Consider the following 72,089-nt stretch of genomic DNA (forward strand, 5'->3'; position numbering starts at 1 on the left):
TTAAAACAGTTGAGCTTTACCGTTTTCCAATCCATTCAGCCGATCTCTGTGTCTGGCGGTAGCACTTTTAGCATAGCTTAGCATAGATCATTGAATCTGATTAGACCGTTAGCATCTCTCTCAAAAAATGACCAAAGATTTTCGATATTTTTCCTATTTAAAACTTAACTCTTCTGTAGTTACATCGTGTACTAAGACCGACAGAAAATTAAAAGTTGCAATTTTCTAGGCCAATATGACTAGGAACTATACTCTCATTCCTGCGTAATAATCAAGGAACTGCTGCCGTACCAGCAGCGCAATGATATTACGAACTTAGTGCCGGTCACGTTGGAAGTTACCGAGCTGGGGACTATTTTCAGGTGCTGCGTAATATCATTGCGTTGCTGGTACGGCAGCAGTTCCTTGATTATTACGCAGGAATGAGAATATAGTTCCTAGTCAAATTGGCCTAGAAAATCGCAACTTTTAATTTTCTGTCAATCTTAGTACACGATGTAACTAAGTTTTAAATAGGAAAAATATCGAAACTCTTTGGTCATTTTTTTTAAGGAGATGTTAACGGTCTAATCAGATTCAATGATCTATGCTAAGCTATGCTAAAAGTGCTACCGCCAGATCCGGAGATCGGCTGAATGGATTAGAAAACGGTAAAACTCAACCGCTTAACTCTAGGGGAGTTGGAAAATGAGCCTATTTCCAAAAAAAGTGGTGTTCCTTTAACATGCGGTGACAATGGCGGATGCACAAAGATCAATATTACGCTTTTTCAAGAAATCACAGAAAGATGAGCGAGAAGAAGAAAAGGAGTCTACTTCACCTTTCCTCGAGGAGACGGCGAGTGAAGCGACACCTGAGTCCTGTTTCCAGGACACTCATATTTCAACACTTCCACGACACACATCGGCACAATGCCAAATGATTTTATCTCAATATAACAGCGGAAGCAACTTAAAATACTCATTTTACATCATACAGATAAGAGTAAGACATCGTTCAAAACTGTAAAGGGTTTTTGTTTACACTCACAATAAAAACGAAACATTGTGCTTTTGTAAAGTAAAGAAACCAAACAGGATACGCTTTCTAACATCCCGCTTTCCTTTCCGTGAAGTTTGTAGAGCGCGTCACAAAAATTAACCGAAACTCAACAACTTGTCACACAGTTTTTTCTTTCGCTTTGTTAGTCTGTGTTTAAGTGAAATATATTTCACATTTATTTATTCCTATAATAGGCCTATATATTTTTTATTCTGCTTTCCTCCATTGACAGAAGCGCTGCAGGTGCGTGATGTGACGATGTATCAATCCTCATGTTCTGTTGTTTATGCTGCTATTTGCACATGTCAAACTGAACAAAACACTTCTCCATTCTAATTTAATATCATTTTATCAGTTAATGAGCGTCGGTTGTCATTAAAAAAACAAAAACAAAACAAAACTACTTACCATCCCTTATATATCCAGTACTGTACAAAAGTCTTAGGCACATTAGTATTTTTATTTTTCATATACAAATAAATGGTTTAAGCTAGTTATTTACATCTTTTCTTTAGTGTGTCAATAGGAAATATCAGTTTATATTTCTTTTGCCATTAATTGTAATAATCCAGTGAGATTTTTCTCACAGTCTGAAGAGAGCCGATATTAGCTGACCTCACCATCATCAAGTCGATTTATGATTACAAGAAAGAAACAGAAAAAAAATGAGACGGACTAAATCCAGAACAACTACAGCAACGTCTCCAATAAGCTTGAAGCGGCATTATTTATTTATTTATGTAATTATTATTTTTAATTATTTATTCTGGTGGTAAATTGTTAGGAAAAGAAAGTCAAATCGTGAAAGAAAGAATAAATCAACTGAAATCCTTCCTGTGACGGAGAAAACAGAAGCCTACACTAACACACACACACACACACACACACACACACTATCACAGAAGCAGCACTTCAGACGCTGATTGATTATGTTGACTGTGATTGAATGTGTGTGTGAGAGCGTTTAAAAGCGTGTGTTGTGGAAGAGATAAACAAAGGGAAGATAATGAGTATTTTTCCTTCATGAAGTGAGAATATTGAAAGGGTTGTACACAACCTCGTGAATTATTCATAAGTCATAAAGACCCAAGCAGAAACCCCGCCCTCAAGCGGAAGTCAAACTCCAGAGTCAAATCATCGTGATTGGAGAGTAAATCAACTAGTCAATAGTGTGGCACTCATTACCATAGTTTATACTAAAACAAAACCAGTTACATTAATAATATTACAATAAAACAACAAACAAATAAAGATTTTCAGCAGGGTCGTGATAAAGGAGATAAAAAAAAAAAAAATCACACAGATTTACATCAACCAGTAAAAAACCAAAAAAGAACACCCTAGCAACCAACAACATCACCCTGGCAACCACAATCAACATGAAGCACCATGGCAGCAACTTCTGCAGTCAAAAAAACTCAGAATTTCTTCATAAAACGTAAAAATCTAGTTTCATATAATATCCTCCGCACAGATGGCCCAGTGAAATACAACATTCACGGTGTGCGAAACCATTTTAAATCAAACGCAATTGAATTCCAGCCGGTCTGTATGGCTATACGTCCCATAAAAGGACAGTCGAGCGAGGCTTTTATGCTCCTAATTAAAGGTCTGTAACAGTTTTACATTCAACACAATGGCTGGACAGGCTACCGGACCGGACCGCTGCTCATTTACCGCAAAAATTAATTACCTTTCCGTGTGAAAGAAAAAGAGGAAGCGGGGCGACATGCTCACCGAAGCATGGATTATCTATCCGATGTTCATCCTCCAACAATCACTTTACTGAGGAGGAGCCACTGATTGAAAAGAAAAGGCCAGCCGATCATTAAAGAACACATGACGGTCAATACCACTTATTCAGAGTAGAATGGAAATCAACGGTAAATGTGGCACAGTTTCACGCTAATCTCGCTACAAGTGCAGGGCTTGAGGAGGAGGCTTCTTTATGAACATGTCAGAAGCAGACGGGAGGAAAACAATGCAGCCTTCAAGAAGGAAATCCGTGAGACGTAATGAGCATTGAAGGCTGTTGTCTGTGCGACGCTCTTCTACACGGCTGTTTATTAAGATGTGACTCACACACACGCCGCGTCTCTGAATGGGTCCGGGAGTATTTGTCTGCCGCGTGAATAGCAGCGGGTCACCGTGAACGTGCGTGACATGTCAGGGCTTTCATTTGGGAAAATCTGAATGGAAAACGGAGGACGAGAGAAATGTAATACAGGTTTCTCGAGGTCACGGAGGACCTGCAAACATCAGGGAAAGGTGTAATGTTAAAAAGCCATGGACTTTTCTAACGCAAATGTATATTTATCTGGTTATGTGACGGTTCAGGAAGACAAATCTTGCGTTGAGACGCATTCAAAATCGAAGGATTTCTCGTTCACATCTAATTGCGCTTGAATGGTCGAATACACGCATGTAAACACAGCCGGTTATGTGTCAAGTGAAAGTAAGCGTTAGGTGTAAACCGGATGTGTATCAGTATAACGGATCAGTTTGGTCTTAAAGTGACAGCAGCCGAATAAACCTGCCGCTCTGTGTCATTAATGTGAATCAAACAAAAGAGAAAATAACTTGAATAACTTTTTTAAGCTTTAATAAGAATACATTTATATTTAATTCATACAGTGATGACTATGCAAAATTGTATTTTTACATTTGATTATTACTAATCTCAACTGAAAATTGTCCTATTGTTTGTAATTTGCTTAATTTTTCTTATGTTTAAAAATAGAAATGATGAAATCACAATGACTAGTGATATTGTCATGCACGGGATTGCAGGAAGGCAGACGATGATAAGAATATATTTCCAACACGAAGGTTTAACGGTAATAGTATAAATGATAGTAGAACAGACAGCAACACACACCGTACACAACGTAGTGCAGATGCATATCGTTATCTAGAAATAAAATTTCTCATATCATAAAATCAGAGTTTCTATTATCGCCCACCCCTGTATAATAGTTTAAATCTCTTGATACCAAGACTGGTATATAATGTAAATCATCCTCTGCAAGCTCTATTAAATATTTATGTAGAAATCATGAATGACTTCTGAGATCACATCTGGGAAAATGTGGGATTTAATATCTAATTTTACTTTGCAATCCAAGGCGGTTAGTTCTTATATCAAACCTTGAGTTAGGAACACTAAATACACACTAAAGTTTACTACACTTAGGCTACTTTGTTCATGAATCAAAAGTTTGGATATAACACAGATGAGTTTGGTAAAAGATTCTATCACACATATGTAAAAAAAAAGTTGAATGAGAATTTTATTTAAAAAAAAATACAAAAAAATTTTTTATATATCTATAATATCTTATTTTTAATGGACGATACTATGATGTAAAAATATATATATAAATATACACACACACATACAAAAATTACGTTATAGTATCGTCCATTAAAAATAATATATAATATATATTATAATTTTTTATTTGTATTTTTTTTTAAATAAAAATCTTTCTACTTTTTTTTTACATATGTGTGATAGAATCTTTCACCAACCTCATCTGTGTAGTTATATCCCAACTTTTGATATAATAGAATAGATATAATAGATATATAATGTGTGTATATATATATATATATATATATATATATATATATATATATATATATATATATATATATATTGACATTATAGTATATATATACCGATATACATACATATACATACATATATATATATATATACTTTTTTTTTTTTTTTTGCTCATTTAAAATTTCAACATTTATATTTAGTTTTTTTTACCATGATATTCTTAGAGGACCTTGAAGTTACATGTAGCCTAACTACCACACTAATATCAGTACCATGGTATATCAAAGTACCATGGTATTTCGACCTGATCAATGGAGCATCAATGGAAGCCATTCCTCCACAATGTAAAGAACAACAGTTTCTGTGGATGTAAATGTCAGGTGTGAAAATGTGTATCTCAACACGGTTTCTCGTACACAAGAACAAACACCATCAGAGGAGAAACTGTCTCTCACTGATTCTGGAGACTGACAGGATCCGTGCGAGCCGTCAGCGTCAGGGCACCTGTTTGAAAATGACCTCATTTCCTATCGGCGTGGGGGGGGGGGGGGGGGGAGTAGGGGGGGGCTTTCTTCAGCCACTGTTCCTGTAAAGCGTGGACGTGTGGTGAGAGATATGAATTACTCAACAGTCCCGGCTGAATACCTTTCTTTCATGTGTTTCGGTGCTGATTTGTGCTTTTCCTGAAGCGAGAGAGAGAGAGAGAGAGAGAGAGAGAGAGAGAGAGAGAGAGAGACGAGAGAGAGAGAGAGAGAGAGAGAGAGAGAGAGAGAGAGAGAGAGAGAGAGAGAGAGAGATGCCTGTTTTTCTGTATCATGAATGAAACACCTACACACACAGACAAACACACACACACACACACACAAAAAGTCTGTCAGTGGAGCTGAAGAAACAGGCTTCCCACAGGTCACTGGTGTGTGTGTGTGTGTGTGTGTGTGTGTGTGTGTGTGTGTGTGTGTGTGTGTGTGTGTGTGTGTGTGTGTGTGTGTGTGTGTGTGTGTGTGTGTGTGTGTGTGTGTGTGTGTATGTATGAAACGACAGCAGAGACTGTGATCATTCATTAGCACTGCACCGCGTGAGCACAAAAGACATCAGGAAAAACTAGACTCTTACATTTCCGGAAGAACATCTGAGTGGTGCTTGACACTGGATAATATGCCATGGGTGATTTTCCATCGATTTAACACTCGGATGATGATGATATAACTAACTTGAATACATAACCTGCCCACAAATACACATGATGCATCTCAGTCTTTGTTTGTGGGTCTTAAAGGTTTTAAAAATACATACGAAAGTAATTCAGCATCTTTATAAACTTACAATCTGCCTTTAACGGTCACTTATCACAAATTAATATATGCTCATCATTTTACCATTAAAAAAACATATGCACAAAAAAAGTACCAAAAATCACTGTTAAAAATACGTTTATTTTTTTTGTACATGTACCATGATATTTTTATCACTATTCTTAGCCATGAGCAATAGTAAATTGCAGTTGCCTTAAAAAAACACCCTTAAAAGCTACAAACATGAGCCTTCATTGGTATATATTTTGTATCATGTCTCAAAACTCTAGAATTTCCACCTGTTTCAACTTCAGTTCAGTTTATTTCTGACTTTTATAGCACTACAAAATTTGTTTAAACGTAAAGAATAACATTATTATTATTACTATTATTATTATTGGTGCACTGAGGGGAGAAGGAGTTGTGGACACATGACCTGACTTGAGGGTTGAAGTTGCCTTTTCTATCACTTAAAATGTGTGTGTGATGTTTTCTATCACTTATAATGTGTGTGTGATGTTTTCTATCACTTATAATGTGTGTGTGATGTTTTAAACAGCTGGATTGTGATATTGATGCATTCAGCTCAAATAAACTGTTGAGCTCATCATAATGGAGAACTTGTGAACATCTTTACAAGTTGTATTTTCAGCTGTTTTGACTCTATGAAAGTTGCAGTAAGAAGACATATTCTGAAGTGAACAAAAGAAATATGAATGAAATTATTCACGGTTCCATCCTCCAACAACCCTGTCAATGCCGGTCTCATCTCCACTGTCTCTATCTCATAGAGAAGGCCTTAAAAATAATATTTAAAAAGTTGCATAAGATCACGAATTTCCTGCTAAGCATATAAACACTCTGGTTAGAGGTCTTCAGCCGTGCTCCTGGGGACAGGGTTAGTGTTTAACTCCGGGTTAGTTTTTGAAAAAAGGTTGCCAACCAGCGCCAGCATTTTTTATAATTTTCACAAAAGTTTCATGAACATATCAAAAGAAAGAAGTCACTCCGTTTAAAAAAAAAAAAAATCTTAATTTTTCTTCAAAGCTTCATGCATTCTTTTTTTTTATCAACACTTGATTGTGGGTAAGTTTCATTAAAAAAAGCAACATTTTGAGCAAAAAGCTGAGAAAATCAAGTTTTTGTCAAAGACTACATCCAGATCATTCTTATTTGTTATTATCTGTAGACTGCTTTTAATTGTACAGCCCTTTGGTCTACATTGTAGTGAAACGGGCTCTATAAATAAACTAGACTTGAGACTTGATATCAGATTCAGAAGGTTGATCAAAACACAGATGAAGTAGATCGAGTTCATCAACACCCCTAAAGCTTCACAGTCCTACGGCTCGTCCTGGGTCGACATTTCATTCAGTAACTTTAGGCTTTGTAGCTACTTTTTTGTAGCTTAAGCTGACTGTTCTTTTAACACAGAACAGTTTATTTGTTTATATTTAATACAAATATTTTAATTCATATTTAATATCAAGGTAACATGTTAATTCATGCTAAAACATGTTAATTCATGCTAAAACATGTTAAATTTTGCTAGCAACATGCTAATTCATGCTAACAAAATGCTACATCATGCTAGCAACACGTTAATTTATGTTAACAAAATGTTAATCCATGCTAGCAGCATGCTAAAACCTGCTAACATGTTAACTCATGTCAGCAATATGCTAATTCATGTTAGCAACGTGTTGGAACATGTTAAAACATGTTAATTCGTGTAAGCAACCTGTTAAAACATGCTAGCTAAACATGCTAAATCATGCTAGCAATGTGTTAAAACATGTTAATTCATGCTAACAATGTCTTTCTTTCTCTTTCCAATTCGCTAATTTTGAAGCTTATAAAAGTTTTTTTTTTTTTTTTTTCATACGGCTTTGTCAAGTCAACATCAAAGTTTGTCCCAATTAACTTTACTCATCTAGTTCTTACTCTAGTTATTCACTTAACAAAATTAATTTTATACATAATTTACTTTACTTTTACAGAAAAATATTTAAAAAATGTAAAATATATAACTATATAGGTTAGAGATTATCCACCTCAAGCTTTCATCACAGGATAATGTTGTGAAGCATAATTTTCCAAAATTTTTCCAGTTGGAAAAGTTCCCAGTTGATAATTTTATGCATGGTCCCACCATAACATGCAATCACAAAATGTTTTGTTTATCAAAGAGAAATATGAGAGAAATGAAGATGCTTTGAGAGATTTATTTAGCTGACCGAAGTTTAATCTGAATCTTAACATATACATAATAATAATAATAATAATACAGCACTCTAATTTTCTGATGTTTACCTTGTGAAATCGTACAATCAGACAAATGCCATGATTCAATAAAACAAGACAATCAATGTTCAATAACAACAAGAAACATGCAGTAAACAGATTAAAGCTGGTTAACAAATGACAAAATAATGTTAAAATTAGTCAATTTTGAAGAACGCATCTTGATTTCCACTGTTGGATGCTAACTTGTTTTTTTTCAGAGCCTTTCGAGATGTTTATCCAGAGATTATATTTGGTAACAAAAAAGCGGATATACATAACTGTATTGTGTAAATTCAAAGCACGTTGTTCAGCGCATAGTACTTTGTTTTGGTCTTGGATGGTTTCTTGAATAGAGCACAGTCTAGGTCACTTTTTAGTTCTACAGTGCTATTCAAAGTGAACACAGTTTCACACCAGAGATCTTTCTGCTCAGCTCTTGTCTTGACAGCAGTGACTTTAAACATCTCATATGGAGGAATCAGCACCTCTTTCTCCCTAAGCTTAGAATATTGTGTCACATCAGCACCTTTACAAGTTTGGATTACAAAACAAGATTTATTTCCAAAATCTCGTGCTACTTTTTGATCACGAGAGGAGGATGTAAATGAGCCAAAACGAATCATTGTGTTCGTAACATTCTTAGCAAACTCAACTGTAGTGCCGCGAAAAGTTGTATTGCACTTGTTATCTTTGTTTGTTTGTTTGGTTAAATTGTTCAGAATCTGTATTGCATCCGTCAACAAAAAGTAAAGTGAATACCATTTGTATGTATTTTGTTTGTACTTGTTTTTATCATGACGAGTGTCATTATTGAACTGCTTATATACAATAGCATCAGTGTACACATAAATGGCGATTGAATGATTCCTTGTCAAAAAATTTGGGGGGGTCTTGGCAAATTCTTCCCCTTTTGTCCAAGCCGTTTTAAAAAGCGAATTATTGAGTTCCTTCTTTAGAAGTTGTGTCTTCACCAGGTCTGCCATTTCCCCTCTACATTTGAGATATTGGTCATCCACAGAATTCAGTGCCATATCCAATGGAAATATCTTTCCATCAACAGCAGCGCTGTGATCCTGCAGCAACATGAATCATAATGATCACATCATCAGTATTAATGGCTGTAATATTCATACTAGAACACAAGCTTACCTGTCCTAGAGCAGCTAAAATGAGAAGAAGAGCTTCAATGATCAGCAGCATCTTGATTCAGTCAAATCCCTCAGATGATCTAGTAGATAGTGAAGAAGAACAAATGCTGAAAGACAACAAGAAACACAACAGTTTCATAAATACTAAATATATATATATATATATATCACTTCAATGGGAGTGTGCATATATTTGTACAATGACCTTGACTTTACACCCAAACTTACCTGAAAATACTGTTGTCTGGTTTTGTCAAATTCAATTTTTTTTTTTTTCAGGAGCTCAATGACAAGAGGAGAAGATCAGAAAAGTCGGTCACTCACAGTCAGACGACAACGACTCTTCAAACAAACAGATGAGGTGGTCGAAGTTGCTTTTTATATTGCTGTGTGTGTGTGTGTGTGTGTGTGTGTGTGTGTGTGTGTGTGTGTGTGTGTGTGTGTGTGTGTGTGTGTGTGTGTGTGTGTGTGTGTGTGTGTGTGTGTGTGTGTGTGTGTGTGTGTGTGTGTGTGTTTAACAGCTAAAGTGTGATCTTGCTGCGTTCAGCTCAACTAAACTGTTGAGCTCATCATAACGCAAGACTTGTGATACGTGTGGTTTCACAGTGGACCAAGGTTAAAAAAAAACGTTAACGCCTAAGTTGTTCTTCGAGAAGTTCTGACTCTATGAAAGTTGCAGTTGGAAGACATTCTGAATAAAATAAAATAAAATAAATATAAAATATTATTTTCCCGGTTCCATCCTCCAAAATATTTTCCTCTGTCAATTCCTGTCTCATCTCCACTGTCTCTATCTCATAAAAAAAATGCCTGACAAATAATATTTTAAAAAGTTGTATAAGGCCCACATCTGGCACTTGTGGAATGAGGATCTGGCCCACATGCAGCGTGGAATGACGGCACTTGAGTGGACCGCTCCTGTTTGCCAGATCTGGGCCACAAGCAGAGACCATAGCAATGCCACATGTCAGCCAAGAGCAAATAAATAAACCAGAACAGGACCTTATCTGAGCCACAGAGTGTGTGTATATTAAATATGGAGTTATTTCAGCCTTAATAAAGCCTGTTAACAAGTAGAATCACTGAAGGAAAGAAGAGAACAGAAAAAGAGACGAGCAGAAACACAAGAACTACAACTGACTTCAGACACAGCCTTAGATGAAATCCACGGAAGAGAAAAGAAGACATTAAATCTGTGAAGATCTCAGCAGAGGAGGAATAAACAACTCCACAAACAGCATTACCAGCTTCACTTATTACTAACCAGACTGACTTTATTTCTTAACAGAGGTTTAACTCTGTGTTTCATTTGAAGTCACCATAACAGTGATTAGTGTTCTACTGGATGAGTCTTTAAATTTTGAGAAACAAATTTCCTCTGTAATAAGCTCTAGCTTTTATCAACTTCGTCTGTTGTCAAAAGTCAAACCCTTCCTCAATCCTAAATCTCTTGAGATGGCTGTTCATGCTTTAATCACCACACGTGTAGATTACTGCAATTCACTTTATTGCGGTATCTCGAAAACTCAAACTGCTCGACTTCAATTGGTGCAAAATGCCGCCGCAAGATTCCTCTCAAATAGTCGGAAAAGTGACCATATCACCCCAATTCTGAGGTCTCTTCATTGGTTGCCCATTAATCTCCGAATTGATTTTAAAATCCTTTTATTTGTGTACAAATCTCTATGCAACCAAGCACCGAGCTACCTGTCTGAACTGCTACAACCATATACCCCGTCAAGAAGTCTGAGATCAAGTGACAAGAATCTGTTATTAGTCCCGCACTCCAGACTAAAACGCAGAGGGGATCGAGCATTTTCTGTGGCTGGGTCTCGGCTGTGGAATAATTTGCCCTTAGAAGTCAGGATAGCCCCTTCCGTGATCTCTTTTAAGTCACTTTTAAAAATGCACTTGTTTTCTTTGGCCTATAAATAAGGCTGTTTTATTTTTTATTTTCTCCTTCGAGTACGATGCGGTATTTTCTATTTATCTAAGTCTGATACTGCCATTTCTGCTTATTATTGATGAGTCTGACACTGTTTTGCGACTCCTGTTTAAGGCTGCTCTTAGCTTGATGTACTTATGTTGTTTTGCTGTTACGCATGGTATTATTGCCTTTTAATTTTTGTAGTTCTGTAAAGCACTTTGGTCAGTCGGTGGCTGTTATAAAATGTGCTATATAAATAAAATGAACTTGAACTTGAACTAGTGTTTCCATTAGTTGAGCTCTTAACTCTTATTATATCTTTTATCGATTTGGCCGCTGCGACAGTGCGATTGTCAAACACATTTGCAGTAGCAAAGAAAGCTAAAGTAAAACGAGATCAGGTGATGACGGTTAGCTGTTGATGGTTTTATAATCATCATGAAATAACCTGTTTTACTGATGTCTTTGGAATCTCCAAGTCAAGCAATGCAGGTGTATGACATTAATTTTGTCTTTATGCACTTTCTGTCCATTAAGCTCAAGATACAGCGGTGCCTTTGTGTCAGTAGTATTTAGTCAAACTCCAAAAACGTCTCGTTTTGATATTGCGGGATCTGTGACGTCACACGGGCAAATACATTAGCATGACCGCCTCAAGAGCAAGACATTGACGAATAGTTTAACAGCAACGCATCACAGGCCCCACCCACTGGAGTTCAGATGCTTAACCGCTGACATTTGCCTACACTGGATGTGAGCATCGCGTCAAAAACAAATAAACCCATTATAATCACTGACGCTGTCTACACTGGATACAGTATACAGATATGTGTTCAATTTCTGCTTCTGCAAGAACCAATGAGGTTCATTCTCATGTGTTACGCAGCACATTTGAGCTTCAGCAAGAAACAATGAGGCTCTTACATCTCACTGATGTAACGTCTCCGTTCCCTCGGAGGACAAGGGTTACAATAGTAACCTAGACGTTTATTATATAAAGCGATCGTGTCTCTTCAAAGAATTTGGACTAAAGCGCGCAATTCATATAGATTATATTTACGATCTCTTTATGAACTATTTAAAGCCTGAATGTGTCAGTTGCATAGCTGTCAATGGGGGGACAGAAAGCTCTCATGTTTCCTCAAAAAGATCTTCAATTGTGTTCCGAAGATGAATCAAGTTCTACTGTGATCTCAAAATGAATACCTAGAATATCAAAATCAACTGCATTAGGTAGATCCTTCTCCTATTTAGCTCCCAAACTTTGGAACAGTCTTCATAACATTGTCCGGGAAGCAGACACACTCTGTCAATTTAAATCTGGACTAAAAACGCATCTCTTTTACATGAAATTAATATAGAACATTATACATTTATATTATTCAAATCAGTTAAATAATTATTAGGCTGCATAGATTAGGTCAGCCAAAACCGGCGACACTTCCTATAACACCTGATGTACTCGTTACATAATAAGAAGAATGGCATCTACGATTATGTTAGTCTTTCTGTTTATTCCGAGGTTTACTGTCAGCCGGATCTGGGCCGTATCCAGATCAGAAGGTGGATCTGCGTCTGGACTGAGTCTGGTTTCTCCCAACACTCTTAGAAGAAAAGGTTCTATATAGAACCTTAAAAGGTTCTAGAGGCGCTACGTATTTGGAAGCCCTAAAAGGTTCTACACTCTTAGAAAAAAAGGGTTCATTGGGGTTCTATATAGAACCATAGGGTTCTTTACTCAACTCCAAAGAACCTTTTATGCTAAAAAGGTTATATAAATGACAAGAAAGAACCCTTTTGGTTCTTAAAAACCCTTAAAAGGGTTCTGTATATAGAACCTTTTAGGGGTTCCAAATACGAAGCGCCTATAGAACCTTTTAAGGTTCTAGAACCTTTTCTTCTAAGAGTGAAGGTTTTTTCTCCGTTTTTTCACTGATGGAGTTTTTGTTCCTTGCCACTGTTGCCTTTGCTTTTGGCTTGCTTGGGGACATTTAATATTCAACAATATTATTGATCTGTCTTACTTAAGGTGGACGATGATGCAATTTTCTTCCAGAAATAAACTTTGTTGTATTATTTTCATGTTTTCACTGTGAAGCTGCTTTGATACAATCTGTATTGTAAAAAGCGCTATATAAATAAAGGTGACTTGACTTGACTTAAAGGTCTTATCAGGTTTGGATCGACATTACTGGTGTGCATCTTGAGACAAAACAATGGGACTGACATGCCAGTGCAAGTTGCTTTCAGATAAAACAGCTCAAACATGCTTTTTAGTCTGGGACTATAGCTTAAAGGCCGTGTTGCAGGTTAAATTTTTCAACGAATTTGTGCAATTTGCTTGTTGGTAATGAACATTTAAACTGTTTACAATTGTGTTTTATGTTGTTGGGTATCACAAAACGGAATATAATATGAAAAAGTAGGTACTATCTTACAGCGCCAACGATTCTCCTTTCCGCCACAATGCATTCCATGACGTCACCTTGGGGAGAGAGTTTACCAAAGCCCGCCTTGAGAGCGCTGAGAGTGACTAGAGAGACGAGTAGTGGACGAGAGTATATTCAGATAGCGCAGATTATAGAACATGATCATGGTCTATACAACACATCTATAGTCACCTATAACTGTTTAAGTTGGTTCATAAGACTTCGTGAAAAAAGTAAACAAACAATTAACATAGGCTACTCGTGCGTGCTGGCTTGAAGGGGACCATGATCCTGCCTGAGATGTGTGTATGCTACTTCAGCACAAACGGATTCAGGCAGCATGCATTCAGCATTCAGTCACATCTGGTCGCGGGGTGAGTTCCTCGACTTACTGCCCTAGTACAGCACAAGCTTTCCAGCGCAGTTTCCACGGGACGGCACCGCCCGCGCGAGCACCTGCCAAACACCGCGACAGACGCGCGGCGGCTACGTTTGCAACAACATTTTCACCGGAGGAAGAGAAACGCTTAGAAACGCCCATATAGCTACCACGAAGCCTTCTATTTATAGATGACAAAGACAAAGTTTACCAGTACTATGACAAAGGCTACCGGTAACGTTACTTATCTGAACTAACGTCATGATTACTGCCACTATAAAGAAAACGTTTATTTTTCACTCGGTGCTATTCAATGACAGTAAAAAAAAATATGTGTCGTTATCTCATTGCTGCGTTGCTAAATGATAGCAACTCACCAGGACACTTCACCAACTCTCCACTCATTCTCCTCGGACCATGCAGTTCATCGGCTTTGACGGCCATCAGGCTAGCTTTCCTCCACTTCTCCCCAACGTGACGTCATCACCGAATTGCGTGAAAAAACCCGTTAATACCAAAAACGTAAAAAACTGGTATTTAAGACAATTTTTGAGACATTTTAAAAATGATATACATATCTTGAGTGATTTATGTACCCATTAATCGACAGTGGTGGTTAACCTGCAACATGGCCTTTAAGTCTTGTCTGTGAAACCGGGAGAAAGATTACTAGGTCGATCACAAAAGGATTTAGCATATTCGAGGTTCATTGGCATAAAACGTTTAAAAACCTGCAAGCTGTTGAGCAGTGAAAAAGACAAAATACTTATGTTCAAAACATCCTTATCGAAATTGAAATGTGTTACGATGGAGCAAATTTTCATTCTCAGATATTTAGCTTGCTGTGAGGAATCTATATATAGCTGTGGTGTGATGTTGATGCATCCAGCTCATGTTTTGTTTGAAAGTGTTCAGCTCATCTGAAAATGCAACACTTCTGAAGGCCTGGAGTGTTTTGTGGTTTCACAAACACAAGCACAAATTATTCCTGTCTATCAATACAGTCTATCAGTCAACAATGAAAGTTTGTGTAACGAGACAAGAATTGTTTTTGTTTTTTTTTAAGTAGCATTAGTGAATTAGCCTGTATTAGTGTATGTTACCATGCTAAAAAGAGTTCTGACTTTTAGTTCTGAAAGTTACAGTTAAACAAAATTGGCTCTAGATCTGATGAACAGATGCTGAAAGATAACTATAAACACAACAGCGTCTCACAAATACTAAATAAATGACTCTAGTAATGTGCATAGAGGCGCGGTACGGTGACTCTTTCTCTTTCTGTGTGGAGTTTGCAGGATCTCCGCGTGTCAGCGTGGGTTTCCCCCACAGTACAAAGACATTCAGGTTGGGTGCACTGGATATGACAAATTATCATAGAGTGTAAATGCGTGTCAGGACGGGCATCTGATGTAAAAAAAAGAGAGAGAGAGTAGCAATGTGCATAGTATTACACAATAAACTTCACCTTGTACTTTGCCTCCTAAATATGTTGTCTTTTTTTGTGTAAAATTCTGTTGTTATTTTTTTATGTTTTCAGGAGCTCAGGAGCAACTACGAGAGAAGAAGATCAGAAAAGTAATTTGTTTACAGCCAGACGACAACAACTCAAACTAAGATGTGGAGGTTGAGGTTAAAACGAATGCGCGCGCCCGTGTGCGTGTGTCTGTGTCTGTGTGTGTGTGTGTGTGTGTGTGTGTGTGTGTGTGTGTGTGTGTGTGCGTGCGTGCGTGCGTGCGTGCGTGCGTGCGTGCGTGCGTGCGTGCGTGCGTGCGCGTGTGTGTGTGTTTTCTGAGGTATAACAGCTGAAGTGGGATCTTGATGGATTCAGCCCAACTAAAAGGTCTATGGTTTCTCACTGGACAAACTGAGTTCCTGGCTAAAACGTAAAACCATAAATAAAAAAAGTGTTTTACTCCATATCAGTTGTACTTTGAGCAGTTCTGACTCTATGAACAGATGCAATCATAACTAACAAAATGATGTTCTAACAATGTTTTTTTAAATATGATACACTTTGACCAGTGGGTGGTGCAGTAACCAAAGGACAACTAAATTATATACACTGTTAGACCTTACCGGTTTTTTTTTTTACAGTAACTGTTAATTGTACAGTTCTTTACGTATTTTACTGTAATATACAGTTTTTTACTGTAAAATGCGCTAAATTAAAACTCGAGTTAAAACTAATTTCACTTGCAGAAACCGACTGCCTTAAATTGACAAACTGTCATTTAAATGTATTAACTAAAATGTGTAATGCATTAATAATGTGAGAAAAGAGTTAAAAACTTTCATTAGAAACCACTAAAAAACTTAAGTACAAAAAAAGATTTCCACTTGACCAGCAATGACTCAATCACCGCCTGTTAAATAAAGCAACATGCAGCGTATCATCGATGTTTCTAGATCTTCTGCTGGACTGAAGCACAGGCTCTACTCTTCAGCACAATGGTGACCCAAAAAACTACATTTTACAGTAAACTACTGGCAACAGTGTTGCCAGTATAAACCTGTTTTATAACTTACAGTTTATTACTGTTTAAATACTTTTCGTGGGTGTGTCTTTTTATCTTACACTGTTAACCCTTTCAACCCCACAGGAACATCCACACTACAAAGAGTAAAAAGTAACATTGACGCAGTGTTGTGTGAGATAATTAAGTGAATATGTAAGTGATTGTTGAGCATTAGTGATGAACACCTGCTGTTAACAAGCAGAATCACTGAAGGAAAGAGGAACACAAGAACAGAAAATAGAGAAACACAAGAACTACAACTGACTTCCAGCCATAACACATTATTACACGTATTATTAACCAGTTTGACTTTATTTCTGTCATCCATCTACAGAAGTAGTTATTGAGATGTTTAATTGAAAATGTTTGATTTGAAGTTACCATTATAGAGATCAGTGTTTGCTTTAGTTGGGTTGCTGATGCCAACACATTATTTTTCTCTTGCTGCTTGAGCTGTGTTTTTGCAAATCACACTTGTGCACACACACGCAGTTTGTGAATGATTGCGGTTATATTCACTATCATGACAAAATCAAGATATAGCATTCACTAAAAAGTTAATTCTCACTCATTCTGAGTTTAATTGTCAATTAAAAGTGTTACCACCACTGTAAAAATTCATGTATATTACTGTTTTAATGGAAAATGGTATAATATTGTAAGAATTTGGGCTTTTTCTACAGTAAGGGTTAACAGTGTATTAAAATGACTTTGAAATTGGCAAAATTATTTTGATGACAAAGTATTGAGGAAACATGACTTATGATCATAGCATTTTTGCAGTTGGTTTCATCACAAAAAAAGAAACACAAGGAGTTTTTTTTCCTACAAATCAGAATTCTGTTTAAATTGCACAATTCACATAGTTGAGTGTGTGTGTGTGTGTGTGTGTGTGTGTGTGTGTGTGTGTGTGTGTGTGTGTGTGTGTGTGTGTGTGTGTGTGTGTTCTGTTTAAATTCCACAATTCTGACTTTTCTCCCCTCAGAATTCTCTTTTTTTTTCACAGAATAAAAAATAAAAAGGTAACTGCGACTCACAAATCGGACTTTTTTTGCCATAATTTATATCTTAAAATGAAAGTTTAGAAAAAAGTATTGTGAGATATGAATATGGTCAGTATGGTAATCTCCACTGACACAGATTTATCAATCATATTTTACTTGAAGTGGAAATGGTATTTCACTTTTTTTTTTTTACATTCCACAGTAAAAGGCGTCTAGCGACTTCATCTTTTACACACTTGATGCTATTTTCTGACAACTGTAACCCACTTTCACAGAGTTATTTTTACTCTCCTCCGTTTTAAAGGAAAACCTCCATCTCTCTTCACTCATCTTCACACTTCACTTCACCACATGATTGTTGTTTGGTTGCATTATGTTTCCAGCGAGGAGCAAAAACACAGTAATTTATGCATGAACAAGGGTTTGATGTAACCAGGATAAGACATGATACTGTACAGCACAGCTCGGGTCTTAAACGCGGGATCTCTTTCATGTCTCGCACTGTAAAGTGAAGCCTCGTGTTGTACATCCGCAGCTCAGATTAAGTGCACTGGCCTGTTTTATGCCTGGCTGATATCAAACCTGTCGGGCTTCCCGGACGGAAATAGAAATGGGCAAAGCTGTGATATCTGTGCGGTAAAGCGCAGAGGAATGAATCGAGCACTGAGTTCGGATTAGCGGGACTGAATGAGTCTGAGGAATTATGGAGAACGACTACAGCCAATCCAAAACCACTTTACATTACAGGACATATTATTCACCATGAGCTGTGAATATTTAAGGTTTCTTGGATGATGATGATTATTATTACTATTATTATTATCAGGGATCCACAAACATGACGATCCCCTTTCCTAGAATATAAAATCAATATTTTTTGTATATATAAAGACTCATTGGTAACACTTTAGTTTACAGTGTCCTTGTTACATTTGTTGCATGTACTCACTTCATTAAATGATTAGTTCTGTCTATTTTATAGTATATCTTTTTCTACCCAATTTTCAAGAAATGTTAAATTCAAATGAATTTATACAGCACTTTTATAATAATAAATATTTAATTGTAATAATAAATAATAAAACAAATAATCAAATAACATATGTGTGTGAGTGCCAGAGGTTAGTTGAGAGAGAGAGAGAGTGAGTGAGTGAGTGAGTGTGTGAGTGTGTGAGTGTGTGAGTGAGTGAGTGAGTGAGTGTGTGTGTGTGTGAGTGAGTGAGTGAGTGAGTGAGTGAGTGAGTGAGTGATTGTGTGTGTAAGTGAGAGAGTGAGTGTGTGAGTGTGTGAGTGAGTGAGTGGGTGAGTGTGTGTGTGTGTGAGTGAGTGAGTGAGTGAGTGAGTGAGTGAGTGATTGTGTGTGTAAGTGAGTGAGAGAGTGAGTGTGTGAGTGTGTGAGTGAGTGAGTGTGTGAGTGAGTGAGTGTGTGTGTGAGAGAGAGAGTGAGTGAGTGAGTGAGTGTGTGAATGAGTGAGTGAGTGAGTGAGTGAGTGAGTGAGTGAGTGAGTGAGTGAGTGAGTGAGTGAGTGAGTGAGTGAGTGAGTGAGTGTGTGAGTGTGAGTGTGAGTGAGTGTGTGTGTGTGTAGTTAGGTTAGTGGTCACAGCGAGAGAGAAAGGTTTACACAGAGACACTAAATCTCCAAACTGCTGAGAATCACGCGTTTCAAAGAAGTGATGAACAGAGGAGAGTCTGCTGGGGAAGCGAGAACGAGACAGAGATCGTCATAAAACAAGAATCAACATCGGCTCGGCTTTTCCGAGATGGAGAACTGAGGGATTTGAAATGCTGTAAAAGTGACCCACAACCAAACAATGTTCTTCTGCAAAATAAATGCCGTTTTTGTTTTGTTTTGTTTTTAGTTACATAGTGAACTTTTAAACAACAAACCTTTTCTGCAAACTTTTTCCCCAAACTTTTCTGCAGACCCCCTAACACCCTCAAATGTAATCTTTTACATCTCACAAACACATCATTAAGCCTGCATATCAATAACAAGTACACTATTTTTACCTTGTTCTCAACAACACCTCGCATCCAGCGTCACTCTCCCTCCACAGCTCTTCATCCGTCCCCGTCTCTATCTCTCTCTCTCTGACACACACAGCAGTTGTTGGGAGCAGATGGTTGTCCTTTTCTAAAGGAGCAATAACAACAGAAGTTACTCTCTCTCACACACACACACACACACACACTCAAAAATGCAAACTGTCACCAGTGACTTTGTACGTCTACCTTCTCAGGATGAGAGCAGCAGTTTTCCTGCAGAGACTGATTTCATCCTTATAATACACTCGCCGTGTGTTAAACACACAGGACTCTTCTCAGATTCAACTCTGCTTATTGTCTAAAAAACATGAGGAAAAAAAGCTATGGGAGTAATAGATGAATGCAGTTATAATGTGAATAAACTATGTTAATATCCACGTTTGCCCTCTTTGATGTTTAAAATAAAGTTAAACTGCATGTTACATTCACAACCATCAACCGTCCAATAACATTAACAAAAATTTGCGTTTTTCATTTGTCAAGCTGACACACAGTTAAAGAAAACCAATACAGGCCAACAGTGGCCTGCATTTCATCAACCTTGATTTCTGAAGTATTTCTCAATTAATTAATCTTTAGGGGAAAAAATTCATCAATAAGAGTTTTAAGCCTTGAACCAAACCAGCATGTTGTGAGATGAATCACAAGACTACAAAGTTTCACTTGAAGCAAACATATCTGACAAATGCAATTTAAAATATTTGACATTATTTTATGAATTCATTTATTATTTATAATTGAATTTTAATTAAATTTAAAACATTTTTATTGTGAATTTATTTTTAAAAAAATAGTTATATTTGAAATAGTTTGACGTTTGAATGTCTAGTCCAAAAAATTATTTCATACTCAGTATTTTTCAAGCACAAATACCTAAACATTCTTATATCAAGATGCATTTACTTGACATGCAAAATGCCTTCAGGAATCAAGTCTTGAAAAATGTACCAAAATTATGCATAAAACCAGAAAAAAAGTCATAAAAATAAACTTACTTCAAACAAGTTTATTTTTCTCACCCCACTGAGAGATATTTTTTCTTATTTCCAGAAAAACTCATATAATTTAAGTCTTTACATCTTATTTTGCCTCTCAAGTAAATTTAAGAAAATATTTTTTGGAAGTTAACTGAAATTTTAGTGGCATATGACACTGAAAAATTGAAAGATTTTACTTAAAACAGCAAACTACAAGCGAAGCGGTCAAACGCGTCCGTCTCACGTGTTTACATTGGAGAAACAATGGAAAAGTAGCACAGTGGAATGGAGAAACCGTTCCCTTACGGTCGGTTTTATCAACGTAAAAGACGAACTATCAAGGAAGAACTAATCGCTGCATTCCTTAAAAGTCGGAGACATGTAATCTGAACGTTTTGTCTGTAAAATAAATGCAAATACAGTTGTCATACAATATCGCATACTATAGCATTTTGCAGTATAAACCAATGTGTGTGTTGAATGTGTGTATTGATTTATGGCTGTTGATTATAACTCTGTGCTGCATCAATGTCTCGGTGCCGGACACATCAATAACTGCTGACAAAATTCATCTTGCCAGATTAAATTGACAGACGGTAGGTGAGGGGGTGGCGTCCCACATGTACAATCCAGCCTATCCGCAACCTCATCTCATTATTTCCAAAAGCTTATTAAATATAAAACAGACACCATTTATCACGGCGTACAGCCGACAACGGGATGCATACATCACCGGAAATGTCAGCGAGAGGGTTTTTTACACGGTCTATACGCTGGGTGGATGTTGCCAGCTCACCTCTGGGCGTCCCGCTGACAGAAGACACAATTCCTGTGGAGTCCCTACGGAGAACAAAACATTAGCTGAAGTTATCAAATGTGTGTGTAGGCACAACAAATAAAGGTTTATTTACACTTTTAAACAGTCTAGTTTGTTGTTAAAAGCTGGAAAGTTTAACTAAGGATGTAATGAAACCTGAAACACAGACGATATTTAAAGAACCCATATAATGCCCTTTAATATAGTCTTGATATTGTTTTTGGCATCTACTAGAACTGTTTTCATGCTTGAATGTCGAAAAACCCATTATTTTTTCACATATTCTCCATTGTAGCGGCTCCTCTCTTCCCAGTCTGTCGAGAAGCATCCAGCTGCAGCCCCGCAGACTCACTTCTTGCTAGACACCAGTGGCTGGACACCAGTGGATGGACAGCAGACGTCATTTCCTTTTCAAATTGACGTCATTTCCGTATCGTCATTCACTTTTCAAATTTGACGCGCCATGCAGATGTCAGCGGTAAGAAAAAATAATAAACTGTCGATGATGATAGGTCATGTCAGAATTCAAATGCACAAACTAGCTATTTTAAAAAAATCGTCTTGTTTTCATACTGTGTCGTGTTTTTTGAAGGTATTAGTGAACTCTGGTGTGCCTCAATTCTAGAGCTAGGTTGCTCTAGGTTACTTCCCCCACAACCTTACGGGCCTGACTGTGGCATCTTCATTCTGATGGTCAGATTGTGTGATTTCCAATAAATATTGCAAAACCATGAAGTGTTCATTTGATCTGGATTGTTTGGTAAATTGTCTGATCATGTATATGAATATATGTATATTTTAAAAAACAGAAGTGGTTACATTTACAAAAAAAATAAGAATATCCAAATGGGCAAGGCAAAAAACTGTGGTCAATTAACATGTACAAGTCTGTTGTATTGGCAAAACGTTATAGTCCATTGATCTAGGTTGAATTTAAGTCACAAAGAATAGTGATATGATCAAAGAATAGTGATATGATCAAAGAATAGTGATATGATCAAAGAATAGTGATATGAAAAACGGGTGCGCGACTGCGCGCACGTGGGCAGAGCCAATAATAGCGGCGGTAGTCATGGCGACGTAGAGTGACAGTCGCGCAAGCCAATCACTTGTTTCGTCCCGGTGGGAATTAATGAGCTGTGTTTTTTGAAGATTAAATACACTATAGTCACTCAATTTTTATACTCTCTTTTTCAAAGTACTTACATTTTAATTATGTATTTGTATATAAAGACAGTTTAAGCCAATTTGAAAGATAGGCCCTATTACAGGTCAGATATTAAAGACGTGTGCAAAAGCCTGCAAAGAATGCTGTCTATCCACTGGTTAAAACAGAAAATAAATATTTTGAAAATATAAAATGAATATATGTCAATCCAGAGGTGAAAACGGAAATTAGCGGCGAAACGGAAATGACGGAGAAAAAGGAAATGACGTAGGCTGTCTATCCACTGGTGTCCAGCCACTGGTGTCTAGTCGGAGGTGAGTCTGCGGGGCTGCAGCTGGATGCTATTGGTCTGTCAGTAACGCTTTGTTTAGTTCCGGTTTCTATGAAGCCCCTCCTTCTGAAAAGCACAATGGGCTCTGATTGGTCGGCTGAATAAGTGTGTTGTGATTGGTCAACTGCTTCAAGTGTTTGTTTCAGAAGTGTCATGAAATGTTATGGTATTGAATTGGCAAACACACACAGTGAATTGAATAACATTTTGCGAAATTAAGTGGTCGTCCAACCTGATCCTAGATAGAGGTGATAAGTGATATATATTAAAATATACAATAGCCTATAAATAAATATTTATATAAAAATGTGTGTTTTCAACACTGATAATAATCAGAAATGTTTCTTGAGCAGCAAATCCTCATATTAGAATGACTTCTCGGGATGCACTGATATGAAAATTTTGGCCGATACGATAAACGATAATTCTTTCTATTTGAAAGCCGTTAAATTATATATTGGTTGATAACTCTACATTTTATATAATTTTTGAGAGCCTTATTAAAAAAAGACATAAGTCTCACCATTAAAATTCATGTCCCAAGCACACAATTATAATGTTCTCATAAAAATTTTTTTATGTAGCTTATATGACAGACTTGCACTGCACATGTTCCACTAAACTGTATTTTCCTTTTTCCCAATCATATTTCAAGCAAGTCAAAACCATCCTGGCGAACATTGCACATCTGAAGTGTCTCAGCTGAAGGAAATTATTTATTATTTATTGACCTATACATCTTGCATCCCTAATGATTTCTAAAGGGTCATGTGACACTGAAGAATAATGATGCTGAAAATACAGCTTTGATCACAGGAATAAATATTTGAAGATATTTTACTAGTTTTGATCAAATAAATACAGCCTCGGTGAGCATACTATAATAGAACTTAAAACCATTTAAATTCAGTTGCAACCCTGGGGTTTTTAGATGAAATTCAATGAATCTAGCAGCTTCATTCCATTGACAGTCACCGCATTTATATTATATGATCATATATTAAAAGCTAAAACAAACTGATTGAAAAACAGCACATATCCTAGGGCTGTTTTAATTTTAAATGATCACTGAATGGAATGCATCTTTTTGTGATTCCCTTTTTTTTTGTGAATGCCTGTGTGAGTTGAATGCCTCTTTTGTATTTTTTTTATAGTAATATGTTTATAAATCACCTCAATTGTATATATATATATATATATATATATATATATATATATATGTATATACTGAACAAAATTATAAACTCAACACTTGTTTTTGCCCCCATTTTTCATGAGCTGAACTCAAAGATCTAAGACTTTTTCTATGTACACAAAAAGGCCTATTTTTCTCAAATATTGCACATTTTAGAGTGGCCTTTTATTGTGGCCAGCCTAAGGCACACCTGTGCAATAATCCTGCTGTCTAATCAGCATCTTGATATGCCACACCTGTGAGGTGGATGGATTATCTCGGCAAAGGAGAAGTGCTCACTAACACAGATTTATGAACAATATTTGAGAGAAATATGCCTTTTGTGTACATAGAAAAAGTCTTAGATCTTTGAGTTCAGCTCATGAAAAATGGGGGCAAAAACAAAAGTGTTGCGTTTATAATTTTGTTAGGTGTATATATATATACACACACACAGACTTCAGTTTATTGTTTAACATTATCACTTATTTGTCAAATTTGTTATATAGGATAATTGCACATAGGATAATTGTTTGTAAAGTGGGAGATTGATTTGCGCTCAATAGGATTGCATATAACTTCGTTGTACTCTTTTGTATAACGACAAATAAGGATTCTGATTCTGGTATGCGTTTGCAAAAAGTCTAATTGAAAATTAACTGTTGCTTTGTCACTTTAAGCACACCTTAAACCTACAGATAAAGATCCTCCATTTACTGGGATGAGGAGGAATCTCTGATCCCTCCGTCAGGATTCCATACGGAACGTTTCTGGATTCCGAGGCACATGTCGTCTTCACTCGCTGTTTTCACGGGACGTCGTCTGAGCCACTGCAACTGTGCATTTTTAAAAATCATGAAAGCGAAAGAGTGGTTACTTGTGTGAAAGATCATCCACTGACCTCTGCTTTCTGTCCCAGAGCCTGAAGGGAAATAGCGCAGGGCGCTCCGTCCACCGTGTCCTTTGAGTGCTTTGTTAAAGTAAAGGCCAGACGCCCCTCGAACCGCCGGTTCCGCTCTGAAATATTTATGCACCCAACCGCAGAGTCACTAATCATGATGTCCAGCATCTATTGCGACTGCAAGATGCATTTCATTTAGCCAGTGCCAAGCTAACGCTAACGCTAACGCTGAGAACTCGAGATCCTGTAGGTTTAGCCTTCAGGTTCAGGTTCATCCTCACAGTACAATATATAAAAGACGTCGATACTGTATATCTTCCTTGATATCCTGGTCTACAGTATATTTCCTAAACGTCCATCCTCAAAGGCAGAAAAAAAATTACATTGAAGTTAAAATGTGCAATAATACTCATGAATATCATAACCTGTACAAGCTTTTATGGTAACACTTTACAATAAGGTTCAGTAGTTAACTACATTAGTTAACATGAACTTATAATGACCCACTTCTACAGCATTTATTCATCTTTGTTAAATGTTAATTTCAACTACTTTATTAAAATCTTGTTAGCAGTAGTTAATGCACTGTGAATTAACATGAACAAACAATGAACAGCTGTATTTTTATTAACTCACATCAACAAAAATTAACAGAAACAGTAACAAATGTATTGCTCATGGTTAGTCCTTGTTAGTTAATACATTAACTGGTGAACATTATTGTAAAGTGTTACTGCTTTAAAGTTACGGTGGAGATACCGCAGTACTCTGATGCTGTCAGATAAAGAAAACAAGCTCTTGATATGCACTATGGTACTAAATTATTTACCATATTTAAATGGTACATTGTCCAAAAAACATTCGAACACCATGGTAATTTTCATGTTATTGACTCCCTTGAATGTAATGGTTTGCAAAGTTGGAATTTAAAACTTTCAAATTTAGAATTTGAGATAAAAGTTGGAATTTGTGTTTCTGCTGTGATGTGAAACACACACACCTGATATATGCATTTTATACACACTTCATATCTATGTTATGCCATACTACATCAAAATTAAAGAAAAGAAAAAACAGCAGAGAAAACTGGCAGTGTTGGTTTGTTTACGAACATTTGGTCAAGGTTACTCGCACTGAACTCTGTTGAGACGAGGCTTCACACACTTAACCTCGTCTTCAAAACAAGAGAGACCTTTTCCACAGTGACGTCTCTGAAATTGATTCTATTTAATGCGAGTCGACCCACGGCCCCGGCGAGAGCATGGATTTGACTGACATGACCATGATGTCGTGGAGATGGGTTACCTCGGGTTGCCACGGTAACTGGCAGACAACGGTAGAGGACTTTATGAAAGTCAAAGTAACTCGGTTTAGAACAGAAGTAAATTACCATACGTGCATGACTATTATTCATAAATATGAAATGAAGAAGTGCACAACAAAAGTAAACATGCAAAAATAGATGTTTGAATGGTGATTAAAAGTTCTCGCCAGAGTATAGTGTGTTGTTGGTGGTTTCCAGGGAGTTGCTAGGGTGGTCTGGGTCATTTCTAGGGTGTTGCGTCCTGAATTCTTCCAAAGTTAAAGAGCCAAGATACCACTAATTTGTGTTTGTGGTATCCAGAGAACATAACAGCATCACCCTCTCTCAATATGAGTGTACACACACACACACACGCACACTCACATACTGACACTAGTGGACATGAAAGGTGTTCGAAGTGTGATCGTTTCCTGGGGGAAATAAGTATCCGTCTCATGCCCTTATTACATCCTACAGCCCTATGACACACACAGAGCTGCAACTCCCAAGACATCTTTCCCTGCCCTTGAGAGAGACCTGATACCACAACACACACACACACACACACACACACACGCGCGCACACACACACACACACACACACACACACACACACACACACACACACACCTAAACTACACCATCACCGAAGGGCATGCTGGCCTGGTGTCACACTCACTGCCATTGAGACAGATTTATAGCATTCATATTCTGATTCTTCCTGGTTGAAAACAAGCTCTAAACTCTTAACAATAATGTTTCCAGTAATACAATACATCCATAAAATGGGTCTTGATAAGAACCCAGAAAAAAAAATTCACATTTCACTATAGATTTGGAGGTTAGGTTTGAAAAAAAGTTACGAATAATGTGACCACGATATGACATGGGCTTACATTTTGAAACAAATCAGGCCATACTGCAAGTTTGAGAAAAAGTGTTTTAGTTACCATAATAATTACTCAACCAAAAAAATGGTTTGTATGCAAAATAAACATTATTGTTTTTGCTTTTTTTAAATTATTATTACGTGGATGTGCAATCTGTTTCTCATGCATGTGAAAAAATAATAATAATAATAATTTAAACTGACCAGACCAGCACATTTAATTAATTAAACAATTAATTCAATAATTTAAAAATTAGATTAAAGAACGTTTGGGACAAATGGCAAGATAAAATAAATTTATCAAATTATAATTAATGTAAGTAATGGCATCAAATTATATTAAAATGATATGAAATATGAGAAAATATGGGAGTAATTTCATGTAATGTAATTTTAAAATTAAATTGTTACTTAAGTAGATTAGTTTAACTTAGTAATTTGAAAAATGAAAATCATGTTCATACCCGCTATTCAGATCTACAGTGAATCATATATGCCATATTTTGCTGAATCTTAAGAAACAGTGAACACAGAGACTTCATATTTGATCTTTTAACATTAAATATCAAACTTAAAATCCCTCTGTGGTGAAAATCCAGCTTTTAATGTTGTTTATATGTCTATGTGGTGTTTTAATACAAAACTATGTGCAAATTCATAAGTCAACACCATTGCGGAGTATTTTCTGCTTAAAACTGTGAACCAAAGACAGTCTCAAAAACGCGGTTTGAAATCGCTGTCACAAACTACCTTGTAACCAATCAGATTAACGAGTGGAGGCGGGCCTCATTTGCATATTCATAGAACCACGTATACTTAACGCGGCAAGGGTGTAGAGTTACATTCAAGCTATTTAAGGCAAGAATAAAAAATTTTAAGGGAAAAAAAAAACATTTAAATATGTAATTTTGGTGATCAAAGATTAGTTTTAAGCGATAAAATGATTAACTACAAGGGACTTTAAATATGAAATGTTATCGGAAAACAAGTCACCAGGTTTCATACCATTGATTAAGTAAAAAAAAAAAAAGTGAAATATAAAAACGTAAATTTTACAGTCACTAATGACCAAACAGCACTACATGGTTACGAGGGAAAATACTTAATGGATTCTCTTAATGGAAAAGTCCATTTCTGTCACTATTGTGAACTAACCACCACACAGTAAAAAAAAAAAAAAAAAAAATCAATACCCTTTGACATTTTAGTTGTGCTAACCGGAAAGAGCGCTCCGTTATGTAGATCAGAGGAGAAAGCATCTCTCTCTCTCTCTCTCTCTCTCTGAATGAATGAATGTGTTTGTGTGTTTATATGAGACTTTGACTAAATGAAAGTGCTGGAGACAGAGGGTTTCCCAACACATTTGTCACGCGGGTGATAACCTGTCAGCGCTGGAAAGCTTTTCTGCCGCTTTGATTCATGCCTTGCATTCACTCAGCTGTCATTAGCAGCCCGCGTCTGTCGGAGAGAAATCACCAGCCAACCCCTGCGTTTTACTGATGAGACGAAATTATAACAACCAGTGTTATTCATGTCCCGACATGACACTAGAGATAAGAGTGAACTAAAACCCCAGACGTAGAAGGCAAACTTTAAGACTTACTGTTTAATTAACTGATACACTATATCTTTAAACTTTGGAGGCTTGTTGTGTGTTTGCCAGCCGCGAGCACTGGAAGTAAAAGTCCTATTCATTTTCTCCACAGAGAAATTGATTTTTTGCGATAATGTATAAACCTTTCTGAACATACCCACCGTGAGCTCGGAGGTTGTTAAATGTTGGCATATGCTTTCTGTTTTCCATATTTAAAGGCCTGCTCACACCAAAAGCAATGACTTTATCGTTATCTTTATAATTCAAGTTTGTCATGGACTGCTGTTCTTTTAAATGTAGAACATTTTTACCACAACATCTTTATCGTATTATTAGCTGGCCTATTAGTTAGTCCTTGGTGTGAACCTTGGCTTAATAGCCAACTGAACTATATAAGTATAAGTATAATAACAATGACTATAATCACTGTGACGCTGTTACTTGTTAGCATAGTTAGCATGTCCATTGTTACTTTCTGTTTAAGCAAATAAAAGTTATTTTAAGAAGCCCTGTGAATGGACAATATGTGACCCAGTGTTTAAAAGGAGAAAAAAGGTAATATGATCAGAAGCCTACTGGGCTTTTTTATGCATAAACCTGTGAAATAATTGAAAAATATGGATCATAAATGTAATATCTCTTACCCTACTTGCTTGCTTGGTGGAGAAGCAGAGATACTGAACAGAGCTGGTCACACTCGTCTTTTCTGTTGAAAAAATAAAAATAATAAAAACAGGACAGTATGATTATAGGAAAACAGTTACAATTGAATGTCTTTATATTAAAATGTAAAGGCATATCAATAGGAATATCAAGTGTACCTGTTGAGAGTGTGTTGACAGTCTATAGCCCCTTTCACACAGAGATTCCGGAAAATACACGGATAAAGTGACCCGGGATTTGACCCGGGTTCGTTTGAAAATGGTTCATTCACACTGCCAGTGATTTGCCGGAATCAGAGAGCGCGTTCACACACAACCCGGGTATGTCCCGGATAGACGCGTGACGTTATGATGTGACGTATAAGGTGGCGAACGAACGATCTCAGCTTCGGCGCGGATTGCAAGGAGCTCTCGGGTCTCTGCTTCAGTCCAGTTTGCAGACATCTTTTCGTTCTTTCTTGTATCGATGACGAACACAAACTTTCTTCTAACAGAGTAACAGAGTCGCACGATAACTACCACATTGCGAAGGCTCGTGCATCATCACTACGACACACCCCTTACGGCATTTGTCCTGGCTTTTGTTCACACAGCGCGCGTTCCGGGTCTGAACACGGCAATGTTACTAGGTCCCCAACCCGGCATCGATCCCGGCATTAAACCCGGGTCGTGTTTGCGTTCACACAGAAGGCGTTCCGGCAATTTGCCGGCAATTTGCCGGGTTCAAAGTGCTGTGTGAATGGGGCTCATGTAGCTTGAAGGTTGAGCTCAATTTAAACAAAATGTCAGTTACAGATTTAAAAAAAACAAAGGCGGGAAAAGAGAACCCTAAACTCCAACCGACAACTGTTGCCAAGTATTTCGATGTAATGCCGCTAAAGCCTGTTCGAAATGACGCTAGATGATGCATTGTGCCAGCATGAACACAAAACGTTACATCTACCTCAGAAAAGCCATTCAATGGCCGCATGTTAGTTAGCTAGAAAAAAATAACTCTAGAGATCGAGGAGCATTTTGCTAAATATATGCACTATAAGCATAATACATATTCATTATATTTTTACTCTTATATCAATAAAATATATTGTAACAATATTATTATTAAACAACCTTATATTAATTGTATACAAATCAGTTGTTAATTTTAACCTTCCAAGTTCATTTTAATCATCCAAGTGGATGCTGTGAGGAGAGTCTCACTGAAATGATTGTAAAGCGCTTTGGATGTACAGTAGTACATAGTAAAGCGCTATATAAATGCCTCATTTCATTTTATTTCATTTCAACCTTTAGTATTATAGTAATATAACAGCTGACAGGGTTCCCTGTAGTTTACAGCAGGGATGGGCAACGTCGGTCCTGCAGAGTTTATCTCCAACCCTGATAAAACCCTCACCTGCCTGTAGCCTTAGTGATCCTGAAGACATTGATAAGCTTGACCAGGTGTGTTTAAACAGCTGCTCACTAGGACTAATGTTGCCCATACCTGGTTAACAGAATTAGTTGAGTTTTTAAATTTTTTTATCCAAAATAATTGATATTGAATTCGTTCAAAGTTGTCTAGTTTTCAATAACGTTCTCAAAACGTTCTCAGGAAAAAAACATTATTTATACTTTATATATAACATTATTTATATATATTTTTTTCCTGAAATGTTTTAGTTGTAGCCTACGTTGATCATTTAATTTTTTTAATGTAACTAGAACATTCCGAGAATATTTTAAAAGTAACATTCCCATAATGTTTCCTTAAAGTCATAGACAGTATATAAACTGGACACAGCGACCCCATAGGTTTCAACGGAGAGAAATGAAGTCAATTAGAAGCACTCACTTCCTGATCGCAAGGCGAACTGCGCAGGCTCAAACTGAGCTTGACGATGTAGATGTGACGTGAGCAACCTGTCAGTCTTCTAGTAGCTGTGCCGAGAGAAATCTGAATCATTCCCTTCCGAATCCCGCAGAGACGGAGAGCGTGAGCATTAGCTGTCCATGAGCTAGCAACGGGAGCAACTTTATCACTCTCTATGGGCTTCTCCCTTGACTTTATGCCTCCACGTCCTCCCGATTGCTTGCGAGCTTCTCTGCCTGTACATACGGTAATTTTTAGACTTGTGCGACAGAGTCGCGCGGGTATGACGCAATCGTTAGCCTATTTTTACAAAAACTGCTTCTACGGGGCCATAACGTAAGGTACAAGGTAATGGAGCCTTTTATACATTTTCGTGTTTCTTTAGAAATAAACAATGGACAAACGGTGTCTTTAAATGCCTCAGATGTGAAGTTATTCACTGTCAAAGTGACGCCAAAATGAATTGGAGTCAATGGAATGCTAACAGCAGGTGGGGGTCCGCTAGCCAATGGCGGCGCCCAGGTCGGCTTCAATGTCTTTCGGAACACTGCCCCCCTGCTTAAAGTCCCCCTGTAGTCAATTATTGTACGCCCTAAAACTCATCTTTGATCACCAAAATAAGAAATGTAAAGAATTCCTTGGAAGTTGGAATGTAACTCGACACCCTCGCATAATTTAGTTACCGTGGTTCTATGAATATGCAAATGAGCCCCGCCACCGCTCACTCACAGCAGCTCAGAGATTCACTCGTTGACGATCACACATTGATCTGATTGGTTACAAGGTCGTTTGTGACGTCAGCGAATTCAGACTGTGTTTTTGAGGCTACGTTTACACGTGGACGTTTTTTATCATAAACGTACATTTCACCCCTCCCTGTTTTCAAAAATAACATCGTGCACACCTGTCAGTTTTCAGAAAAGTGTTCGTTACACGAACCCGTGTATATGCCATCTAGAGCATGCCAGACCTGTAGGTGGCAGTGTAACGAGAAGCTCAAGTTTTTCTCAGTTTACATGCAAACGTGCAAACAAAGTTTTCCAAAATCTCCACTCTGGCCGGAGTTTTTAGAAAGAATCGTTTTTTTTAGAGGCGAATTCTCCGTTTGCGTGTAAATGAGGGGCACAAACGAAGGGAAATGTCTCCGTTTTTCAAAATAACCATATACGTGTAAACGGGGTCATGGCGGTAGTCATGGCGACGGAGAGTGACAGTCGCGCAAGCCAATCACTTGTTTCGTCCCGAATGGAATTAATGAGCTGTGTTTTTTGAAGATTAAATACACTATAGTCACTCAATTTATATACTTTCTTTTTCAAAGTACTTACATTTTAATTATGTATTGGTATATAAAGACAGTTTAAGCCAATTTGAAAAAAAGTTCTTTAGACAATTCTTACCTACACAACCTTTAAAGGGGGGGTACAATGGTGTTTCATGTATTCAGAGTTGTTTACAGTGTTAAAGAGATGGATTCTCATGCTAATAATGGCCAAAGTTTGAAAAGTTATTTTGAACGAATAACAGAGAATTTCTGTGCTGAAAATCATACTTCCGGATTGCAACACGTTTCGGCTGGTTTTTTTCTATCGTAGATCTAATGACGTAGACCAGAGTGGAACTCCTTATATGAGCATTGCTCTCGGAAAAGCGCGTTCACGCACACGTCGACCAGAGGAGAGAAAGACCCTCTTATATACTGTCTATGGAAAGACCCAAGCGCATATCGACGCGCTACTACCGGAAATCATCATCATCAGCGCCAAATAGGAATGGTTGATGTCAAGAATGTCTCCAAAAAAGTGTGTTTTGGGATGTGAGGGAAAGTTTACCTTGTTCTGCTTCCCAAAGAACCCAGTGTTACTGGAACAGTGGATGCAGTTTGTATTTCCGGGACAGTAAAGGAGTGTGGCAAGTGCGGTTTTGTGTTCTGGTCATTTCAGTGACGAATGTTTTATTAACAAGGTCGTCGCTGGATTTGCAAACCGGTTGCAATTAAAACCTGGCGCGGTCCCTGATAAAACACCCCATTCATGTAAGTACAACGGTATCACGCGCTCCCGCTTGACTCTATAGCTCCGCCCACGCCCAGAATCAAGGACCTCGGCTTTTTCCGGATAGAATCGGAAAGCTGTATTTTTATTTTATAAATATGATGAAACTAAAGACTTTTTGGAGATATGAAGGACGCACTATTACTCTATAGGTACTCAAGATTAACATGAGATTGACTGAAACTAAGTATTTTACCCCCCCTTTAATATGAATTAGCTAAATGTTCTTAAATATTTTTTTGTTAGCCGAGTAGATGTTTTCATCCTTTAGTGTGTGGATTTTTTTTCACCCGTTTTAACATCTACTATATCAAAATCATTCCTATTTGAAAGCATGTTGGAGTTTAATACTTGCCTTTTCTCAGATGAAGCCAGGTGTGGTGGTGGTCATTTGCCTGAGTAGTGTCAACACACAGTTCAGAAACATCTCCTCAGTAAACATCATTAGACAGGAACCACGTTCATCAGCATTACAGAGCAAGTGCTCCTCAACATCCACATCACGTCACAGAAGCTGCCGATCGACGATTATTTCCACGTCAACATGTTCTGTGTGGAGAAATAGCGTGACGTTCATCCACCGGATGAAATATCCACCGTGAACACATCCTGTCATGCCTGTGGTTCTCGTTAACACAGGTCACATCACACATTAACCACAACTCACGGCAATTAACAAGCAATTATCTGTCACCTTCAGCCACACACACCTCAGCGCTAGCAGTGTCTATTCACAGGTCTTCAACAGATTCAGGTTTGGTCCTGTCGTCATGTACAGCAAAAACATGCTTGGATTTGTGATATTTTCTATAGTCAGGTAAATGTGCATTGTAAACCCAAACAAATTGAATATAAAGTATAGCTGCGTTTACTCAGCCTCACGTCATTCCAAACCTTCTTTTCATCTGTGAAACATAAAAGATGTTTATCAGAAACATCAACTTATTGGCCAGTTTGTAAGCTATGTGTCATTTTATCACACACACACTCTCTCTCTCGCACTCACACACACACTGACACAAAGACAGACACTTACACAAAGACACACACAAACACGCTCTCTCTCTCTCTCACACACACACACACACACACACACAAAGACAGAAACACACAGTCACACACTCGCACACACACGCACACACACACACACACACACACACACACACACACACACACACACACACACACAAAGACAGAAACACACAGTCACACACTCACTCACACATGCACACACTAGGACACACACACAAACACATTCTCTCTCTCACACAAAGTACTTTCATAAAATAATAATAAAAAGTGAATAAATAAAATTGACTGATTATATGCAGGCCACAGACAAGCATTGTTACATAATACAAAACAAAAAAATACAAAATTGCTACAGAACATCACGCACAGAAAAAGGGAATAATGTAAAAAACCCAATAATAAATAATGTGCAACACAGACAAAACCGTGAATAAAATTGAAAATAATTAATAAAATAGACAATTGACTTTGTACACTGACGCATGTATCATTATATTTTACACCCGCGCACATCGGACTTTTCCCTCCACAGACGCACGTCGGTAAATTACTGAATGAACTTGCACTCGGGGGGAGGGGCGGGCGGTTCAGCGAAAAGAGGAGGCGTGTTCCGGCACAAACGTTCCCTGGTGCTATTTTGCAGTTTAGAAAAACTATTCCGCCGCTGACCAGGAAAAACATGGGGCCCTATTTTAACGATCTGAAACGCAAGTATCAAACGCGAAACGCAAGTAACTTTGTGGGCGGATCCCGGCGCTGTTGCTATTATACCGGCGGGATAAATGACTCTTGCGCCCGACGAAAATCTAAAATGGGTTGGTTTGAAGTAGCTTCATTATAGGTGTGGTTTGAGCGTAACGTGAAATAAACCAATCAGAGCGTCCTCTCACATTCCCTTTAAGAGCCGGCGCGCTTGTTCCAACACGGATTGCTATTATAACGGCGGATTTGCCAGCGCACGCCAGGAGCGGTTCACAGCCGAGGAGACCGACGTTCTCGTCAGGGCCGTAAAACACAGAGAAGTGACATTGGGGATGATGGGAGAAACCCACCCAATAAGCTTCGGTTAAACAGGCGTATAATAATTTGGGTAAATGTGTAATCTAGATTTATGCCTATTTTTTTCACATCTTCATGGACACAACAATGATTTCCCTCGTGTGTTAATATTTTTCCTTGTAATAATGTATGATTTGCAAAAATGAAAACTGCTGATTAGAGAATCAAGGTGTATGCGCGTTGTTCACACGCTACATTATGGCCAAGCATGCGCCCTTAAAATAGTATATCACTAACGCGCAACGCATTAGTTGCATTAGTAGTTAGTAATCGTGCATTAAAAAAAATGCAGTGAGACTGAAAATGAGAAGTATTTCTAATTTTCCCACCTTTTTGTGCTTTTAGAAATATGACATTGTGTGACAAACCCACAATCAAAGACTCTCCACTGGACACATTTAATACGCTGGTTAATACCTGGTGGAAAACCTGGCTCGGTGTGTGAATGTGAATGTCAAAGTTCATGTGATGATGCGGTCCATAAAGTGATCACTGATTCACAATCAATTTCCATTTAATGTGCCGGAAGAGGGCACAGCAAACGCCCCAGAGACCAAACAAACACACACATTTCTGCTGGACTCATCTCCAGCCACTCATTACAAATACACAACTCACTTCTGGAGTCCAGCTCCCTGAATCACACACACACACACACACACACGGGTGATGTATGCTGGACTCATTCGAGCAGAAACGCTGGACTCTCTGAGGCCTCATCGCCTGTGAAATAATGAGCACAGGAGCCATTACACACCGGCTCCGTCTCCAACACCTCCGACACCATTACAGCATCACGTCCCATTACAGAGACGAAAACAAGCCCAATCCATCCATCCACGGGAGTGTGCAAACACGTCCACCCGGAGAACCGCAGCCGGCTCGGGATAGTTCACTGTACTTGGGCGGAGATTACTGAGTTTATCTGGACTGTCCTTAAAGCTTCATTATCTTTAACAGTGGAATGAATTTATGAACTTCACTGTGAACAAGACGACACAAGAGTGTGAAAAGTTTGGGTAACACTTTACTGTTACATATCGGCACACATAAATGACTACAGGGGGAATTTAAACAAATCTTCCACATTCATTTCTTGCAATGAAGCGCCTGATGTTCCGGTCCTGCTCTATCATGATAATTACATGGTTTCTTGTAATAGTTGTTGTTGTTTTTTTACTTTACGGTGGCACTAAAAAGGTGTCATAGAACATAAAGCAGTAATAAAAACATGTATACCTGTTATTATGTACGTATTGTTGCCCCTCTGAATAGCCAAACTCTGTAACCAGAAGTGAAGTGACACCTGGACCCACCTGCAGTCAGTGTGAACGTGGCCGATCTCAGTGTTCGTGTCACACCACGTCTTCTGATCAGACCTGCAGGATGACATCACAGGTTACATCATGTGATCTCATGTCACCGGTGTCCTGTAATCACGTCCCGTAACTGGATCGTCTATCACCCTCTGAAGCGTTCCTGGCACAGCAGAGTTTCCTCTTTAACCCTTCAAAGTCGACTGACGCTCTAGAGCGTCAAAGTGCGCACCCCTGACATATCTATTAATAACTTTGGAATGGATTAAGGTATTAACTTACTTTTTTTTTTATGAAAAAGCTGACATTCGTCTGCATAGACAGTGTTGACTTTCGCGAATGATAAGCCTTCCGTATTTTAGTGCAAATCTATAGCATTTTACCGCAAAACAAGGAAATTGTACTTTATCTTATCTAATGATATAAAATGCTGTTGGTGTGTGTGAACCAATCACAGATCTGTGTGTGAACCAATCACAGACCAAAAACAAAAAATGACGTTGTCAGATGGGCCAGGAACGTAAAAAAGGGGAGGGGTTTGAAATCAATTCCACCTGTGATAGCCGGATTGTTTGCTGACGCAACTTTTTTATACACGGTCTTTGGACGCGCACATTTGGAGATATATCAGATACGCTTATTTGTACTTGGCAAGATTATTTTCAAAGAAAACATGGCACAACGAAGATTCTCTGCCGAGCAAGTTGCTGAAATGCTTTTTGCCGACAGCGATGAGAGTGAGAATGGATCTGATCCAGATCGGTTTGATTCGGAGGAAGAGGATCAAATCTTGGACGGAATCGATCCATTTGAGGAGTAAGTATTATGAATGCTATATTGCTGATAATATATTGTCTAATAGCCTATATATTGTATCGTTTTTTTAGTAGAATTATTTTATTTTAGCTTTTCAGAAATAACGGAGCAGTAATCAAATAATGAGTGCCATCAAATAATGTGTGCGTTTTGGCCGCATGTAACGTTAGTCCATCTTCATTTATAAGCTATTTCGTTTACTTTGCTTGTCTATTTTATTGTAATGTTTTTTAGGGAAATTTTATTGTAGTTTTTCAGAAATAATGGTGCAGTAAGCCTTATCTAAGGCCTGTACTATTTGTCTACATGGGAGGGGGTTTGGTTGGTTTAGACATTGTATTTACTCTGTGCATTTTATTGTAATGTTTTTTAGGTAAAATTTTATTGTAGCTTTTTAGAAATAATGGTGCAGTAAGCCTTATCTAAGGCCTGTACTATGTGTCTACATGGGAGGGGGTTTGGTTGGTTTAGACATTGTATTTACTCTGTGCATATAATACTATGATGAAGGCTCCAGTAATAATTTTGTAGTTAGAAGTCCTATGACTTGGATGTAAAAAATGCACACATGATGATGACTAGCTAATCTTTATTTCATTATAAGAAAGGCTGTACAACTTTTGATATGTGGTAATCTAAACTAATGACAAAATCTGTGTGTTTTAGTCTAAATCCGGAAACCACAGAGCAGCCGAGTACATCTGCTGAACCCAGGACCCCGACCGCTCGCCCTTTTCCACCCAGCACCGCTTAGGCCTATATTTTTATACCAATATTTTTTTTCACCCAATTTTTTTTGCAGGTGTTCTAAAGCCTTTGAGGAATAAATATTTGTTGTAAAATCCTTTATTAATTTATTTTTTATATTTTTATATAATAAAAACAAAAATATTTAACTTCTGTTTTTGTATTTCTTGATGATATATCACATTAGAACACATACAAGTGTCTCAAGAAGTGTGTTGTCAATGCATCCACATTGTAGCTGAGAATCTATAGAATCCAGAAATATGTCTCTCTTCACTCTGCTATGAATATTGACCATTCCAGAAGCCAAAATGTCAACATAGTGCCAGGCGGACTTAAAACCCCTTAGACTTTGAAGGGTTAAACAATCAATAAATGAAGAGTCCTAATTAAAGGCACATTCAGATCCAATCCTTCACGACATCAAACTGAGTCCGTTCAGGACACTCCAGAGGAGCTGCGCTCGATAACCCAAACTTTACACTACAACATTTTAAGTCAGTTCATTAATTTCTGAAAAGTTTTAAAGATCCAAATCAGTGCACATATCCTTCTATATCATTCATAACAATCTGCCATCGTGCTTAAATTGCCACTTTGACGTTTTATGTCTGTGAGTGTATTTATACATAGTACATAGTAATACATAGTAAATTCACACGTACTGTATAGTACACTTATGTACTCTATGTGTAGAAATATACGTATGTGTGAGTAGTGTATTTTATGCACAGTATATGTTTTTGTCTGAAGACTGTAACAATCTACGTACATCGATCGATCTATCTATCTATCTATCATTATTTATCCATCCATCTATCTATCCATCAATCATTATTTATCCATCCATTCATCCATCAATCCATCCATCTATCCATCTATCAATCATTATTTATCCATCTATCTATCCATCAATCATTATTTATCCATCAATCATTATTTATCCATCTATCTATCCATCTATCTATCCATCCATCTATCTATCTATATATCTATCTATCATTATTTATCCATCCATCTATCCATCAATCATTATTTATCCATCCATTCATCTATCTATCTATCCAAAATGTATTTATCTATCCATCCATCTATTTATCCATCAATCATTATTTATCCATCCATCCATCTATTTATCCATCAATCCATCCATCTATCAATCATTATTTATCCATCCATCCATCCATCTATCTATCCATCAATCATTATTTATCCATCTATCTATCCATCAATCATTATTTATCCATCTATCTATCCATCTATCCATCCATCCATCCATCCATCCATCCATCTATCTATCTATCTATCTATCTATCTATCTATCTATCTATCTATTTATCTATCTATCTATCTATCTATCTATCTATCTATCTATCTATATATCTATCTATCATTATTTATCCATCCATCTATCTATCCATCAATCATTATTTATCCATCCATTCATCTATCTATATATCTATCCAAAATGTATTTATCTATCCATCCATCTATTTATCCATCAATCATTATTTATCCATCCATCCATCCATCCATCAATCATTATTTATCCATCCATCCATCTATCTATCTATCCATCAATCATTATTTATCCATCTATCTATCCATCCATCTATCTATCTATCTATCCATCTATCTATATATCTATCTATCATTATTTATCCATCCATCCATCCATCCATCCATCCATCCATCCATCCATCCATCCATCCATCCATCCATCCATCCATCCATCCATCCATCCATCCATCCATGACAATTTTGAATTGTTTGGGAGCAAAACAGAACTTCACCGGACACAGACAGGACTTTTTCAAGGTTCATGGCGACGGACACAATGCAGTGAAATATGCAAAGCTGAGGGAAGCGGTCCAGTTTGTCCCATACGAGAAACTGCTCAAGTCTGCTGTACATCTTCTTTTATAATATAGATGCTACTAGACGTCACATTTTTATTTATTTATTAAAGTTAGAGGGAAAAATAACAAAGTTACATCTATAAAATATTGCCTAGATAATGCTTTCCCGTATAGGGTAATATATTAAATTACACATTGCCACAAAATCACTTGTTGATATGCAAATTGGAACAAAATTAATGGCAATGAATTGCAATTGAATGCATGCTCAGATTTTTTTTTTTACATTTCTGATGATGACATAAATTACTAATTTTTGGCTCAAACTAATCACACTATAAAACTATACATTTGTAAACAAAACTTTCTGTAATATCTTCGTATCATATTTGACTGCCGATGTGCAATATTTGGGTCAGGTCTATTTTAGGAGAAGTTGAGATTTCGGTTCCAGACTGCTAATGGGTTTCCTGCTAATGCACATTTACTCATACTTTCAAAATATGAACTTTTGTACTGACAATTCTAACATTTCTATTAGCAGCAAGAGAGGGAGGAAAATGAGGCCAAAACACAGTATTTTTGCAGGTATTGTCTTGTCTTGAAATGGCCCCATCATGCATTATTCCCAGGCTTACACCACAGAGAGAAAGACCCCCGTTTACATCCCATCTCTGTCTCTATCAATACCATTCTTCATTCCGGGCTTCTCCCCCGCGCTCTCATTCGGCACACTTCGCCTCCCTCATTCCCAGTGTATTTGTCTTGTTTACTAAAGCCGTGGTGTTTTTCCCCCTCAGGGAGTTCGAAGACTCGCTGATCCAGACCCCATAAAGACAAAATATCTCAGAAACTTTCTCTCGTTCTGTTCCAAAACCCAGCGACGTCGAACTACACGAGCCTGGTTTGGGACACTATATAGGAAGCAACTGCACACATGAAGCAACTATAGCTGATGCAGGGTACTCTAATAAGCACAAATATATACACTAGGGTTCAAAAAGTTTGGGTTAGTAAATTTTTTTTTTTTTTTTTTACTTTACGAAACCTTAAAAAATGCACCATTTTCCACAAAAATATTAATCAGCACAACTGCTTTCAATATTGATAATTATCAGAAATGTTTCTTGAGCATCAAATCATCATATTAGAATGATTTCTGAAGGATCATGTGACACTGAAGACTGGAGTAATGATGCTGAATATTCAGATTTGATCACAGGAATAAATTACATTTCACAATTTATACACATAGAAACACTTCATTTTAAATCATAATAATATTTCACTATAGTACTGGTTTTACTGTATTTTTGTTCAAATAAATGGTGAAAAACTTTTTTTTTTCTATCACTGACCCCAAGTGTGTGTCTCTGTGTGTGTGTGAAAAGTGGTTCTAAATAAAATTACTCCATACTTAGTAATAATTAAATTATATATGTTTGGATCTAAAAATGAATATTCACTATTGTATATATATATATATATATATATATATATATATAGTGAATATTATATTAATTTTTAGATATAAAAATATATGATTTAATTATTACTAAGTATGTATTCATATTAATTATTATGTCTAGCAATGCATTCTGGGATTGCCTTCTCCAAAAAAGATATTGTCGATATGCAAAAATCCAATGCTGATAATATAGTATCAAATTACGTTCTTAGGATAAGCCTTCATGTCAGAAACTTGCCAAAAATGTGTTTGTTTTATTTTTATGCTGCCTAGATATCACTATGTGTTGGAACAGCATGTGTTTATGAAGGACTGGAGGAGAGTCAGTGTGGGCTTTTCTACTGATTTTACCACAGCAGGAAAATTACAACACAACCTCAACTAAAGTCCACAGTTCATTGCCTGATCATTTAAACTGAACACCAAAATAATTACAGCAACACACATTTCCTGAAGAAAGTGTAAGCGGTTCTTGCACAAAACACTAGTAATGCAGTACTGCCTGGTTAGCTAAAACTATTACAAATTATTTTTTTGTGAAAACTTCATGAAATGCCTCTGAGGAAAAGTGATTAAATGCACTTTAAAGGATGTCTTTTACTGCTCGTTCTAATGCCATCTATTAGAAACATCCAACACCTAGGAAAAGCTAATCTGTTAAAAGTGAAAAAGACAACAAAAGAGAGACTTTGTGTGCAACTGCCAATGGAGTGATTAAAAGTTTGGAGAGCGTTTGTTTAAACTCCCTCCGTGCAACATTGCCAGAAATCACACGCGGCAGAATCCCCAACAACTTCCACAAACGCACGAGAATGTCACTCATTATCATTTAAAAGAAAACAATTAATGCGTCCGAGCCCCGTCTATTGTTCCCCGCGTCAATCATTAAGGTGAGAATTAACGCCGCATTCCTCGTCAGATATTTTAATGAATGCGCTTTTCCCCTGACAGCTTGACAGTCATTTGTGTTTTCTGTCTTTCTCGTTTTCTCTTCACCGGCACGTTCCTCGGAAGGTGAAGATAAAGTTTCTGTCCGTCTCGGATAAGGACGCATTCCCATTGGTTTTCTTGAAAAGCAGTCTACTAACTATATTCTTCGGCATTTGCTCATTTTGTCCTGAATTGTTATGCGTCACCGGACTCGATTGATTTGGCTCTCATTCCAATCGCACAACTGTTGGATTTAATTGCCAGTTTAAAAAAATAAAATGCATACACACATACCTGCCTTTTGATGCAAGTTCAGTGTCTCTGCAATGAAAACAAGTACAGCTGTAGGAACGAGAATACCAATTTGTTTTGTATTAAAGACTCTCAGTAAGATAAATGTGCAAATAGTTTCCCTTTAGCTTGACACTGGAGCAGTACACACACTGTTCATCTTTGCACCTTATCTAGCCCTAAAGGGTGCATGCATCATTATGCGTATTAACATGAAACATATATATATTATCCTGGGGCAAAAATCTCACAATACACATTATTTACCCCTACAGGGTGCATATCATCTTCAAGGTATATTATCCCTCGAAATGATATGTCTGTAGGGGTAAATAAGGTGTACTTTGAGACACTTTTTTTGCCCCAGTATATTTTTCTGTCAATCCACTAACTCCAAAACCTCTGCCTGCATAAACAGCAGTGTCATATAGCAGGCCTATGTAGACATTTCACTAGATGTGGTTACATTTTAAAAACCTGCATATACCATAGCTATATATGTTCAGAATAGTTTATACTACTTTTACTAATTCTGAAGTGAATGGCCTGGACATAATATGCATTTATTGTATTTTATTTCAAGAAATTGTCCAAAATGTCTTGGTATGCTGAAGCATTTAGAGTTCCTTTCACTGGCCAAGCCCAACCCCTGAAAAACAACACTACATGCAAATAAATGCAATATGCTGTGTGTGCAAGATGCAATATTGCAAAACAATGGAAAATGCAATAAATGCTAAATGCATTTATTTTGTATACATAAAACACTATTTGCCAAAATGTGCATGAAATTATCCAAAATGTCTTGGTACGCTGAAGAGTTATTAAGAGTTCCGCGAGCCCAACCCCCGAAAAACAACCCCACACCATAATCCCCCCTCCAGAGAATTTCACAAATGGACTTCTTGCACAGATGGCGACCTATCACGGTACCACGCTTGAATTCACTGAGCTCCTGAGAGCGACCCGTTCTTTTACAACGGTTTCTAGTTGCTTGCTTTATACAACTGTGGCCATGGAAGTGATTGGAACACCTCAATTCAATTGTTTGCAGGGGTGTCCCAATACTTTTGGCAATATAGTGCAATTAAATGCACTCAACTTCACCTTACATTTGCAATTTGACAAATGAACAGGTAATTTAATAAACTGTGGTTTTAATCATTCCTACTTTGACAAATGTGACCCTGGACCACAAAACCAGTCACATGGGTAATTTTTTTTTTAAATAAGATTTATACAGCACAAAAAAGATTAATAAATAAGCTTTCAATTGATGTATGGTCTGTTAGGATAGGACACCATTTGGCCGAGATACAACTATTTGAAATCTGGAATCTGAGGGTGCAAAAAATCTAAACATTGAGAAAATCTCATTTAAAGTTGTCCATTTATGTTCGCGACTGTGCAGCATTCACTCACAAAAATAAATGTTTTATATATTTACGGTAGGAAATTTACAAAATATCTTCATGGAACATGATCTTTACTTAATATCCTAATGATTTTTGGCATAAAAGAAAAATCGATAATTTTGACCAATACAATGTATTGTTCGCTATTGCCACAAATATACCTGTGCGACTTGTCAGAATTTGTGACCCTGGATCACAAAACCAGTCATATCTAACACAAATTTTTTATAAAAACCTAACTTTGACAATACTACTAGTGTAGATTAGATATTGCAGTATTCAGTAAACGGTAAAAATTATGAAAAAAAAAAAAAAAACTATTTTAACTTGGACAACACTTGTGTGCAATGGTGATGAAGTAGGCCTATATATTGCACAGTATTCAGTAAACAAACAGTAAGGTAGTATTGCGATCCAAACAGCCATTATTTTGTCACAGTGTCGCTTCGGCCAAGAAGATCTTAAATCGCCTCACGGCCCAAAAATATTCGCGGACGCCCCTAAAACCATCCAAGGACATCCGAGCACGGCGTGATGGAGAGAGAGATAAAATCTCCATTCCTCTCCGGGGATAATAACCTCTATCGTGCACATCGGCTGAAGTAAAAGCTCAGACATCAGCAAACCTCATTACCGCGGGACGCGGCTTTATGGATTCATATCGTTTCGCTAAGTGTGTTTCTCTGTTAGATTATCAGCGGCCGTCTCCATTCACCGCCTGAGACTGTTTGTCCATTTCGGTGACCATCCTGACCTCTCGTCTTGTCATACTAATGCGTACAAATGCAAACACTGACCGCTGAAGGAAACCTTGCTCAATGTGAATGGTTTTCTAAGGATTACAATCTAATCTCTCAAATGGCCACACATTTATTTAGGCTGATTTAATTACGTGTATAGAAAAGAACCTCTTTTTTTGCCAAGTGAAAAGATGACTTTGCAAAAGTCAATTTTTTTTGCTCATAGACGTCCTCGTTGAGAAACACAGCAGCCCGAATGAACTGAAAGATGGACGTTTCTATTCAGTCTGCACAATAGACGAACAAGCCGCTAACTGTCACAGACAAAACACTTTCCTTCGCCACAAATATTCCCGCAGAACGTGAGGACCCGGAGGACTGGAAAACACAGGCAAACAAAAGACACTGATTTGTGAGACTTTCCCAAAAGTGAGCCGGCAAACAAAACCGGCGCCTTCTCGAGCACTCCAGCGCCGCTATCGCAATCTGTTCATGTAAATTGCAAAACAAAGGCAGAAAATTCAGCTGGGGGTTGTGATTGTTTTGGAGGGCTTATTTGTTATTTCGCTGGTGTCTGAGGGTGGAGATTGTGCCGCAGCTGAAGGCCGCTATAGTTCACTGCTGGACTCATTCAAACTAAACTAGAGGAAAACAGCAGAAATAATGATCAGTTCTCTGCTGGCATCGGCGGACACCCTGGTGTTTACTGAGATGCAGGGCGGACTGTGAGTGAGAGGTTTGTATAGTTTTGTGAAAAAACATTCAGGAGTCCTCTGACATGGATGCCAAAACACTTGTTCACCTTCAAGATGCCTTTACTTTAAAAAAATAAAGGTTCAAAAAGTTTTTTGACATAGAAGAACCATTTTTGGATGCCCAAAGAATCTTTCAAACAACTGTTCTTCAAAAGTTCTTCAAAAATGGAAGCTTGTTTCCGCCACAGAATAAAACATTTTAAAAGATAATTGCGACTTTTTATCTCACAATTGCAAGTTTACATTGATATAAAGTCAGAATTGCGTGATATAAAGATATAAACTATAGCAATAATAGCAATTCTGTCTATTTCCCCTGTTCATGTCGCAATTCTGACATCTTTTCTCAGAATTGTGAGATATAAACTTGGGGTTGCAAGTTATAAAGTCAAATTCTAAGGAAAAAAAAGACAGACTTTAACAAGGATACAAGATATAAACATGCAATTCTGAGAAAAAAGTCAGAATTGCGAGTTTATACACGCAAATCTAACTTTATAACTTGCAATTGCGACTTTATATCACATTGTGAGAAAAAAAAAGTCAGAATTGTGAGATAAAAAGTCGCAAATACCTTTTTAATTTTTTTATTCTATGGCAGAAACAAGCTTCCATAAAACAACTATTTTTTACTTTAAAAGAATTTAAGTTCTCAAGAACCGTTTTCCACTATAAAGAACCTTTTGTGGAATGGAAAGATTCTAGGGATGTTGAAGGTTCTTCATGGAACCATCGATGCCAATACCCTTATTTTTAAGAGTGTTAAAATTGCAATTATGAAGTGATTTTGGTTGAAAAAATGGATGCACTGGACTATTTCTCTTTTTTACACTTTTAGAAGCTTTAGCTCTGATACCGCTAGCTCTAAAAACACACAACCGTTGTGCTACGATTAGTCAAACACAGACTTGATGCATTATTGAAGAGTTTAAAATCAACAAGGCTGTTTTTGAGTAGCGCTACCGCTGTGAAGGGCAGCAAGAGATGGCAGTGAGCCGACAATAGCGGGATACCATCGATTCTGACAAATCAATGACATTGAAACTAAAGCTGATGGCTGTTTTACTGTTAGCTCTGAGAATATTGCCAGTTTCATTAAAAATGAACCTTTGCCACACTCACTTTGTGGTGTGGAGCCTCAGAAAGTCATAATTTTCATAATAAAACTGAGCAGTGACCTTTCTTACCCACGCATGCTCATCCGAGAGCCATTATGATATGCTTTTTATTAACTCTCCACTCGTTTTTCTTTAATTATCTCTCTCTTTTCTTCCACCGCTTGAAACCATATCAAACTTCAGAATTAAACAGTTCTCCGGCCATTAAGATGTACAAATTTCCATTATTTTCTCATCACGATAAGTAAAAGCACCTGTTTCCAAAAGCATAATAATCTTCGGAGAGAATCCAGTTTATCACCAGCGTTCCTTCAAAAACTCGCCTTTCCAAAAAAGGGAATAAAACGTTGAAGCCTGATTGGTCCAGTTGGAGTTGAGAGGGAACACCTGAAGACACACATAGAGAGAGAGTAAGAAACACAGATGGAGAACTAGTGTTTTGCTGAAAGGCTCATATGGGTCACTAATTCTCAAAGTGAGAAGCTAAAGCATTACGGATCACTTCATCCAATCCATACGGGTCACCAGACAACGACAGGTGACAACCGTCTTGTGATACACCACATAAACGTATTCGTTCAGGAGTAATATAGTTATGAGTTAGACTTACGAGTTATGATTTCCATGCAACAACTAATGCAAAATACAGTAGTCAACATTTGAAGTGGATCAAAACCTTTCATCAAACTTATACATGCATTTTGAACATTACCCATTGTTGACAACTTTGAACTTTTTTGATTCACTTCAAATGTTGACTACTGTATAAACAAAAGTAGGCTAAATGTGATTGACTTAGCAAATGCCACTAATTAAAGTAAGATAACTACTTGTGAAAGTTTGAGTTCATTTGAACGCAAGAAAACAGTGTAATTGTAAAGGCTCAATTAAAGCACAGAACAAAGTGTGTTTTCCATCATGAGTTTTGAGGGCACTTTAAAGTCTGGATTTCTAGCACTCTCTGTTTTACAAAACGGTGGGCTTGAAAGCAATTATTTCAGAGAGACCGAGAGGAACGTGTCTCAGTGGAGCCCTGAAACGCTGATGAAGCAAACCAGTGAGAGAGAACCAATATGAAACACGGCTCTCTCTATAACGAGTGGAGGATTAGCCAAAGTTTCTGAGCCTGCAAAAGATTGTTTAAATTAACGATCTTCAGCTTAAGACAGTTTAATGGCAGTCCATAACCAACACGGCAGAACATTGACTTCAGACCTGCTTCCTAGTTTGCGAGATTCAGATTAGAGTATCCCAGATCATAGCACATTGAAAATACTGTGTCATCATTTGAAGAGAATCAAAACCTTTCATCAAAGTTATACATGAATTGTGAACAATACCTGTTCTTGTTTTAGGACAACTTTGATTAACTTTTTTGATCCACTTCAAATGTTGACTACTACGTCAAAAGTGCCAAGACGGTATACTAGTAAATAGCTGTGCATGCATTCCGGGTTAATATTACCCACAACCACTTGTGCTATAGAAGGGGAGTTTGGTATCATGCAAATGCCAACCAGGACCAAGACATTGAGATGGCATTATAGTATGTCTCAATATTGCATGCATACAACCAATCTGAAATAAAAACAGCTTCAAACATGTGCTGGAAAAAAAGTGGTTTGTCAGTTTTAGTTGGTTTCTAGCTGGTTTCCCAGCTTGATCAGCTATCAAGTGCCCAAAACACACTCTAAAAACATTAAACTAGACCAGCTTGGCATGCTTGGTGTCTAGCTAAGACCAGCAAACCACTTCAGGCTAGTTTATTCTGCTGTTTTGGGGTATATACTAAAACGTATGGGCTTCCCTAGTGAATCGAAGTATGCAAATAGAAATATAGCCAGAATCCTTAATCTTTAGATTGACAGTCCCAGAATGACTTCATCTTAAACTGGATTGGTTGCTCTCTTTACATTTTGTTAGTCACTTTGGACAAAAGTTTTTTTTAATTTTTTTTATGACGAGTCCATTGGTGTTAAACAAAAAGTATTGCTTTGATTTAGACCTCGCGGGGATCCAGGGTTCAGAGCGAGTGCTCTTTAGGGAATCATGGACGCGCAGCATGTATTGACGGTTCTCTCCAGGCAGTCTGGGATTTTAAAAATAGTTTCAAGAAAAACATTCGAGCTCGATCTGCTTTTAACATGCAACCCTGTCTGAAGTCTGGGGGTTTAATTTAGGGATTGATTTAGCAGTTGACGTCTGAGTTCAGAAACATATTCAAGCATGCAAATGCAGACATATAAATATTTGGCCAATGCATTGCCCTGTTGTACATACATTAACGTGTTCTCGTGTTACTTGTGTCTGTACTCAAGGGAGCAATAGAGTTCATTCAAAAGTCATTCAACCTGAACAACAGTGCAAAATAATGATAGATTGAATGAGAGAATGATAGACAGAATGAAATAATGATAGATAGAATGAGAGAAAAATAGACAGAACTATAGAACGACAGAACGAAATAATGATAGACAGAATGAGAGATTGATAGACAAAATAGAAGGACAGAACAAAATAATAGAATGAGAGAATGATAGACAGAGCGACAAAACAAAATAATGATAGACAGGGTGAGAGAAAAATAGAACGAAAAAATTAAATGATGATAAATAGAATCAGAGAATATAGATGTGGCGAGCAGGACGAGGCCGTGGGAGGACGGCGTGAGGCCGGTGGCGTGATTGATAATGAGCGACACGTGTGCGACGCACCGGTCTCGTGTCTCTCACAGAGGAGCGGAAGCATAAAAGGAGGAGCGACGACAGTGGAGATCGAGAGAGGAACAGGCCTGAACTTGGGTTGTGTTTCGTTTTATTATATTTATTTAAGTCTGTTGAATGTTCGCCGGTTCCCGCCTCCTTCTTCCCATAACATCTAACCGCGTTACAATAGACAACGACAAAACTAAATGATAGATAATGAGAATGATAGACAACAAAATTAAATAATGATAGATAAAATTAGAATGATAGACAGAATGACAAAAATAATGATAGATAAAATGATAGACAGAACAATAGAACGAAATTATAGATCAAATGAGAGAATAATAAACAGAACGACAAAATTAAATATTGACAGACAGAATGAGAATTATAAACAACGACATAACGAAATGATAGATAGAATGAGACAGAACAATAGAATGACAGAATTAAATAATGATATATAGAAGAATAAGAGAACGATAGACAGAACAATAGAAATGACAGAACACAATAATGATAGACCGAATGAAAGAATGATAGACACAACGGCAAAACAAAATAATGATAGATAGAATGAGAATGATAGACAACGACAGAATGAAATAATGACAGAGAATGATAGACAACAATAGAACGTATAATCAGAATGATAGATAGAATGAGAGAATATAGACAAAACAAAATGACAGATAGATAGAATGAGAGAATGATAGAACGAACGACCGAACGAACGAAATAACGATAAATAGAACAGATAGAGAGAACACCAGACAGGTCAATAGGTGGATGGAACAATATAGATTGATGGATAAATGGAACGACAGAACAAAAGAAGGACAGAGCGAGAAACGATAGACAGAATGACAGAAAGACAATAGACAGAACTACAGATAGAGAAAACTATGGATAGCTAGAATAGACAGAACAACCAAACAGAGGAATGATAGGGTGAGAACGATAGACAGAATGACGGCTAGAGAGAACGAAGGAGAGAACAATAAATAGATGCATAGATAGATGGATATGGATATATATGGATAGATGGATAGATGTTAGATGGATATATAGATAGATGGATAGATGTTAGATGGATATATAGATAGATGGATGTAAATATAGATATAGAAAGATTATAGATAGATAGATAGATAGATAGATAGATAGATAGATAGATAGATAGATAGATAGAGAGATAGATGCTACACATGAGATGGTAGATAAACGCTTTTGCGTTCACAGTTTCGAGTGTTTTGAGTCAGAAGCTCTGAGTCTCAGTGCAGTGCCTTCAGTACCGAAACATCAAGCACATCCTAAACTCTCTCTCTCTCTGCTATCTCTCTCTCTGTCTGCAGTTGCTGGTCATTCCTGCACTGAGACGTCGAGCAGATCCGAGCGCTGTGATCCGGAGCAGAACGAGGCTGATTTCACATGCAGCTCCAGCAGGGCGTCTGGTCTCGCCTCGCTCCCCAGAGATGAGGTTTGCTTCTCGACAGGCTGCTAATACAAACCTGCCTGCTGCGGGAACAAGGGAGCGACCCGCACAACCATCCCGAATACTAATGTCCTCCACCATGCCGCCCGTAACGCAGCGCACGCACCAGTCGGACACAAGCGTGCCGCACAAGTGCTGAAAAGTGAAGCCAAAGCATCTCGATCGCGCTCTATACTGGTCCCAGTATAGGTCATAAACCCCACCTCCCCATGAAGTCTAAAGGACGCGATGGAAACTAAACAATCAAATTACACTTCAAATAAATGTTTTCAGTCATTTTATGTAGTTTTTAATCACGCTGATTTAAGTTTAAGTGTTAGTTTTTTGCAATAAGTTTGATCTTAGTTCATTATTTGATGCTATAAAAACGGGAATGTGACGTCATGGTTGACAGCTTCTCTTAACTAAGTAGTAGGAGTACAATTAGTAGGAGTAGGAGTAGTAGGAAAATTGGAGCTTCAGCTTTAATTTCTACATGTCCATAACTGTTTATTTCACACAGTAAACTTAGTACTAACCGTTTCTGCGGGAGTGTGTGCGGGACCTTGATAACGCGGCTCCACTTCACGTTCACTACTTTTTCACAAACGGTTTTCAAAAATGTTCAACACTTGCACCTTGGAAACTATTTCAAGGTTTGCGTTCTCACTGTTGCTGTGCGAATGAGCGGCCGGAGCGCATTAAGAAGTTTCTGTTAGAACGGTGTCGTGTTAGCGGCCCTAAGTTAATAACTAATGATCGTTGCGACGGAAGTGCTGCTGTAAAGCCAAAACAATCTCTGTTACTTTAATTTCCAATTATCACTGTAAAGCTGCTTTGAAACAATCTATATTGTTAAAAGCACTTTATAAATGAAGATGACTTGACTTCTGCACAGAATCGGGTCCCAAATCAGCGCAATATGTCAGCGCCGTACCAAGACTTTGGCAGCTTCACTTTTCACCAATGGAAGAGAGTGAAGGGGCGTCGTCCATTTTTCTTTTTTAAATCTATGGTCGGACACCTTTAAACCTCCAAGAAAGGCCATATTCACGTAGTTGCTAAGCTATCAAAGACCTGCCTGCATTGGTTTCGCTCGCTCTTCTGTGATGAGTCTGTCTTTTCTCAGGAACGAGACATGAGATTCCAGCGAGCAGAAGTGTGACGTGTCTCCAGTTTGACGCTGATCTGTATCTGACGGACAGGTCAGGTAGTTTTAGGAGTCTACCACCAATTACCGGCCTGTCCAGGTGAGCTGAAGTGCTGTGGAATTAGACGATGATCTCCGGTGTAATCACACACACTCACGAATGCGTCCACATCAATGCCCGCTCAACTTCCCACTGAGAAAGAGAGAGAGACAGAACAGAGGTGAGCAGACAATGTCTGACAGGTTTTAAAGAACTCTATAATAATCACCAGAAATATGAAACACATATCACACTACGGAGTCCATTGGGTCCGTCACCGACTCTTTTACCTGCTTGAGTGTTTGTGCAACTCTAAAAGCAAATGAAACCACACATTAAATTGCTTTAATTTCTCAGTTGTTTCTCTTAAATTAAATTAAATGGAGTTTAAATTCTGTCATTATTTACTCACCCCTCATGTTGTTCCAAAATGGTATAATGTACTTTCTTTACACGGCTCTTTTCCACATCTGTCATGATTCAATATTTCAAGTCTTCTGATCAAGTCTTCAAGCCTTCTTCAACATCCGATGGCGTTGAACTTGAAACTTAAATTATTATTGACCCTCAAATTCATGGTGCACTGCGGTCTAATCGAATTTGCGCAGGTTTGATGTCATTAGCATCAAACGGCATTGGTCGAAGATCTCGCGCTCGGATGGATGGATGGAAGAGAAAGAAGGACAGACAGAACAAATCATAGACAGAACTACAGATAGAGAGGTGTACTGAAAGGTGTACAGACAGAGAAAACAATGGATAGATGGGTGGACAGAATAGAAAGAACAACCGAACGAAAGAATCATAGGAGGACAACGATAGAAAGAACGATGGACAGAACGAGACAGACAGACAGACTCTCAAATCAAATCATTCTCGCAAATAATAAATAGCATTTGCGCAGGTTTGGTGTCATTAGCATCAAATATCATTGGTTTTCGAGGACAGCTAGAAAGAATGATGGACAGAACGAGACAGACAGACAGAGACAGACAGACAGACTCTCAAATCAAATAATTATGGAGCTCTCAAATCAAATTTGCGCAGGTTTGATGTCATTAGCATCAAACATCATTGGTTCTCGAAGATCTCGCGTTCGAACATCTTGACGCCAAAGCTGCAACATATTTGATTTGAAAGCTGCAAACCGAGTAATATCAACTAGAATAAAAGACAGAACAATAAAACGACAGAACAAAATAATGAGATAGAATGACACACAGAACAATAGAACGACAATGACAGACAACAATAAAATGACAGAATGAAAGAACGACAGAACCGAAGAAAGAGGACGAGAACGATAAACAACAACAGATAGAGAACAATAGATGGATGGACTGAAAAGAAGAATGATAGAGAATGATAGATAGAACGAATGATAGACAGAACTACAGATAGAGAGAAGAATGGATAGAACAATAGACAGAACAACCGAATGGAAGAATAATAGGGTGAGAATGATAGCCAGAATGACGGCTAGAAAGAACAATGGACAGAACGACAGACAGAGAAAAGAAAGAGGCATTACATAAGAGAAAGACAACAAAGTTCTCTTTAACTTCTCGACTGCTGCTTTTAGACACAAATGAGAATAGAGAGAAAATGAGGATTTTTGCAACAATGTGTTTCTCAAAGAAAATTCTTCAGTAAACTCACGCGTTTCCTCGAGAGAATTTCATCGTCTCAAACTGTGCTCCGATGTGCAAAAATGGTATAATCTGCAATAAAAAAAGGTAAAGATCTCAATATGAACTTCTCAGATTCTTCCAATACTAAATGATCCCAGCTATGCAATTCTTTAAGGACGTTTAGGAGTAACATCTAAAGTTCAAGCATTATAGTTTAAGAACACCATTAAAGTCACCTGAGATTTGAAAGAGAAACTATTGAGCAATTACATCCTCCTCTGGGAAGAGACAGCAACATAATACTGTACATGAGAAAAGAGAATATCACAAATGAAATCTCAATGGTTTCTACTAGACAAATATGAGATTAAATTGAGTGCAAATGGAAATGATGAAGTCTCCTCCTGCTTAGATTTTTCTCCTGCTAAAAAAAGACCGTCTCCTCTAGAGTTTCAGAAGAGGTCTCACTAATTTCTCGAACTGTGCTCAGATCTGCCAAGATAACAAAACCTGCAATCAAAAGTCATAGATTTCAATATGAACTTAAACATATTCTCTCAAGATCAGATTATGAGCTGCCGTCGACATTTCCTACTAAAACAGATTTACGAGAAACATAATAAGTGAGAACTCTCTTACAGGGTTCGTACAGATGTTGTAAAATATTTGTAAAAAACCTTTTGGTTTTTAAGGACATCAATCAGAGATCTCACTTATCAAACAATATTTGTATTATCTTTCAAAATCTAAATAAGGTAAATAGATGAACAAAAACGAAACCAATAAATCAAAACAATGCAAATAAAGTGCAGCAGATGCAATGACTGTGGTAACATTAACCATTGAAAGGATACTATGACAAACATATAATGTCCTTATTCAAACTGATTTCCAGCTCCAGAAACACTCAAATTGGAAATAAAAATCATAAAATGATTCCTCTTCAAAGTCTCTGTTGTTTCCCCAAGATTTTAGTGAGGCTTTTTTATCTCCTGAAACAAAAAGAGCCGGGCAGTGATCTCATGTGTCTCCTAGTTGTCAAAAAACACCAAAGTGTACAATCAAAACGCAAAATCTCAATATGAACTCAAACATTTCTCATCAAGAAGAGATCTGATTTAATTTATTTCTCTATATTACTGGATGACAACTAGCAACTTCACACAGATCCACGAAAACGACTAAAAATGCTATATTCTGCTGCCAGGCCATTAGATGGCGATGAAACATAGACTGAACACCTAATACGCATGTGCATGGCGTCATCGTCTTCAGAGATTAGCGTTTTATTTGTTTACAAGGGGACCATTTTCAAAAAAACGTTTTCAAAAGTTTGCGTTGTCGTGTAAACGAATGGCCAAACGCCTAAAAAGTTTTACGTTTTTAGTTGAAAACGGTGTGGTGTAAACAGACCCAAAAAGAAATAGCTGAGACAAAGTTGATACTTGAAACAAAGTTGAAACAAAAAACATAAGTTTCGAGAGCGATGGTGGAGCAACATTTGAGCAGAGAAGAGTAGAGCTGAGCTTCATGAAACTGAATTTAGCAAAGGATCCCTTCAGGGGCCAAACCCACATCCACAAATACCTACTGTAAAGAGAGATGCTGAGAAAACACACCTGCTTGAGAGAAGAGATGCATCACAGCGGGAGAGACACACGCATATGCTTTTATATGAACAACACGCAGATCACTCGAGAGACTAGGATGATGGGGTTGTGCCCCCCTGAAAAAAGAGAAAGAAATCACAGCCCAACACAACACATTCTGAATGAAGGGAGAAAGACACAACATAAAACCTGGAAGAACAGCAACCGGACAAACCGAGCCTGAATGACTGCGGCTGGACCAGTAGGTGCAAATACATGAATATTTTTAACTAGATGCATCAGTGGTATGTTGAAACCGGACCCTGATACCTCTTATGAGACCAGCAGGTTTAAAAGGAAAAGTGTGGAGCCTATTTTTCTGACACAGAACCGGCTTTTCTTCAATTTAAACCTGAGGTTTGTCCAATGGGATTGTCATTGTAAATAAAACATCTGTTACACTTACTTACCAGGAGCGATAAATTCTCTATTGGACAACAGGGACATCTGTTCTGTTAATGATAGAGGTTAGTTTGCAAAGAAAGATTGTTCTGGTCTCAAATACGTCACAATTAATTACAAAAAAACGTCTCTCAGGTCCTACTATCACTAAAGTGGACTTTTGTGGGACTTATCTAATTAATAAATAGCCAATGACTTTGTAATCATGGTCATCAAGTCTGTAGTTCATCAATAATTGGTTCTCCATTCAGAGGTAGGCAATGAGTGGGAAACATTGAGTGTAATTTATGAGGAAATTGCGAACTCCGGTGGTGGAAGAAGGAAATGCGTCCAGACAACTGCAGATATGAACTATTTAGCAAAACGCGACAGGAAAGCTCAGTGAGGTAAATACAATATTGTGCAAGTATCTGAGAAATAAATGAGAAGTAAACATGAGTTTTGAAGAAGAAAAAATAACTACAAACCTGGAAGTGAAGGCATGTTCACTCCAAGCACAAACTATTGCCATAAAGGTTTTCACTCTAACTAAAGGGAATATCAAAGTCAACACCACAACTACAACGACTACAGAGAAACGCATTTATAGCGATTTTTTAGCTTCAAAATAATTAAAAACTTTTACCGCCAATTCAAAATCTCATTTTGAAAAAGTGCGCGGCGATTATCGACTGAACTTCCGACTACTGACTTCGCGCGCTTAGCATAACAGAACGTTATCGTCCGTTGGTGTGTGTGCAAGCGCATTTACAACGGAAGTTAAAGAGGCAATGAGATGAACAAACAATTAGTATTAAATACGTGTATGAGTGTGATTAAATCAGCTATGCTACTTTTTGTAATATTAAAACTAGTTAAGACGCTAAAAATAATAATGAAAATAAATAAATATAAATGTGTAGGCCTATGCGCAAATGATACCAGAAAGAAACGTCACACAAAGGATCTACATCAGTACAAGTTTGTCCTCATAGAAAAGTACAATTACTGTCTAAATTAATTCTGTACAAAAATAAGTGATTTAACAAAAACAAGAGCTCACCTTTGCCCCATAGATTAACATAAGCACATGTAATATAATTATATTCTGTGGTAATCGATGCCACAGTCTATATCTATGGCCCATAGATGACCTGCTGTTAACATAACTTTTTTAATACATGACATATTTTCTTTCAGAATTCCGACACATTTTAGAAAACAAAAACAGCTTAGAGCATTTTATGGATCTTATATGATTGTATTCTATAGTCTTCTCCAACATGAAGACATCTTCAAAATGAATGAGCCTCAGAGAACCTACTAGTCATTTAAAAGTTATTTTGTTTTTCATTGAAAGAAAAAAGGCCTATGAAAAATCGTGTAGATAATTCCCACTGTAATAGAATTCACAGCAAACCAAACTTCATTTGAACCGCTATGATGAATATTAGATCAAAACCACTCTGCTAGTGAACACCGGGGCGAAGCGCACGCCGTCGACAAGATCAGACGCATTCGGGTTTTGTGTAATAAATTGATACCAGTATCAGACAGATGCAACAGACATCGTTTAATTTTTCATGTCTTTGAGCTATACATCTCTTCAGTTTATTTTTCAGAGGCGAAATCTGATTAGATGTCAAGATAGTGCTCGACATATGCATAAACGGCAAAGCAAACATGTCTTCCTGTTGGGAAGCACTTAATGACAGAGTAACCATCAAACCCAGAGACGTGACATTAAATCACGAGCTTTGTTAGTTGACTGCACAATCTACTTTAGTGACAGCTTCATCAGTTCCCATTGGGAAAAAAATGATGATGCAGTCTTTGTCTTGGAGTTACGATTAAACAAAAGCTTAGTCATGCATCCGTCTCAGTGGTTTCTGTTATTATTTAAAGTCAACTTAATCACACGCTCCTAGTCTTATTATGAATTATTCAGCAAATAATGTTATTCAGGTCAAAATGTAATAACTGTAATATCATCCAATCAATTCACAATACATAGATTTTATGTATTGTGAATAGATTGGATTGTGAAAAGTGTCATCCCGGCCTACAGTTTTTTTCTCACTACATTTTTTCCACCCTAAAATGTTACTTTTTGGAAGAAGGCAAAAACCATTTTGTATTGATTAACACCCAAATGTCCCAGTTGTGAAAGAGTAGATCTTTACTGACGGTCCTTTCATCCAACTTTTATGAACTTTCTACAACTAAAATTAAAAACTAATTTTAAAATGAAATAACTCTGTATCATTTCTTTAATACATTTAATACACAATTTGAAATCTTTATCATAAACAAATGGTCTCTAGCTGGAAGATGATTCCCAATTATTTCAGCAAACTTCATAGATGCATCATCAAAAGTCACATGACTAGAAAAAAACACACAACGATTAATAATATATTTATGCCAAACTTAAATAATATAGGCATTTATGCTAAACCAACTATATGCATTTTAAATTTATATTTTATTGCTATAATGACATTTATATTCTATATTTACCCTAAAAAAAGTATTTTTTTTGTCTAAAGAAAATGGTGTTTGCACTAGTAAAATTAAGGTGGAGGGATAAAAAATTTAATAAAAATAGATATGTAATAAATGACAAATAGTTATCCAGGTTTATGTTTATTTCCCTAAAATAATTAGAAAAGCCTAAGCTGATCAGCCATTTCATGTGCATAAAATTAAATTACATAGAGAAAATGTACAAGTGCCTTTCTCACACACACCACTGCACTCAGTTTACTCGCCAAAAAAACCTGCCTGATTCAAACTGAAGTGAAATTCTCCATAACTAGATGAAAATAACAAACGTAATGTCTTTTTTTCAGTGCTGAAAAGTTTCAGGTTGAAATTAAAATGGCAAAACATTCCAACAAAAATCTATGGTAGTGCACTTTCCCACCGGCACCATGGTCAAGCCTGAAGCAGATTCAATAGCAGCGGGACAGATTTCACTCCTGATCCCAGTCAGGAACCGACACACTGCATTTCAGAGTAACTCGCATTAATCTCCAGCTGCTTTAATCTCACCCAACTGGACTTCTACCCAACATGGATTTTATGATATATATTTTAAGTTCATAGCTGACTGGTTCAGTTTTCCCCAGCCTCTCGTCTGATAGGTTGGGCTGATGTAACCCTCACCCTGAGTGATTGGCCATCAGTTTGCCTTGAGTCGTTTGACGGCTGCTTCTTGGTTGAGGTCATCTTGCTCTCTCTTGGCACCTCGGCTCGTCTCTTCCAGTTGCCGGCTCGCTCCGGACTCTTCGTTAGATGGAGGCTCAATGCTCTTCTTCATCTCTCTCTTTTCTCTCCTCTCCTCCATCTCTTCAATCTCATCAGCAAACAATGCCTTCAGAGGCCGGATGAGCCGCGGAAGCATCTGGAAATCTCCAAATCGAATCTGAGAGCACAAGAAAACAACACATCAAACCTTATGTTTGATTCACAATGGAATATTACTTCGATTTTGTTTTATTCCAGCATTTCTCAATTAAAAAAGTGAGGTACAAAAGGAGGAATAAAAGGAAAGAAGGATGAAAATAACTAAGGAAGGTATGATGTAGGTATGTGCATCCTTGCGTCCGTCATACATTCTTTAGTTGCTTCCTTTCATTTTGTAAAGAAGTAAATAAGGAATTAACAACTAAGGAAATAAAAAAGGAAGACAAAGGAGAAATATAAGTAATGTATGAAGTAACTGAGAAAAGGAGGATGCAAGAAAGGAAGGAATGAACGAAGGTCCAGGAAGTAACAGTAGGAAATGAAAGATGTAAGGAAGGATGCAAGTAAATAACTAAGGAAGAAGGAAAAAAAACTAAGGAAATAAGGAATGAATCATGTTGTAATTAATGCAGGAAGTAACTAAGAAAGGGAGTAACAAGGAAAATAAATTAGGAAATAAGGAAGGAATGATGCAAGTAATGCAGGAAGTAATTAAGAAAGGACGTAAGGAGGAAAATAAGGAAGGGATGATGATGTAAATAATACAGGAAGTAATTAAGAAAGGAAGTAAGGAGGAACATAAGGAAGGGATGATGATGATGATGATGATGTAAGTAATGCAGGAAGTAATTAAGAAAGGAAGTAAGGAGGAAAATAAGGAAGGGATGATGATGTAAATAATACAGGAAGTAATTAAGAAAGGAAGTAAGGAGGAAAATAAGGAAGGGATGATGATGTAAATAATACAGGAAGTAATTAAGAAAGGAAGTAAGGAGGAAAATAAGGAAGGGATGATGATGTAAATAATACAGGAAGTAATTAAGAAAGGAAGTAAGGAGGAACATAAGGAAGGGATGATGATGATGATGATGATGTAAATAATACAGGAAGTAATTAAGAAAGGAAGTAAGGAGGAACATAAGGAAGGGATGATGATGATGATGATGATGATGTAAATAATACAGGAAGTAATTAAGAAAGGAAGTAAGGAGGAACATAAGGAAGGGATGATGATGATGATGATGATGTAAATAATACAGGAAGTAATTAAGAAAGGAAGTAAGGAGGAACATAAGGAAGGGATGATGATGATGATGATGATGATGTAAATAATACAGGAAGTAATTAAGAAAGGAAGTAAGGAGGAACATAAGGAAGGGATGATGATGATGATGTAAATAATACAGGAATTAATTAAGAAAGGAAGTAAGGAGGAACATAAGGAAGGGATGATGATGATGATGTAAGTAATGCAGGAAGTAACAAAGAAAGGAAGTAAGGAGAACAGTTAAATAAGGAAGGGATGATGATGAAAGTAATGCAGGAAGTAATGATGCAATTAAGAAGTAACTAAGAAAGAAAGTAAGGAGGAAAATAAGGAAATAAAGAAGGGATGATGATGATGTAAGTAATGCAGGAAGTAACAAATAAAGGATGTAAGGAGGAAAATAAGGAAGTAAGGAAGAAATAGTTGTAATTAATGCAGGAAGTAACCAAGAAAGTAAGTAAGGAGGAAAATAAGGAAGGGATGATAATGCAAGTAATCGAGGAAGTAACTAAGTAATTAAGAACAAAAGGCAGGCAGGATTTTATTTAAGAATTAGTTGTTGGTTATTGGACAGTATGTGTATCCTCACCCTCATGTGGTCAAACGAGATTCCCACTTTGCTGTTGAAGTCGTCGTTGAAGAGAGGGATCTTAGCGTACCGCTGACTGAAGTGATTCAACACGATGAACTCAGCGTTCATCTTCATCCCCACGCCAATAGCCTGGGACGTGGTGCTGGAAACAGATTAAAAAAAAGATCACTGACACAATCAGGCAACTTTAGAAGTGAATCTGAGCCTCAAATTCAATTTACACAATAAATGGCATTAGAAAAGTCTACACTTTTAGAGTGCTGTGATGCTGTTTTCCTCACACAATTCTCATGTCTGTTTTCTACAAAGCTCGAAACACAAATCTGTAAAATGTGTGCTTTTCAGTGGATAAAGCTAAACCGAAGCTTCACGGACTTGGACGACGCTCTCCAGCCTCTCAGGCAATCAATTCCTCTCTGAAACCCAAATGAACCCCCACAAAATCCCCAATCAATTGCACTCAGAAGTTCTCAGAGTTATTCAGCTGCTCGATTGGAAAAGGCCCCAGGCGTGACACGAGGCGCGGTTCACCCAGAGACCCGGCGCTCCAGCGGACGACGAGGAACCCAATCAATGCTCATCTAACAGGAGAATCCCAAACTTTAAATGAGTCCTCCGTCAGGAAACGCATTATCCACTGGGAAATCTGACCACTTTCATTTCAGAAGATTTTCTCCTCCTGTCTGCGACTGTGTTTTTTAGCTCTCAAATCAAAAGATGGTTTATCTTCGTGTCGGTTTTGTTAGTTTGCACTTGCCCAATACAACCTCACTTCACTCAAGGCAAAAGCTGAAGTGTTCGATAAGAGATGCTGATCAACACTGGCAGTATTTATGGAAGGGGTGGTCCTGGAGAGCCACTGTCCTGCAGAGTTTAGTTCCAACCCTAATCAAACACACCTGAACCGGCTAATCATTGTCTTTAGGATCATTAAGGCCCGGTTTACACGAGAACGCTCGCAGGTGAAAACGTAAAAATATTTTATCGGATGTGCCTTTCGTTTAGGCGGCGACGGCGTTTTTGGGGCTGTAAAACTCAAAAAAGTGAAACCACCCTCCAGAGTGGAAATCTTAAAACCGCTCCACCGTCGCGTTCCCGTCTAAAGGGTAAAAACGCAAAAGTCTGCTAGACAGTGAAGGCACCGATCTGCTCTCGTCAAGAACGCGTTTACGTCACAGGCATGCGCCAGTACAGGAAAATAACAAAACATTATCAAACTAAAATATAGTATTAATTTCATTGACAAAAAAAATAAATAAAATAAATAATTCTGTCATTTTTGAGCGACACGCGAAGAGCACCGAGGGTTAAAGCAGCAGCTTTACCGTATTAAACATGAAAAACAGTGTCAGTGGCTCTTTCACTTTCAGTGCGTCACATTGCCACCTAGCCGCCTGGAGTGCACACTACATCGAATTTCACAAACTTTTGCGACTTTCACACTTATGCACGTAGATTCGCACCCCATAACGCTCGTCTAAACGCAGAATAAAAAGTGATAACGCCACTTTTGCGTTTTCTCTTCAGATCGTTACCGTGTAAACATAGCCTAAGGCTACAATCAGGTGAGTTTTTTTCAGGGTTGGAGCTAAACTCTGCAGGACAGTGGCTCTCCAGGACCGACGTTCCCCACCCCTGGAGTAGATGGAAATTGTCCCACAATGAAAAAGGCAATACCTTTTTACTCATTCAAAAGTATTTTTGAAAGTCTCTTATTCTCAGCAACGCTGAATTTATTTGATCATAAATACAGTAAAAACTATAATACTGTGAAATATTATTACAATTCAAAATAAGTGTTTTTTATGTGAATATATGAAGACTTCAGATGCAAAAGACTCTAAGTGCCATCTGAAGTTTTCTTTTAAAATGAGAATTTTTTATCAAGCTCGTATATTTAAGTTCAGTTATTTCACTTTAATGACAATTAATAGGTAATTTTCATTGCAATTAAAGGGAAATAACTAGGGCTGTAACAATTAATCGCGATTAATCGAAATCCAAAATAAAAGTTTGTGTTTACATAATAAATGTGTGTGTTTTGTGTATAATTATATACACACACATGCATGTATATATTTGAGAAATATTTGCATTTATATACTGCATATATATTTTTATATGATTTATATTATATATAAATAGAACTATTTTATATATAAATAACATATTTTTATTAAATATATACATGCATGTGTGTGTATTTATATATACAAAATAATTATACACAATACACACATTTATTATGTAAACACAAACTTTTATTTTGGATTTCGATTAATCGTTACAGCCCTAGAAATAACTGAACATAAACATACAAGCTTGATAAAAATGATCAATCTAGAAGAAAATGTCAGATGGCACTTAGAGGCTTTTGCATCTGAAGTCTTCATATGTTAAAATGTAATTTATTCCTGTGATCAAAGCTGAATTTATCATCATTACTCCAGTCTTCAGTGTCACATGATCCTTCAGAAATCACTCTAATATGATGATTTGATGCTCAAGAAACATTTCTGATTATTATCAGTGTTGAAAACAGTTGTGCTGCTTCATATTTGTATTTTTCAGTTTTTCTCAGTACATTTCAGCGCTGACAGATTTATGAATCAGCCAAAATATGATGCAACTGTAAAGGAGAGGCTGTTATTGAAGGATGAGTAGTTATAACTATTTCTGACCCAACAGCCAATATGAATAGGCGTTTACATGGAACTAAAGAGGGTGTTTTTGCTGCTTTACCCGTAAAACTGGTCAGAATTGATCGTGAAAAACTCAACTAAGACAGTTTTGGTGTTAAAAACACTTGATACGATGAGCCTGTAGATCTGAATTTCTCTTAAATCTGGATGTGTCATTGAACCGGTGTTCCCGTTACCTGTGTCTCTTCTCTAACGCCTCTTCTTCCATCCCATCCTCCAGCGTCGCTTCATGAATCAAAAGTGTGGCATTCTTGCCTGAGAACAAACCAAGACATGAATCAAACTCTCTCCCCGCCACACACACACACACACACACACAGACACACACAGATAAATTACAGCTGACATGCTGTTCCCTCTTTCACCCTATTGTAAAACACACACAAACTTTCACACACCAACACACACTCCATTTTTTCCCTTTAGAAATCAATCACGAGAACTCCAGCGGCCAAACAAGCGGCGAGACAACAAAGGCCTTTCCTAATGAGCCGAGCGGACCGAACCATCTCGGCGCTCAGGAGGGGGAAGGATGAATACCCACCGGAGCCATTAAAGAGGTTTCTGTGTGATCGATTACATCGCTGATCGAGACGGGAAGCAGCATTTAAACGCAGGCTTCATTCGTATCGATCCGTGAGTCACTATAGAGATTCGGACGCAATTACAGACTCTCTCTCTCTCCACAACCGGACTGATGGGCGTTTGCCCGACAGCTCAGACTGAGTATTAACCATAAACGTGTAACTATACACCTAACTGCACGCAAAATGTAATCTTAATGAGTGTGTGTTTGTATGTGTGTGGTTCACAAATCTCAAGAACATTTTCTGGCTTACATTTAAGCTCAGAATCAATAGAATCAATGACATTTGTGCAAAAAATTATAATAATTTAGGAAACATTTTACAATAATGTTCTATTATAGTTAACGTTGGTTAATGCAAAGATTAATAAATACTGTAACTAATGTATTGGTCATTGTTAATGTTAGTTAAAAAAAAAATAATAATAATAAACTGTTCATTGTTTGTTGAGGTCCATTAAATAATATTAACATATACAACTTTTGATTTTAATGATGTTTTAGCAAATATTGGAATTAACATTTAGATGAATAAATGCTTTAGAAGTTTTTTTGGTAACGCTTTACAATAAGGTTTCATTTGTTAACATTGGTTAATGTATTAACTAACATTTACTAACAATTATTTGTTCATCTTCTTAATGTTAGTTTGAAAAAAAAAAAAGGTCGTTCAATGTTAGTTCATGTTATTTCGCAGTAAATGAACTATAATGTTAACAAATACAACCTTTGCTTTTAATAATGTATTATTAAATGTTGAAATGAACATTAATGAAACATTATTGTAAAGTGTTACCATTTTTTTCATGATAACTAATGTACTTAACTAATGTTAACAAAAGGAACCTTATTATAAAGCGTAATTTTAAGGCATAATTTACATAGTGAACTATTTATACATCATGCTGGTTCTTTGTTAAAAAAAAATACATTTTGATTAGAATTTCATTAGAATCATCACTGAGGACAATAATTACACACACACACTACTAGATCATACCGATCTGAATATTCTTATATGTATATACTCTTGTGCAAAAGCATCAGCGGTTATGGTTTGTATATGTGGTTTTTACCGATATTGGCGACGGCTTCGCAGGGCATGGTGTCTCCAGAGAACACGAGCTGCCAGCCGGACTGATGCGTCAAACTGCAGGCAAACGCGTTCTTACAGTGACGAACATAACACGTCTGAAACTGAGAGAGAGAGAGAGAGATAGAGATAGAGAGAGAGAGAGAGAGAGAGAGAGAGATCAATCACTCTTTATTGATATCACAATCTGTCAGTATGAGTACAGCTGGGAGATATTTTAGAGATGTATACTAGTTTGTTGGTGATATAAAATTAATATTATAGATCTTGTGATTGTGATTTTAATGTGCTTTTTATACAGCCATTAAGTTTCCTTAAAACCAAAAAGTACAAGACAGAAAAAAATATTGTAACTAGCAATAAAGTTTGATTAACCATCACATTGGTGCATATGAATAAATAAAATCATTAGTTACTTTTTTAACGTTCTTTTTTGCATTAAACTTTTTTTTTTTTTTTGCAACTGCTGTTTGCTTGAAATTATGATTCCATCCAAAATAAAATAAAATAAAACTAATTTAAGAGCAAATGCATAATAAATATATATTAGACATAGCTAGTGCATATAAATAAATAAAATATTTATAATAAATATATATATATATATATATATATATATATATATATATATATATATATATATATATATATATATTATTATTTTTTTTTTTATTATTATTATTTTTTTTTCAACTGCTGTTTGCTTGAAATTATGATTCCAAAATAAAATGAAAATAAAAATAATTTAAGAGCAAATGCATAAACATTCAAATATATATTGGGCATAGCAAAAAGGACAACAATTTTTTTTTAGCTATATCACAAAAGGCTGTACAGACCTTGACCAGGTCATTCCTCTTCAGGACAGTCTGAATGAGGGATTTGGTCTTGACTTTGGGGATCTCGGCACCGTCAAACAAAAACTTTGATGGGATAATACTGGAAGAAAAACAGAAGCGATAAGTGTCAAGAAACAAACAAATGATAACGTGTTTACTGTCATAATAAAGTTGGTCTCGTACTTGATCTGGCTGAGGATCTGCTGGCAGTGGTCGTGGTACTGGTTCAGCCACGTCATGATCTGGACCGGTGCGATCAGGAACACGGGGCTGAACGCTTTACCAAGACTCGTCTGCAACACACAAGACGACGGTATCAGTGAAATAGGACATACACACAAGCACAGAATGATACTGAACCCGAAAAATAAAGCATGTACATACCAGAGCTCTCTCTCGCTCCAATAACAACTGAATCAAACCCTGCGTGGACGACAAAACAGCAATGTCAGCAGAGCGACAAATAACGAAACACTCTGAAATAATATTCGTACTTTATATACATTTATCTCTCAGCTCTCTATGATTCTGCTCTAAATTAATAACTTTTTACAACAAAAATGAACCACCACTGAGCTCACTTAAGCCGGACTGTGATGCTCTTTTCTTCTAGAAACAAACTTTGCAGCATTATTTTCCTGGTATGTATCCATATAATTAGCAGGATAATGTAGTCAAGCGGTCTTTATGGCCTTGTTTTTTTATGTTAATGTTTTTTTATATGTTGTGTGTGTTCGTGTCGGCCTCACCGTGTGATGATCTGCGTGCAGGTGCGACACAAAGATGGTGGAGAGTTTGGAGAGGATCTGGTCCACGTCATTGCCATAATGACGACACAACTGACCGAACGTTCCCTCCCCACAATCCAACAGCAGCGACTGAGATGGGCTGAGGAGCAGAGACGGTCATCAGACACACCTCTGCATCAAATCAACTCCGCTGATATTATATATTACAGCAATAAAACACACTGTGCTACTGTGATTTTTCTGATACAGTTAAGAAGTATTGTTTGGACCAATGTGAACCAGAGGGATTAAAACCAAAACCAATGAAACAACCATATTTCATGGAAAAAAAATGCTTTTGCTTTTAGAAAACATTTCAATTGACATAATTTCCCGTAATCTATTGTTTTTTGAATTAAAGATCAATTCATTGATTAAGCGTTAACCTTAAGCAAAGCGAAGCGGGGGGTGCTACTAGGTTATCATGTTACTTAACCAACACAAAATATGTCGTTTTAAAGCCTAGAAGCTCGGCTGTACAGTGAATACCACTTAACAAGTGCGTTTTTATTTGCTGACATATTAGAAGTGCTACATTTTCATAGTGTGAAAAAAATACCTACTTTAGCCTACATAAAACGTGATCTGTAAAACCATCATACATTAACAGATAGACCTGTATCATATACATATATAGCAGAATACAGCAAGCATATTTGTTTTGTAATAGACCAAACTATACCAAGTATTTGTATGAAAAAGCACGGCAGATGCACGTGTAAACATGATGCTTTTGCACCACATTTTTGTTTGTAACTTCATGTTAGTAAACATTAGTAATCACATATCTTTATTTCGAGCAGGTGGTCTCTGGAACGAGTCCAAACAACACAACACAAGACGCAGATCACAAAGAGACATTGACATGCTGCTCTGCTAAAGCTATAGGACGTCCAGGATCCGATCGTGACGCAGTGTTTTTCCAACGTCGTTTGAAAGTTGAACCTGGAAACTGGATCTCTGGTATAGTGACGATGTGTAGAGACAGAGGGCGATCGGAGCGATCGGATTGGTATATGTCTTGATTTACCATGCACTATATGAAAAAGCACTGGAAGATCATCACTCATCAACCAGGATCTTATTACTTGTTATTCTATGTGCTTTTATTGTGGAGTTTACACAAAGCAGTTCTTATGTTCAGTAAAATCACTTGTTTGGAGTTTTTTGTTTTTTTTGGACTCTTGGTTAATTATGCTTTGAAATAAACGGCTAGCCTAGCTAATCCATTGCATGGCTTGAAGATATTAATACTCTTGGAATACGTAACTATGATGTTGTAATGAACTAACTTTATTTTTCCTCGTGTGTCTGCTGCACGTGAGCCGTACGCACCTCGAAACTACACACTCTGAAGATGACCTTTCCTACTCGACCGCTGATCAATATTACCTGATGTTCACTAAAGTTCCACTGACGTTTCTGATCTTCATCGGCAGGGACGAGCCGGTGCCCAAAAACACGATCTCAGGAAACTTCTCACCTTCACAGGAAACAAACCAACAAATGCGATAAACATATGAAAACTGCATTAATTCAGCACAGACGCCCACAATAAGAGCGTACAAACTTCATATAGACGAGATCCATCTTTATTATGACCATTATAGAAATCCATTTTCTCTTGCAGGATCTGAGGCGTCTGGCAGAGATACAGTAGAGAGTGAGAGTGAAGAAAGCTTTACTCTGAGGAAATTAAATGTCAAGCTGTGGAAGTGTTCTTGTCTTTCTGCTCTTCTAATTCAATACTTTCATCCCTCCTTCTCTCTCTCTCTCTCTCTCTTTTGGAAAGCTCACCAGATGTGGAGACGGACGCAGCCGCCTGGAACTTTCTGCACTCCTCAACTTCCTCCAGAAAGTTTGGCACTTCGGCGGCTTCCTTCGCAAACTCCTCAGAGTCGCAGGACAGGATGGCATCTCTACACACACACACACACACACACCAAGATTTATTAGAACTTCCTAAGAATTGGTTTGTTGAAGCTGTTAAACTTTAACTCATAATTATTGCCTTGTTTCACACTACTAACTTGCACAATAACCTTGTGACCAAAATATTCGAGGTATATGAGGACCACAATTGAACTACAGTAGTCAACATTTGAAGTGGATCAAAAAAGTTCAGACAGACAAGACAAGAACGGGTAGTATTAAAAATTCATGTATAACTTTGATGAAAGGTTTTGATCCACTTCAAATGTTGTATTGTAAACACTGTATTTCAGTTGCATCATCTGTGACACACTCTGTGGATCAACGACCTGAACTGACCGTTGCCACTCCAGTTTGGGCCGAAGCTGAAACTTGAGCAGACACTCGGCCCTGACGTTGGGAACGCTTAGAGACGCCTGAGGCTCCTACAAGAGAGACAAGGAACAAACCTGTTAATAACACATTGGGCAAAAATAGAAAAATACATTAAATCAGAAAAAAACAAAACATTGAACTACATTACACACAAACACTTAATATATCGTTGAAATGTTCCTACTGGCAATAATCGAAATCTAACCAAACTGATCTACAGAGACAAACCAGACACTATTTCATAAAAATGCATTAAATATGGAATGATCCAATGAATACTTTGGAAATATATTTTAATTATTTACGTACAGAAACTGTTTTAATTGAATATGCCAAAAAAGTAAATAAAAGATATAAAAAAAATATTAATTGAAATGTAATTTTATATATATATATATATATATATTAGGGCTGTCAAAGTTAACGCGTTAATTAGGCGTTAACGCAACATCATATTAACGGCACTAATTTTTTTAACGCGCGATTAACGCAGCGCGTATTTTCAGTTTGACCCGTGGCCCAACCCTAGTTGGAGAAATGGAGATACACAGTGTTGCCAAATTAGCGACATTGCAGACCCCTTTAGCGATTTTTTTCTCTTCAATAAAGCGCACAGACCTTTAGTTTCTGAGAATGGCCGGTACTCTCCCAGCACGCGCGCACCTCTCTCTCTCTCTCTCGCTCGCTCGCTCGCTCGCTCGAGAGGAGCAGCGCTTTAATTCAGTTAAACACAGATATTATGTTGCTTCTCTATTTTACATGCACTTATAGCAGAAATCACAACAGAGATATTGTCTTTATCTTATGTGTATTTGATTTCATCAGACGACGGCTCGATTATCAGGATTGTTGTGCAGATTAACATCTTGGAAGGGAGAGCTGGTTATGTTTAATGGGTCGCGTTTCAGTCACTATTTCATATTCATTCCGTTGTTTGACAACAGAAACAGTAAAATATACCAATGAAAACAGTTTTATTGAGAATTTAACTTCATCAAAATGGGCACAGAGAGAGACAAACTAATGTAATAATAAATAATAAATGTACATTTAGCATTTTCAGAAGAGCTGCCCTGCCATGCAAGCATCTAAACATGTTTGTTTTAGTAAATTGCTCAGTGCAAAGAAAGAGAAGTAATGGGAACCTGGTATTTCTTTATTCTTTCTTCATGTGTCTAATAGACATGAACAAGTTCTTTGAAAAACATCTATGACCTTTGAAACATGTCTCGTCTTCATGCTCTATGTTGACTATGGTTTCAATAATAAACATACATTTGCATAAAGCATCCATATTTATCCATGCCCATAATGATTAGAGTATTACAAACTTGAAAAGTATTAATTTAAGGTACATTTAGAACAAATAAAAAATGTGCGATTAATCGCGAGTTAACTCATGGCAAGCATGAGATTAATCGCGATTACATTTTTTAATCGATTGACAGCCCTAATATATATATATAGTAATATAAAAATACATTAGGAAAAAATGTAATTAGATTTTTTTTCATGTAAATTAAACTGACTTGTAACAGAATATTTAATTGGAAATGAAAAAAATTGAAAGTAAATATTAATTGTTAAAATTACTGACTGTACTTAACTGAAAATAAAAAAAATAATATTATAATATAATAATATATTATAATAAATAGAACAAAATAAAAAGCAATTATCTATTTGACCAATTTTACATGTAACAGAGATATGCAAAAAATTGATTATGCAATATTAGCATCAAAAATAACATTAAATGAGAAAAAAAGTATTAGTAAAAAAAAACCTGAGTTACTTTATTTTAAGGTGTCCTTGTTACAGTGCAGTTATACATTTAAGTATATAATATATAGTATAATAAACTTAATAGTATATTAAGTACTGTGTAATAATGATTAACTACATGTACTTACTATAGGGTTAGGGAAGGATTGGGGTTTGGTTGAGTTGCATGTAATTATGCATAATCTATAGTTATTACTATAGTAAATACACATAACATGTAACAAGGACACTGTAAAATATAAGAAGTATTGGTAAAGTGTTACCAAAAACCAGGAAAGATCCCTGAAACGGGATATAAATCTTTATAAATCCTATAAATTGCTAAATTGATCTCATCTAAAGCACTAGGAGTGTGTGTTGCTGTACTGGTCTCATAAAGCTCATCTAAAGCACTAGGAGTGTGTGTTGCTGTACTGGTCTCATAAAGCTCATCTAAAGCACTAGGAGTGTGTGTTGCTGTACTGGTCTCATAAAGCTCATCTAAAGCACTAGGAGTGTGTGTTGCTGTACTGGTCTCATAAAGCTCATCTAAAGCACTAGGAGTGTGTGTTGCTGTACTGGTCTCATAAAGCTCATCTAAAGCACTACTAGGAGTGTGTGTTGCTGTACTGGTCTCATAAAGCTCATCTAAAGCACTAGGAGTGTGTGTTGCTGTACTGGTCTCATAAAGCTCATCTAAAGCACTAGGAGTGTGTGTTGCTGTACTGGTCTCATAAAGCTCATCTAAAGCACTAGGAGTGTGTGTTGCTGTACTGGTCTCATAAAGCTCATCTAAAGCACTAGGAGTGTGTGTTGCTGTACTGGTCTCATAAAGCTCATCTAAAGCACTACTAGGAGTGTGTGTTGCTGTACTGGTCTCATAAAGCTCATCTAAAGCACTAGGAGTGTGTGTTGCTGTACTGGTCTCATAAAGCTCATCTAAAGCACTAGGAGTGTGTGTTGC

The 72,089-nt window shown here is 37.2% G+C and overlaps 2 protein-coding genes and 1 long non-coding RNA gene across 9 annotated transcripts in view; all 3 read right to left on the reverse strand.

The window, feature by feature from the left end:
• Positions 1-8,113: 8,113 nt before the first annotated feature.
• Positions 8,114-36,927, reverse strand: LOC307005102 (ecto-ADP-ribosyltransferase 5-like). 6 transcript variants are annotated; one of them, XM_079624911.1, is made up of 9 exons: positions 36,767-36,927; positions 33,715-33,908; positions 29,436-29,497; positions 24,790-24,940; positions 21,411-21,454; positions 19,824-19,935; positions 19,602-19,725; positions 9,337-9,442; positions 8,114-9,260 (listed from the first exon to the last, which is right to left on the reverse strand). In XM_079624911.1, the coding sequence occupies exons 8-9, from the start codon at positions 9,385-9,387 to the stop codon at positions 8,481-8,483; spliced, it is 831 nt and encodes a 276-aa protein (XP_079481037.1). In that variant the 5' UTR covers positions 9,388-9,442; positions 19,602-19,725; positions 19,824-19,935; positions 21,411-21,454; positions 24,790-24,940; positions 29,436-29,497; positions 33,715-33,908; positions 36,767-36,927; the 3' UTR covers positions 8,114-8,480. The 6 variants fall into 6 exon arrangements, with proteins under 6 accessions (XP_079481037.1, XP_079481036.1, XP_079481035.1 ...); XM_079624910.1 differs by lacking the exons at positions 24,790-24,940; positions 33,715-33,908; positions 36,767-36,927 and having other exon boundaries at positions 9,337-9,415; positions 29,436-29,454; XM_079624909.1 differs by lacking the exons at positions 24,790-24,940; positions 29,436-29,497; positions 33,715-33,908; positions 36,767-36,927 and having other exon boundaries at positions 9,337-9,415; positions 21,411-21,590.
• A 15,248-nt stretch (positions 36,928-52,175) lies between these two features.
• On the reverse strand, positions 52,176-53,466 carry LOC307006668. The gene is made up of 3 exons (XR_013799501.1): positions 52,690-53,466; positions 52,568-52,589; positions 52,176-52,430 (listed from the first exon to the last, which is right to left on the reverse strand). It is a non-coding gene; the product is annotated as an uncharacterized lncRNA (long non-coding RNA).
• Positions 53,467-58,568: 5,102 nt separating this feature from the next.
• Positions 58,569-72,089, reverse strand: part of elac2 (elaC ribonuclease Z 2) — a 22,017-nt gene continuing 8,496 nt past the window's right edge. Inside the window, exons 14-25 of one of the 2 annotated variants that reach the window (XM_079619075.1) lie at positions 69,383-69,411; positions 69,326-69,340; positions 68,852-68,973; positions 68,447-68,537; positions 67,016-67,154; positions 66,651-66,689; positions 66,450-66,559; positions 66,267-66,366; positions 65,411-65,531; positions 63,925-64,003; positions 61,044-61,188; positions 58,569-59,365 (exon numbers count right to left, since the gene is read on the reverse strand). In XM_079619075.1, the coding sequence (XP_079475201.1) occupies positions 59,123-59,365; positions 61,044-61,188; positions 63,925-64,003; positions 65,411-65,531; positions 66,267-66,366; positions 66,450-66,559; positions 66,651-66,689; positions 67,016-67,154; positions 68,447-68,537; positions 68,852-68,973; positions 69,326-69,340; positions 69,383-69,411 (1,233 nt within the window). In that variant the 3' untranslated portion in view covers positions 58,569-59,122. Of the gene's footprint in view, positions 59,366-61,043; positions 61,189-63,924; positions 64,004-65,410; positions 65,532-66,266; positions 66,367-66,449; positions 66,560-66,650; positions 66,690-67,015; positions 67,155-68,446; positions 68,538-68,851; positions 68,974-69,325; positions 69,412-72,089 lie in introns of both variants that reach the window. The other variant, XM_079619074.1, reaches the window with a different exon arrangement.

The sequence above is a fragment of the Phoxinus phoxinus genome (genome assembly GCF_949152265.1).
Source record: "Phoxinus phoxinus genome assembly, chromosome: 1".
In the NCBI taxonomy this organism is placed as follows: Eukaryota; Metazoa; Chordata; class Actinopteri; order Cypriniformes; family Leuciscidae; genus Phoxinus; species Phoxinus phoxinus.

Bases quoted from the DNA above. Each gene is read 5' to 3' on its own strand.
- LOC307005102 (XM_079624911.1), bottom strand. From the start codon at position 9,387: ATGCTGCTGATCATTGAAGCTCTTCTTCTCATTTTAGCTGCTCTAGGA. The intron at 9,261-9,336 runs GTAAGCTTGTGT...ATGTTGCTGCAG, and splicing joins TTTTAGCTGCTCTAGGACAG to GATCACAGCGCTGCTGTTGA.